At 38.9% G+C, this 69,884-nt stretch overlaps 6 protein-coding genes and 1 long non-coding RNA gene across 10 annotated transcripts; 5 read left to right on the forward strand and 2 right to left on the reverse strand.

The window, feature by feature from the left end:
- Positions 1–962: 962 nt before the first annotated feature.
- On the forward strand, positions 963–10,945 carry myo1hb (myosin IHb). Of its 3 annotated transcripts, none has more exons than XM_068334171.1 (32): positions 963–1,005; positions 1,897–2,058; positions 2,420–2,535; positions 3,441–3,639; positions 3,724–3,804; positions 3,906–4,085; positions 4,173–4,271; positions 4,363–4,476; positions 4,566–4,637; positions 4,715–4,834; positions 4,987–5,054; positions 5,144–5,249; positions 5,338–5,418; positions 5,522–5,613; positions 5,727–5,821; positions 6,539–6,585; positions 6,838–6,918; positions 7,004–7,109; positions 7,290–7,407; positions 7,558–7,671; positions 7,759–7,835; positions 7,912–7,980; positions 8,101–8,185; positions 8,284–8,446; positions 8,580–8,663; positions 8,843–8,936; positions 9,103–9,158; positions 9,232–9,367; positions 9,444–9,514; positions 10,056–10,153; positions 10,265–10,364; positions 10,456–10,945. In XM_068334171.1, the coding sequence occupies exons 2-32, from the start codon at positions 1,933–1,935 to the stop codon at positions 10,480–10,482; spliced, it is 3,075 nt and encodes a 1,024-aa protein (XP_068190272.1). In that variant the 5' UTR covers positions 963–1,005; positions 1,897–1,932; the 3' UTR covers positions 10,483–10,945. The 3 variants fall into 3 exon arrangements, with proteins under 3 accessions (XP_068190272.1, XP_068190273.1, XP_068190274.1); XM_068334172.1 differs by having other exon boundaries at positions 969–1,001; XM_068334173.1 differs by lacking the exon at positions 963–1,005 and having other exon boundaries at positions 1,920–2,002.
- Positions 10,946–11,838: 893 nt separating this feature from the next.
- LOC137608685 (sushi domain-containing protein 2-like) lies at positions 11,839–20,367 on the forward strand. Its single transcript, XM_068335219.1, has 16 exons — positions 11,839–12,029; positions 12,614–12,812; positions 12,979–13,130; positions 13,205–13,372; positions 13,444–13,618; positions 13,721–13,922; positions 15,057–15,142; positions 16,065–16,333; positions 16,412–16,546; positions 16,657–16,815; positions 17,120–17,368; positions 17,867–18,050; positions 18,390–18,484; positions 18,560–18,739; positions 19,620–19,716; positions 19,861–20,367. Exons 1-16 carry the CDS (start codon positions 11,969–11,971, stop codon positions 19,904–19,906), a joined length of 2,457 nt encoding a protein of 818 aa, XP_068191320.1. The 5' UTR covers positions 11,839–11,968; the 3' UTR covers positions 19,907–20,367.
- Positions 20,368–21,345: 978 nt separating this feature from the next.
- Positions 21,346–23,239, forward strand: LOC137608721 (heat shock protein beta-1-like). Its single transcript, XM_068335267.1, has 3 exons — positions 21,346–22,004; positions 22,184–22,247; positions 22,464–23,239. The coding sequence occupies exons 1-3, from the start codon at positions 21,614–21,616 to the stop codon at positions 22,621–22,623; spliced, it is 615 nt and encodes a 204-aa protein (XP_068191368.1). The 5' UTR covers positions 21,346–21,613; the 3' UTR covers positions 22,624–23,239.
- Positions 23,240–26,049: 2,810 nt separating this feature from the next.
- On the forward strand, positions 26,050–34,586 carry taok3b (TAO kinase 3b). Of its 2 annotated transcripts, XM_068335761.1 has the most exons (9): positions 26,050–26,298; positions 26,628–26,759; positions 27,532–27,768; positions 27,891–28,019; positions 28,143–28,346; positions 28,706–28,945; positions 29,331–29,543; positions 29,658–29,840; positions 31,864–34,586. In XM_068335761.1, the coding sequence occupies exons 3-9, from the start codon at positions 27,583–27,585 to the stop codon at positions 32,023–32,025; spliced, it is 1,317 nt and encodes a 438-aa protein (XP_068191862.1). In that variant the 5' UTR covers positions 26,050–26,298; positions 26,628–26,759; positions 27,532–27,582; the 3' UTR covers positions 32,026–34,586. The 2 variants fall into 2 exon arrangements, with proteins under 2 accessions (XP_068191862.1, XP_068191864.1); XM_068335763.1 differs by lacking the exon at positions 26,050–26,298 and having other exon boundaries at positions 26,382–26,759.
- Positions 28,760–32,002, reverse strand: LOC137609025 (uncharacterized). The gene is made up of 3 exons (XR_011038269.1): positions 31,451–32,002; positions 29,637–29,737; positions 28,760–28,894 (listed from the first exon to the last, which is right to left on the reverse strand). It is a non-coding gene; the product is annotated as an uncharacterized lncRNA (long non-coding RNA).
- A 1,405-nt stretch (positions 34,587–35,991) lies between the features above and the next one.
- m17 (IL-6 subfamily cytokine M17) lies at positions 35,992–37,571 on the forward strand. The gene is made up of 3 exons (XM_068335027.1): positions 35,992–36,082; positions 36,520–36,668; positions 36,807–37,571. The coding sequence occupies exons 1-3, from the start codon at positions 35,992–35,994 to the stop codon at positions 37,269–37,271; spliced, it is 705 nt and encodes a 234-aa protein (XP_068191128.1). The 3' UTR covers positions 37,272–37,571.
- Positions 37,572–40,384: 2,813 nt separating this feature from the next.
- tescb (tescalcin b) lies at positions 40,385–43,203 on the reverse strand. The gene is made up of 8 exons (XM_068334814.1): positions 42,921–43,203; positions 42,196–42,265; positions 41,874–41,954; positions 41,621–41,760; positions 41,477–41,538; positions 41,124–41,231; positions 40,988–41,035; positions 40,385–40,903 (listed from the first exon to the last, which is right to left on the reverse strand). Exons 1-8 carry the CDS (start codon positions 43,090–43,092, stop codon positions 40,826–40,828), a joined length of 759 nt encoding a protein of 252 aa, XP_068190915.1. The 5' UTR covers positions 43,093–43,203; the 3' UTR covers positions 40,385–40,825.
- Positions 43,204–69,884: the final 26,681 nt, after the last annotated feature.

The following is a 69,884-nucleotide window of genomic DNA, read 5'->3' on the forward strand; positions in this document are numbered from 1 at the left end:
CTGCGCTACACACTACACCTACCGACACAACCCTGTTCATCGAAAGGTTGGCACATCCAAAGATTTTTTTCGTATTTCCTGAAATTTACTTTACAAAATAAAGACAGCAAAAAAAAACTACACAACAGAGGATCATAAAAACTTAAAAGAAAGTGTTTTATCCCCATCTCCACACCTGACAAGATGGATTGCAAGATAAATAATTTAAAAACAATTTTCTTCCCCCTCAACCACCATGATTCTTGTTCAAGCCAAAGACATTAAACTTGAACTGTTGAGTTTTAGAGGAGCTTTTTACTATATTCTAGGGTTCAAAGCACATAAAGCATTTACACGTATGGTTTGGAAGGTTTTCAATTAATGTATTCCTTCAATCGGTTGATGAACTTTCCTCTTTTTGTAAAGTTCCAACGAAAGGCCTCTTCTGTCAAACGGGCATATCCATATTGTTATTGTATAAGTGAGTGCTGAACTTTCACATTTTGAATCATGGACCAGTGTTACACAGTGTTCTTAGAAGTAGCAAGTTTAAGTTTCATGTTTATTTATTCTTGTATAGCCCAGATTAACAGAAAATGTCTCAAAAGGCGGCCTCACCAAACTCTGATTTGGACTATTTATATAGGACATATGGGTTAAAGATTGTCTGAGTTACTACTACAGAGATGAAACATGAACATTGGACAGAAAAATTCAAGTTTACTGAGGAGGAGGTCCACTGTTCTATTGTGATGAACCATGTAATCAGTTGTAAGTATTACAGACACCTAAGATATAAGGCTCAGACCTGTCTTTCTGGTATACAATGGAATATTTGGAATGAGGTTTCCTTTGTCGCCATTTCACCCAAATTATTAATGGTTTCCTATTAAAGGAAGTAGAGGCTGTAATCTATCAGCGTTTCCTGTCATATATATTACTGTTATTTCCCCCCTATAAAATCAGATGTTCAGTTCAGAAAAGGGACAGAGACACATGCAGACACATCAAGGATCCTCTGGGTAGGTAAGGTTTTGGTGTCTTTTCTTTTCAAATTTTTCCAGAAAGTTTTAATGCTCACATAGTGTTTTGAAAAATCATTTTTTTTCTGGTATTTTAGGGGTAGGGTTATGTCTTCTCGATAGAATAGGTTAGAATAAAGTCAGAGTAGAACAAAGCAGAGCAAGAACTATTTTGTTACTGTAGAATGATCCATGAGTGTCAGTTACTTGTTTTGGTGACAGGTCTGCTCAATAGTAATGAAAGACAAAATGCTGATGTATAATACTGAGTGTGCACCTTCATAATATCCTATGTCAAGTACCACATGTTTGCAGATTGTCTTTCTTCTTCAGCTGTGTATTTCTAAGATGATAGCATTATGAACATTATTCCAGAATTTTCCTTTGACATTCAAATTTGGATTCATTTGTTATTTGCACTCCTGTTAAAAAGTAAAGGCAATCAAGCTTCTCTTGTAGGCAGATGTTTCATGTCTGTTCTGTCCTCCCCCTGAGAAAGATTTATGCCTCTTTAGACAACACAGAACCAGATTAGATACTGTAAGCTGAATTTAGATCCACCAAGAGCAAAAAGGATGCAGCCAAGGCCTCCGATAGCTCTGACTGGAAGCAACAGATATCTAGACAAACAAGCAGAGATGAGTTTCCCTCTGGGGAAGATGTTAACTAGTTGTGTTGTCATGTGTTCAAGTGATAACCTCAACAAAAACAGGATGAGGACATGACATATAAATCAGGTTTTAAAGGGAAGAATGAGAACCAGGCTAAAAACAATATGGTGTTAAGGGAATTCATTAATTTTGTTTTCAAGTGCTTCATGAATTTTGACAGTTTTGTCATTTTACCCTATTCTGCTGTGATACCTTGTCACAAATGTGTTTATGCTGGGACACAGAGCCTGGAGGAGAGGTGTAACCAGATCCTGAGGAACATGGAGACCTCCCTGACAGCACGAGATCGCGTGGGCCTCCAGGACTTCGTTCTCCTGGACGCCTACACAAGTGAGACTGCCTTCCTGGACAACCTAAGGAAACGCTTCCATGAGAATCTCATTTATGTGAGTCTTCTGTGTGGTTTTAATATCAGATAACCTGACAACTTCTCTATTTCTAATTAAAGTTCACACTGTTGACCTTTAACCCAACAAAATCTGATGCTGCATTTTCTTTTGCTGAACCTGATGATGCAAGCTGCTGAAGTAGCAGCTTGTGTTTTCATAGAATACAAAGCAAGCAGTTTAAGGGTCATTTATATCCACAAGGGCATGACAACTGATTAAGAAAACATATTGCTTTTGATAAGAGGAACAAAATCAGCTAGCGACTGGGTGATACATGGACAACACAATGCAGTGTCCTTTAATCCCATTTGATTAAATATCTTAGAACATGACTTCCCTTCCTTCTCTTTCTCCACAGACATACATTGGGACTCTCTTGGTGTCAGTTAACCCATATAAAGAGTTAGATATCTACAGCAAGAAGCAGATGGACACCTACATGGGTGTTAACTTCTTTGAGCTCCCACCTCATATGTAAGGTTTTTTTTTCCACTTTATTTTTTTGCTGTGTTTTGCTATTTGTGCAGTATAAACTGTGAGGGGAGCCTTTCTACATATCTATACAGCTTTTCTTTTGGTGTGATGGTGGAAATGATCCACTGTTCTGGTCAAGACTGAAATACCACCTGAACAACTGAATATTTTTCTATCACCTGTCAAATAATACATTTTTTATCATCCTCATCAAATTAAAAATGCAGCTGTATGATAAATAAAACCGATTGAAATATTTCATAAATAACTTCATGAAATTATTAATAACTTCATAATGGCACAGAAAACTTCTATAAGTATGATGTTATACTGTAGTCATTAGGCTAGAGGCAAACACCCAAAAAGAATAACTAACCAACCCATTTGGTTTTGAACCAATTAGGTTTAAAACTAATTAGGTTTTGAAGTCACTTGGTTCTGAACTAACTAGGTTTTAAATTATTATTTAACATAATGATTGCATTTATATTTATGTTATTATTTAATCATTATTTGTGTTTATTGTTTACGTTTACACTGTTTACATTTACACTGTGTGTTTTTACAGCTATCCTGGTTTATGTGCTTTCAATGGCCCCTTAGGGACTAATAAAGTTATTTGAATTTGAATTGAATTGAATATAGTTTTACTGTGTACAGCAGGCTGTATTGCATGCAGCTAGTGAAGGGAATAATCCAAAGAACAACCGTAGAACAAGAATTCTAGGGTCCAGGATAAGATGGAGGTAAATGAAGTGTAGTCTCACCTAGCCTGTATAATAAAATAAGGAAAACTCTCCACAGGAAAACAAATAGGAAGTCCTTTCAAAACAAGACTTCGGACAATAAACTCCATTTTTAATTATAAAAATAAGGCTGGCTTCAATCTGTTATTGTACTTTCAGCTATGCACTGGCAGACAATGTCTTCCGCACTATGCAGTCTGAGTTCAACAACCACTTCATCCTTATCTCGGGGGAGAGCGGGGCTGGTAAGACCGAGGCATCCAAGAAAATCCTGCAATTCTATGCTGTCAGCTGTCCAAGCACCAAACTCCTGAACAACATCCGGGACAGACTCCTTCTCTGCAATCCTGTCCTTGAGGTCAGTGACCTTCATGTGTGCTAAATCATCTTAGAGAAGAACTATATTTCTACAAAAAGTATATGAATATTTTTTATCTTCAAGGCTTTTGGAAATGCCAAAACTCTGAAGAATGACAACTCAAGCCGTTTTGGGAAATACATGGACATCCAGTTTGACCACCAGGTGGACTGAAATTACTTTATTATATTATTTTACAGCACACATAATAATGTCCATACCAAATCTCCCTGCAATGCTCTGACCTCAAGAGTCACACTCTTCAGGGTGGTGCAGTCGGTGGTCACATCTTGAGTTACCTGCTGGAGAAGTCCCGTGTGGTGCATCAGAACCATGGTGAGAGAAACTTCCACATTTTCTACCAGCTGGTGGAGGGAGGAGAGGAGGATCTGCTCCGATGGCTTGGCCTAGAGAGAAACTGCCAGCGTTACCGTTACCTGGTGCAGGTCAGTAGCCATCAAACAACTCGCACACTAGCTGGTGAAATAGAAATCTCTGTTTTACTTAATGTCATTTCTGCTATTTGTCTCCAGGGTGGTTGTGCCAAAGTTAGCTCAATCAATGATATAAGTGACTGGAGGACCGTACGAAAAGCCCTCGCTGTCATAGAGTTCAGTGAAAATGATTCTGAGGTGATTTGCTACATTGAAAATTCAATATTATTAAATCCATATATAATGTTTTTTGGGCGGGTTTCACAAACTATTCCTTTCTGTAATGTAGCAACTGCTTGGAATAGTTGCTAGTGTGCTCCATCTAGGAAATATCAAATTTGAAGCTGACGCTCGAGGATATGCCTGCCTCAGAGAAAATCAGGAAATGCACTGGTTGTCAAAGGTGAGAACCACAATAATGAAAATTTTGCATTGCAATAATATAATGGAAGATTGAAGTAAGACTTTATTTGCTTTGCCCTGACTTTACAGTTGCTTGGGATTCCTACCCAGGTTCTACAACAGGGCTTAACTCACAGGAAGATTGAAGCCAAAGCAGAGGAGGTGGTTTATTTTATTTGATTGAGAGTCTAAAATTTTCCTATTATTTGATTTTAACTATTACCATTCTGCTGCTCAAGGTGCTCAGTCCCTTCTCTGTGGACCATGCAGTATATGCCAGGGATGCCCTTGCCAAAGCCATCTATGGCCGCACTTTTAACTGGTTGGTCAACAAAATCAATGAATCTTTAGCGAATAAGGTGAGAAATAAAAGGATAAATGAAAATCTGTAAATATTTTTTGTGTTAAATTGCTACTAACATAATTTTTGTGATGTTAAATGAAGTGGAAAAGGAAAAAATCATGGTTAGAATACAAAAATTGTATTCCTATCTGAATCAATTAAATGTAGGATCCATCCAGGAAAACAGTGATTGGTCTGTTGGACATCTATGGTTTTGAAGTTTTTAATGTTAACAGGTAAGACACAGTGCACGTGAGTAACTTCTTCAGCAGCAGACTTACGAAATGAAAAGTTTGTTACTGACTCCATCATCAATTTACTTTAGCTTTGAGCAGTTTTGCATAAACTACTGCAACGAGAAGCTTCAGCAACTTTTCATCCGGTTGACCCTCAAGTCTGAGCAAGAGGAGTATGAGAAGGAAGGAATTGAGGTGGTGGAGCCAACACACATTTTTGTGCATTTTGTCATTCAAACTGTCACTGATGTGAAAAAATAAACATATTTCTTTTAATGTACAGTGGGAACCGGTGCCATATTTCAACAACAAGATAATCTGTGATCTTGTGGAAGAGAAATACAGAGGAATCATCTCTTTATTGGTAAAGAAATGACTGAGTTAGGATTTTCGAGAGACGAAAAACAGTTTACCCACCCACTAAAAAAAATCATGGATGAATGATAGCTGCTTCTCCTTTCCTGTAGGACGAGGAATGTTTACGTCCTGGGGATGCCACAGATCTGACTTTACTAGAGAAGATGGAGGAAAAGATTGGTGGTCATCCTCACTTTGTCACGTCAGTTCGGGTCTTCAGTTTGACTAACAGTACACATTTTCTGCACGTGCTTTAGCAACTTAACTAAAAGGAGTAAGCATTACCATAAAATAAGCTATTTCCTCTTCCTGCAGACATAAACTTGCGGACCAAAAGACAAGGAAAACACTGGAGAGAGGAGACTTCCGCCTCTTGCATTATGCTGGAGAGGTTACATACTGTGTTGTTGGTAATACTGATATTGATGATATGATATGCTTCTTTACATGGAATAATCATTTATTCCTCTGTTGAGCATGTTTAACTAACAGCAGCCAAAGGGTAAATATAGTCAAACAGAAGTACAGACACAGAGGGATCAGCAATATATATTTTATATTTTTATATATTTTATACTGCTGAAATACGAAGTTTGATTAATTAGCTGATATAATAGGTCAAGCTAATTACAATTTGTCTCGCCCAAATTTCAAGTGTGGTCTTCCATATATACAACTTCATGAAATGTAATATTTCCCTGTGCAACACACTCTGAGTTTTACTTGCAGTACATGCATAAAACCTGTTGCCTTCAGGACACACTCATCTTGACAAATATATGCCTGAATAGAGAATATGTGGCTGTCCATTACTGGCCCATCAGATGTCATTTAAAATAACCTATGGGATATCAGATTAGATCTGTTAGTTATTTAGAGTATTCATTGTGTATATATTATAATTTAATCCAAAATTCTCAAAGTTTAGAGAAAAATACATATATATGCACTCAAACACACATAACTAACATAGACTAGAATTTTTTTTTATTTGTTTTGGTAAATATAATTTTCCATTGGTGACCATATAATACTGATAATACCTATTTTTGACAAAGGAGAGATTTGTTGCTGCCAAGAACAAATATACTGTATTTAAATGTGCTCTTTGTTTTTAAAACCTTCAGGATTCTTGGACAAAAACAATGATCTCCTGTATCGAAATGGGAAAGAGGTAATTTTATTTCATTCTCATGAACATTGGGGAAGATTTTACGTTGCAGGTAATGAATTCAAATACAGTTCAAGAAAAAAGACACTGCATTTATACAAATTCTATACTCAATCAGAATCTATATTAATGTATGACTTATACTTTACTGATACCAAAAAACCCTAAAATAAAACAATATATGTAAAGTCATTCAGAAAAAAACACACCATATCTGACATTTTGAGTGCTTCAGCAGTTTTCCCTTTTCTCAAGGTCATGCGACAATCCAACAATGCAATCATCCGACACTGTTTTCCTTCTACTGAACCAGACAGCAAGAAGAGACCTGAGACTGTGAGTAACGATTCAAATGGTGATGATGTTTATTTACAGTAAACAAACCATCATACTCATACACCATTTTCCTGCGACCCATCAGGTGGTGACTCAGTTTAAGAGCAGTCTGGTTGGCTTGACTGAGATTTTAATGTCGAAGGAGCCCTGGTATGTCCGCTGTATTAAGCCCAATGAAGCCAAGCGGCCAGGTGAAGCCTTGTTTCCTAAAATTCCTCAACATCTGAAAACATCTTATAGCCTTATCCAATCCTATGCAACTTTATTTGTTAGTGAAACGACACTAGTCCTAACCCTAACAGCTACACTTATAAATTATAGAACACAGTGACCCCTTAAACTCTCCAGATGACCTTTGGTGTCTCCTGCAGGATGCTTTGATGATGTGTTGGTAAGACATCAGGTGAAATATCTGGGCCTGATGGAGCACCTGAGGGTCAGGCGTGCTGGATTTGCTTACCGACGCAAATACGAAATTTTTCTTCAGAGGTACTGAAGCAAACTTAGAACTGTCTTGTTCTTGGTGAAACACACCTAAAGTAACTGTTTTTCTTAAAGACATACAATAGATTCTCTTAATCTAATTTAGACTCATACCTTGAAAATATCTCAAATCTTTGTGTCTCCTTTTGTGCTTAGATATAAAGCTCTGTGTCCAGACACGTGGCCTCGCTGGAATGGTGCAGCTGCAGAAGGGGTGCAGCGCCTGATAAAACACCTGGATTACAAATCTGATGAGTACAAGATGGGCCGGTAGGCAAATTATATATGAATAGATCCCAAAACACTGCTCGCGGTGAGATACTAGCGTTTCTCGCTGTTTTTTATTGCACCCTCAAGGACAAAAATTTTCATCCGTCACCCACGAACTCTGTTTGCAACAGAAGATGCCTTTCAAGTCTGCAAAAATAAACTAGGTGAGATCAGTTGCACTGTAATTCTAAATTAAGCATCATAATCCTGAGGATGGAGCTCTAACTCTCTGAATTACAGCTACAAGGATTCAGGCTAAGTACAAAGGCTACCGAGTGAAAGAAGGCTACCTGAAACAGAGACAGGCTGGTGAGTACTAGAATATGCAGAGATTCATTTTCTGTATGAAGTACAAAGTTGACCAAATATTCTCAAATAGCTACATGGCAAACTTTCTGTATAACTTTATGTGACCTTTTCACCTAATAGCCACAAAAATTGAGAACTGCTGGCGAGGTCTGATGGCAAGAAAGGAGCGTGAAAAGAGAGCCTGGGCAGTCAAGGTCATCAAAAAGTAAGTCACCTCAACAACTGAAATTTGAACAATACATGCAAATGACGGCCACTCAGTCCATTTTGTGAGCTTTATCAATCTATTGATTTTTGTTCTAGGTTCATCAAGGGCTTCATAACTAGAAATCAGCCAACCTGCTTTGATAATACTGATTACTTGGCATATGTGAGGCACAGCTACCTCACACGGCTGAAGGAAAACCTCCCCAAAACAGTCCTGGAGAAAGACTTGTGGCTCACCCCTCCACCTGTACTGCAAGAGGCAAGTGGTACATCATTTTTAAATTCACAATTTTTCAGTGTAAAATTTTATTAGTCGAAGTCACAACCTTGAAATGTTGGAAATAGTCAAACTACTGAGCAGGTTTCAAACAACTCTTGCAATTTTTTTCTAGGCTTCCCAGCTTCTGAAAAAGCTTTACATTCGCCACATGGTCCGGAATTACTTTCGAGGAACCCCCCCGCAGCGGAAAGCACAGGTACAGAGCTCAACATGTCCACTTTATGTTTAAAATGTCAAAAATTGTAATTTCCCTACATCTGTTCCTATGCTGCCGAGATTGGCTCCGGCTCTCCGTGACCCGCTGCAGCGGATATAGCGGTGGTAATCTGAAGATGGCTGGCTGTTCCTATTATTGACCTGTTTCCTTGTTTTCAGCTTCATTTAAAAGTACTTACAAGCTCCATGTTCAAAGGAAAGAAGGAAAACTACCCCTTCAGCGTGTGCAGGCCATTCATGGACACCAGGATAGGTAAGACTGTAATTAGTGCACTGACCACATATACTCATATACATGTCAATGTCAAGTTAGAGGCATAGATGCTCCAGTTCTTAAGTGAGAATTTATCCGATTATTAGTACTCAAATCGTGTGTGAAACCTCTTTCATGGATTCTCGATGCTTTCTATTATTTGAAGGTGCAGAAGACATAAACATCAAAGTGCTACAGATGATTCGGCATGAGAGCATTCAGGTAAACTAGCACTGGCATTATTGGTGCATCGTTCTCATTTGTAATACGCTGCATTTGTGTGTCCGTCCTGTAGTACAGCGTGCCAGTCGTGAAGTACGACAGGAACGGGTTCAGACCTCGTCTCCGGCAGCTCATCTTCACGCAGGAAGCTGCCTACCTGGTGGAGGAAGCCAAGGTCAAGCAGCGGATTGATTACAACTCTCTGAAAGGTGGCCAGACAGATAGTTTCAAAAACTTCTGCTTATATGTTGGATGTACACATTTTAAGGGCTTTTTTTTATGTAGGTGTATCGGTCAGCAACCTGAGTGACAACTTCTTGATCCTTCATGTTACATGTGATGACATCAAACAAAAAGTAAATCAAATGACACCCTGGTGTGTGTGTGTGTGTGTGTGTGTGTGTGTGTGTGTGTGTGTGTGTGTGTGTGTGTGTGTGTGTGTGTGTGTGTGTGTGTGTGTGTGTTGGGCACAGTGACTTTCCCCCTTATCCTGTACTGTACTTTCTTTTAATATGAATTCATAGGTATGTACGGTAAATCTGAGAGTTACATTATGTTGTTTAAAAAGTTAAATCTAACATTCTGGTATATTGAACTTGCTTTATGTGAGATCCTATGATTAAAGATCAAAAGGTTAAAGATTAAACTCAACCTTATTAATCCCCCATGGGGGAATTACTTTTTTTAATCAAGTTATTTCTGCTGCACAGAACAGACTATTTTTAATTAAATTATTTTCTTTTTAAACCGTTTTTTTTTCATGGATATTAACAGTTTTTTTATGCAGTGCTGCAGTGCCCCTCATAGGCGACATGTCAGAATAGCATTATGTAATAATTTAGGAATAAAAATATTGACATCTAACAGCTGAGGTACTGTAACCATCTGTTCTTGTAGGGGGATCTGGTTCTGCAGTGTGACTATCTGTATGAGGCCCTGACTAAGCTGTGTGTTATTGCCAACAAGCAGAACTACATTAAAGTTGTCCAGGGCAGGTAAAAAAAACCAAACAAACAAAAATAATTTTATACAGCAATTTTACAGCTCATCTTATAAATAGTTTAAAAAAAAAGTATACATACATGATTCAATGTGAATCATTGCAGTGTGAGATTTGACATCCAGCCTGGCAGAGAAGGCTTTGTTGACTTCAAGAGTGGTCAGGAGTCCGTGATCTACAGGGCCAAGAATGGCCATTTGATGGTGGTGAGCGTGGACTTCATCGAATAATCATGGCGACAACGCAAAATTATTATTTGTTCAAAACACTGACCACGATCATTGTTATCTTCTGCAGGAATCTACGAGGACAAAGTCCAGATGATGTTGCCAGTGATTTGGGATGATGCAACATTGTTTTCTCTTTAATTCGGCCACATGGTTGTGGCTAACTGTGTTTTATGTTACCTGATTTTTATTTTTTACGTCTATATGACAGTATAATCCAATAATGTGGATGCAAATATAACACAACTACTGTACTGCCAATATCTTGTAGTTAACAGACAGGGAACGAGCAGCCCCTACAAGTCAGTAGCTGCTACTACAAGATCTCTTATTTTGACTTGGACATAAAACATGCACTGAATTTTCATGTATCATAAAATTTATGTTTATGCCTTGATTTTGATTAAATGCCAGAAAAAAATTTTTGGTGAATAAAAGTAAATCCGTAACGGCGTCACAGTTACTCAAGGCTCATTGTTCTGTTGAGTTTCTATGTCTGTAAAAATGCTTTGAAATGTCTGCTGATGTAATTGAGCGCTTTACAAATAAATATTGATAGATTGTTTGATTGATTGATTGATTGATTGATTGATTGATTGATTGATTGATTGATTGATTGATTGATTGATTGCATTTGGGGAGCAATAGCTAGCTTCTGAAACTGCTGTGTGTGTTGGGAAAACCTGTTTCCTGTCATTTGTGTGGATGTTCGACAGCTATCATGCACCTGAGCATTGTTGTAGATAAAGTACATGTACTTTTGCTTCACTGAAAAAATGGTCCAGGGATGTTCTGAAGTAAACAACAAGTTCATGGTGAGAATGTGTGGGATGTGCTGATCAAACCAGTCCAATACACCAAAGTTCTACCTGACAATTTACATGACTTACAGGATTGAGAATAGATTGTGTTCCTATGAGTAGCCCTGTGATGACCTGGTGGCTTCTACAGGATGTACGTCACCTCTCAGCCAATTGTCATCCAGGATAAGCTTCAACCCACCTACATAAGTGGCCACAGAAAATCCCATAATTTATCCTCTTTGGGAACTCTTACACTGAGACTAAGAGAAATGAGAAGCTTACATATGCAAGGGAAAAATGGACTGAAATTGTGTGTTTATTACATTCATTTTAGAAAGTGTGGACAGACTGTCCTCATTTCATTTACCGATTTAATTTCAAATTACTGATATTAGCATATTTGGAGAGACAAATGTGATCCTCAAGTACATTTTATTTGGCACTTATCTCATCATAATTGCATTGTTATCGGTTTTATCTTCAATTATTATCATGAGTAAGCAATGAATGAGCTTATACAGGTCTGACAGACGATCAAAAATGTATTAAGGATATGATAAATCTCACAAACTGATTGGACCTGAAGTGAGATATGGTCAAAGGTAACCATGTGAGGATGAATTGTGATGGCCTCTAGTTGATCATTAAAGGGTTGTTTGTAAATGTCACTGATTGTCAGGACAAGGTTTAGAAAAACGCTGAGTAGATCTACATGAGAAGACTCAACAGAAGCAGCTGAATGACAAGAAAAGTTGACCAAGGACCTCTGCCTGTGTGACAATGGAGAGATTCACAGCCATAATATTTGTCCTCCTGGCTTCATGTATCTGCAGGTCATTAGGCAAGTACCCACAAGCTAAACAGTTCACACTCACATAAATTGTTGTTCATCTCTAATATGGATGCCTTTTTTTTTTGCAGTCTTTGTTATAGTCTGAGTAAATGAGAAATCATTTTTGTATGTGTGCTTCAATCATCATAATAGTCATTATAAACTTGATTTAGAGATCACTTTGTGTGTGTGTGTGTGTGTGTGTGTGTGTGTGTGTGTGTGTGTGTGTGTGTGTGTGTGTGTGTGTGTGTGTGTGTGTGTGTGTGTGTGTGTGTGTGTGTGTGTGTGTGTGTGTGTGTGTGTGTGTGTGTGTGTGTGTTTGTTTGTTCTGGTCAGATGTTGGCAGCTGAATAACAACGGTTGCTGGATCTCATTCAGTTTTCTGTGTGGCAGCGAGAGAAAACTTGGACTAGACTGAATAAAAACATCTAATCTAATTTTATCAATATTTGGAAAACTGGGAAATTCCAATATTTTTATGTATCATTAAACACTGATTAAACTGAACCCTCAATGTAAACTGTAAATAACATCTACTAAAAAAATATAATGAAAACGATCAAGGTAAAGACATCTTTCTTCATTTTTAACAGGACAGACATGTGCAGGACGCTGTGGGGAAAGGTTAGACTTGTGTTCCTGCCACTCAACATGTACGTCTCTGAAGAACTGCTGCTCAGACTATAAAGAGTACTGTGTGGAAATATTCCCATATTCCGGGACCATTATGGGCGGGACTGATTTTACCGTGCTTGAGGCACGTTTCAATAAAAGTTCAAAGATTGTATGCAGGTAAGTGTTTCTTTTGTTTATCTCATGGTCCGTTTAACTTCTGCAACGCAAAACATACAAAATATTTAGAAATTTGGTTAAAGGCACAAGAAAAAAAGTTTGCAGAATGAATGTTTAAGAAAGACAAGAAGTATGGAAACATAATGGTGATTCTTTACAACAACAGGTTTGACAATAACACTGACACTGTGGGGTATGTGGATAAAAACAACAGGGGACATTGTATTTCCCCACTGCTATACAAAACAGGTTGGATTCCTGTGCATATCTCTTCAGATGATGGCACGACATTCAGCAGAGTCGGAGCTTGGCTCTCAGGTACAATATATTCTCAGGAACATAGCGTCCATTTGTTGTTGAAATAGCATTAATATAGAATCCCTTTTCTCTAGTACACACTGGAAAGCTGGACTCTCAGTTCAAGGCAACACTGGTCAACGCAACCAAATGGCAGTACTATGGCACACCTAATGTTAGTGGCACTCTTGAAATGACATGGAATACCTCTTTAGTCACAGGAGAAAGGGTCAATTTAGAGCTGTGGGGATACAGAGAGACAGGTTAGTATTCCATATGTGTACACTGCATAGGTCACATGGTTTAAAATGACATGTAAAATGCATTCTTGTAGGAGACCCTTATGGAGAGAACTGGCGTGGTGAGTGGGTGTATCTCTACTCACTTGAGAAGGATCATCCCAACAATGGTTACTTCATGTTTTTGCCCAAACCAGCAGAAAAGAGCTTTTCAAGTTGGGAGCTAGGCTCCATACGGATCAACCCCAGTACCTACCCAGACGGTACATGGTATGTACATATGTTCTCTATTACACAAGTGACTCTTTATGGATTAGAAAAAAGATAAAATTGACATAAATTGCAGCTGTGTTTGCCATGGGTTTCATTTAGGAATGTTCACGCGACGTGGTCTGAGGATCACGCTCTGGCCTGGCATCTGGAGGAGAAGTTCAGGCAGAACTCATCAACTTGGGCCTTGGATAAATGTTTAGCATGGGACATGCTGGAAACCAGTCTGCCAAACTTTATCAGTGAGATCATAGACTGCCCCTGTACTCTGGCTCAAGCGAGGGCAGACACAGGGAGGTTTCATGTAAGTGTGAAGCATTTGGAGCGTTTCATTGCACTGACCCCAAACAGCCTTGAAGACTTAAAGTTTTTGATGCTTCACCCACATAAACACATAAATGGAAAAAACAAACTTAAACTACTACACAGGGGAAATGAAGAATGTGTAAGAGTTTCTTCACAGATAAAATTTACAATATCTGCAGTCACGATGTGCCATGTTAACAAAGGAGGAGTCACAGGATTGAGCCTATATACACTACTACAAACCATAAGCAGGTAATCATTACTTCACAAATAGAACATAAATGTCATGCAGTAACTAAGTCTTCTTCGATATAGATGAACAGAACAGCGCTATCACCAGATGATGAGGATTTTACTACTATTTTACTGTGTGCTGTAGATAAGAATTTGCAGTACAGGTGTAAGTGCCTGCAGCCTCATGCTAACACTCACTGCTTATCAGGTCAAAGTCTTCCGCCCTTATTATAGTATTTACACCCAGCCATTATCTTCACGTTTTGCATGTTTCTGCATCAATGTATTCTTTATTTGTTGGGGTTAGACAGGGTCGTCACTACTTTCTCAACTTATATGATTGACTAATACAGTATATTAACTGCTGGGTGACTTGAAATGAAAAACTAAGTTGGTTCCCCTGTCATTGCAATATAATTATAATATAATTATAAATATATAATTATATAATGATAATAATAATAATAATAATATATAATTATATCTGTGGGACAGGTTCTACCAGTTATTTAGAAAACCATGTTTTAGACTGTGTGTAAAGTTGTTATTAACTCTAATAACATCTAAGCGCATTGCAGTGAGTTTTAAACCAGGTAATGTGTAAAAATAATTGCTAGTTAATCTCGCATGTAGATATCAGTGACATCAGAAATGTGAGCCTACCCAATAATACTTAGCAACAATAGGCAGAATTTGCTAAGATAAGATTCCTTATAATATGTTTTAAAATCTTACACACATTAGCTCATCATTAAACAAGCTTTTGAACAGTCACTTCAGATACAGTACATCAAGCCAAGTTTAATAGCTGGCATTAATTTAGATGGGCAACATCATGATGTTTCAATGGTTGGTTATCAAGTCAAATGGGTGATATACACTGTTTCTCTCACTTTAGACAGACTATGGCTGTGATATAGAGAAAGGGAGTGTTTGCACCTACCACCCAGGAAGTGTTCACTGTGTGAGGGCGATACAAGCCAGGTGAGTCCTTCACCTGCAATGTGAACATGCATTTATCAATGGGTCACAGTTTAATAAAATATTTTCACATCATTACTGAGACTTTTGGGAATGTGACTGGGAAGAACTCATGAAATGTTTGAGAGAATATGTAGAAAAAAGTGTAAAATTTACTGTCTTGACCTTTTTGATGGGTCATTTTTCACTTCGTGTATCAGTTACACATGACACGGTTTCATGAGGTCACGAGTTACTCATTTTGTTTTGCTCAAGATAATAAAGCTACTTATTCGTGATAAGAGCTTGATTTTCACTGATATCTTGAGAAACAAAGTCATTAAAACAACATTAAAAATGTAATTTCCTCTTATGACTTATGATTATTTGGAATCATGGGTGTCATTTTAGCATGCACATCATAACTACAGCACCGACTTATTTAAGGTGAAAGTATCGGTTAAGACATTGACTGAAAGCTGAGGTCAGTAGAAGCTTTAAGCCACTGAGGTATTCCACCGCACTTTCGTGAATGATGCATTGATGTGCATCCTGGTAATCAAAAGTCTATTTCATACCCATTGATTAGTCTGTTTTGTACCCATTAAATTTCTCATTGAATACCACTGATAGTTATTAATATCAAAAAACAAAACATTTAGAGTTAACCTTTTCTTTTAAAACTGTTAAAAGAAGGACAGAACTGCAGATGAAGCACCAACAGGAAAGTTCGACATCAGAGCAAACTGTTCACGTAGTCTTATATGTGCTGATTTATTTTGACATGATGTTAAATCTTAATGTGTGGACTGAAAGACATATATCAAAGCATCCTAAAAAACGTGAAGAAATGATGGTGATTTGTAATGAAATTCCATTTCATGCAAAAATATAACTGGTGCAATTAATTTAATATAAACTCAGTGTTCTGGAAATGTATCACCAGTCCCAGGTATGCAGCAGGACAACAGTGCTGTTATGACAGCACTGGTGCTCAGGTCCTGACAGCAGACTCCATTGGGGGTAGCACCCCAGACCGAGCACATGACTGGGGTTCTCCTCCATACCAGAACCCCCCTCGTATTCCTGGACAGTCGCACTGGGTTTATGACGTCCTTAGCTTCTACTACTGCTGCCTGTGGTCTGACAACTGCTCCTACTACTTCAAACACCGGCCCTCCAGTGACTGCAGGCATTACCATTCACCCAGTTCTGGTAAGTAAAAAAGCCTTATAAGTTGTGTTGTCCGTGAGATTGTTGCCTCAGGTGAAGTCTTATTGTGTGATATTCCAGCTGTGGTGTTTGGAGATCCCCACTTCATCACATTTGATGGTGTCAGCTACTCCTTCAATGGCAAAGGGGAATACACTCTGGTGACCTCAGCTAAGAAAAAGCTGACGATTCAAGGCAGAACAGAACCGCTGAATGGTGAGAAGGCACTGAGGGATTCTCATTTTTTTTCTCAGCAATCATACGTGAACATTTAGAAATAAAAGATACAGATGCACCTAAACTCTTACTGATTCTGTCTCTATTAGGAACCACCATAAAAGCAACAAAACCGACCGCTGTGGCCATGAAAGAAGCGAACTCTGATGTCATCGAGGTGAGGCTTGCCAGTGGCCACAGCAGCCTTGAAGTGCTGCAGAATCAAAAGTCCCTGTCGTTTTCCGAGCAGACTTGGATGGACCTGCATGGTGAGAGCTTCATTCCTGTCACCGTGTCTTTATCAACTTTTATTAACTTTTCATTTTATTTTTGCATTACATATGACCTCTGAAACATGTTTTGTGTGTGTTTTGGCCTGAAAAGGGAAAAATGTCACATGACCATCGTTATGACTTTAGGTCAGAGTTATGCTTTTGTCACCTTATGTCCTTTAACATGTTTTATCCAAACAAACACTGGATGATTTTCCATGTTTGGCCCAGTGTGGTTCTTTAAAATGTAATCTTCATAAAACTACAAGAACTGATTTTCTGCCAAACGTATCTCTTCTAGGTGTGTTTGTGTTTTCTCCTTCCTCCGCAAGTGTAACTGTGATGTTCCCCTCGGGAGCCGGAGTGGAACTGGACCTGAGAGAGGGAACTATAACAACCACGGTGCTCCTGCCAGAGGAGTTCAAAGATGAAACACTAGGACTGCTGGGAAATATGAATGGTGATGCCAGTGACGACCTCACTCTTAGCGACGGCCACGTTGTGCATAACCACAGCGTTCCAGAGTCGGTGTTCATCTTTGGGGCAAGCTGTAAGAAAGAATGCAGTTTATGCACTGAAAACTGATGTTATCTACCAAACATAACTGTTGGCTAATGACTCCATTGCAATTTCCTCCGGGATTATTAAAGTGTCTGTCTGTCTGTCTGTCTGTCTGTCTGTCTGTCTGTCTGTCTGTCTGTCTGTCTGTCTGTCTGTCTGTCTGTCTGTCTGTCTGTCTGTCTGTCTGTCTGTCTGTCTAGACAAATAGGCATCTTGTGAGTATCAGTCAGTATAATATCAGTATAAATTACTGTTATAAAGGTATTCTTCCAATATGAGTCAGTGCAGCTTGACATATTTTAGGACCCTGACCATGGCAGTTAAAGGATAGTCCACCATGTCTGTATTGTTTGCTGTAATTGAATATTTTCTTCAAGCAAGAAAACATTTATATTTTTGTAGACATCAGCACATTATCTGTCCATCCATTTTTTTTCTCTAAGCACTACTGTGGTTTTAAGTCTGTATAATTCCTCTTATTTTACAGGGGCTGTCTCCAATGAATCTGCCTTGTTCACATATGATTCAGAATACCTTTTGGAAACATATTACTTTGCTCCAAGACATGACAAAAGTTTTGTTCCGGTGTTTTCTGTTCCTGAGACCCCAGATGATCCGTTAATGGAAGACGTATCGAAGATATGCACTGGAGAGGGCTCTCAGTTCTGTAGGTACGTCTGGAAACGGTTATCAACTTTTTTTTCATTATAAAATTAATGAATTGCATTTTATTTATTTGTTTTTATAAAGCAAACATCAGTTAAAGTTAATTGCCGTCTTCATGTGTGGCACTGAAGGGAGTTCCCACAAAAAAACCCAACTGAAAATAATGGTTATCTTGACAGAACAGATTTGTAAGACAAAGCATGTGATTTACAGGCATGAATTGTAGAATGCAGGGAATTTAAAGCTTCATTCATCTGGGGATGAAAGGAAAAATGACCTGGGTTTTTTGTTTTCTACTTTGTTTTTTTGTACTTTATTTCCTGATCAGTGTTTCTATACTTTAGGTATGATATCCTGGTAGGTCGTAGCCCCACAATTGGCAATGCTACCAGAGTGTCGTTCCAGACTCACCTTTCTCTTGTACAGGATCTAAAGCCGGGTGAGTTTAATATTGTATATTACTGTGTATAATATTTGTATGGTTTTAAGAACTAATTATTATAATACTGTGTAGTGATATCCTGTGGATGGATTTCACCACCAATCAATGGAAAGAAGAACGGAACCACGTATTTACAAGGAGCTAAAGTTCAGTTTTCCTGTAATGACGGCTACACACACAGAGGACCGGAGGAGCGTGTGTGCCAGGAGAATGGCCGGTGGTCTGGAGAAGACACATCCTGCATTGTTTACAGTATGTGTGCATGTTTGTGTTCGTTTGTGCTTGTGTGTCATTTCATCCATTTAATCAGCATTAAGATGCATAAAATATTTAAAATATTCTCATGATTTGACTTCATGACTCATATTGACTTCAAAGAATAGGCTTCCATCACTGTGGCAAAAGATTATTTGTACATGCATGTGCCTAGTTTTTGTAACAGTATCTCAAGCCATGTCTGCCATTAGACTTGTTACTGCGTGAATCTTTAAATGTGTACGGCACAGCTTATCATAAACATTATCATAAACATAAAAACATTTCCAAACCTCTAGATATACAGGGGTTGACACTCGCAAACGTGTAGACAAATATGTCCATGTGTAGAGATTATGCTGCACTTTACAAACTCATTACACAGAGGAATTGGGATACAGGTCACTTCATGACACCTAACTTTATTGTTAATATTAATGAACACACAGTGAGTATGATAGAGTTTCTCAAGGCTCTGTTGTGCACAGCAGAAACTTTAGGAGAAATATTGTTCTAGTAGTAGAAGCGTGTCACCAGTACTGTATTAGTGGAATGGAGACATGCATCGGAATATGTAGGGGCGCTTGCAAGACAATCATTAATAAATGAATGAAAGGCTCATAACAACAGACATGAAGAAGCATCTTGGATGACAGTGAAACAAATTCAAACCTTTACTTTAATTCCAGTTGAATTTATTCAACACAGAGAAGAAGAACTCAAAAATCAGCCCCTTTTTGATTATAATCGAGGAATTTTCACGTGTTTTGCCCATCTGTCTGAAACTTTCAGACTATCTCATGAAGGCAAGCCGATATTCACACTAGTATTTTCCTGTAATAATGAACTTGTTTTAAACATTGTTGTTATTTTTTAGGTAATGTTGCAGGAATTGTGGCCGGTTCAGTCATCGGAGCTGTCGCACTGATTGTGATTATTGTGACAATTGTACTCCAATCCAGAAAACAAAAAAGGTGTGTATAGCATCGTTATTTATTGTTAACATTGCGTTTCTCCTATTTATTATCTTCAAATGGACCAACTGTGTTAGAAGACATGTGATGTTATTTCCTGCAAAAGAACAAAAATGTATTTTATCTCCTTTTTTTTAATTTCAGAAAAGCTGCACAGTCAGATGAAACTGAGGTAGTTGAGGTCTTCTGAATCCACTTCTCACTTTACTGACACACTGTAAATATATGAATCTGCATAAACTGGAGAATTGAAATGTGCACGCATAAATATGCTTAAAAAAAAGGAAATTTCAACCCTCACCTCACCTGTAGCACCCTCGCCATCCTTACAGAGTACAGGACTATGAACTACAACTTTAAATGATTACAGTGAGAAAACAGTCATGAACGTGAATTGAATAACTTAATGATGTAAATTGATTCACTGAGCTGTCTACAGTCATTAATGATATAACCTACTACTGCTTAAATATTCCATTTTTTGTTCATTCATTATTAAGAGTTATAAAAAAGAGTTTAGTCATCTCAGTCAAATAGAAATCTACCATTTAAGTTGTATTGTTCTTTTGTCAAATTACAGTATAATGCATATTTTTATATATAGAGTATCATTTTTCAAATTGTTGGACAATAAAGTTTTTTGATACAGTATATTATTTGTTTTATTTCAATTTGACTCACATGAACCTATCTAATCAATTTAAAGCATTGTCACCACAACCTGACTTGCACATAGCGTGGATGCAAGAAGCGCTGTTGGCTTTATCGCTTATTTTATTTTATCATAAAATGTGCCTTGATCAAGCACAATGTGTCCATCAAAATACTGAGTAAATATCAACTGTTCATTTTCATTTTCACATTTTTTAGTGAAATTCATGAAATGGTTCAGGTAATTGTCCCAAATCACTAAAACCCTGTCTCGTCTTTGTCTTTGGAAAGCAGGCTTAACCTGAGATGTTAGTTGCAGCCTAACGATGTAAAACTCAACTGATAGTTGATGAATCGTGGTGTTTGCAGGCTTTTTTTTTTTTTTTTTACAAAAAAAGAAGGAACTCTGGCCATCGGCACTACATTGGAAATATTAATATTCAGGATCCAATCGCATTTCAGCTGGTGCCAGCATTCCAATGGATTTTGGAATGCTTTGGTATGAAAATATTATAAAAGAACCATTGCTCTTGGTGACATTAGATTTCTAATGAATATTTCTTTCTGCATGGATCTGCACCTGTTCAGTATTTTCTATTTGATGTTGAAAGACTTAATGTTTCTTTCAACCCCTGTTTATTAAATGAACATTTTAAGTGCTAGATGCAAAATTCCTCACCAGGACTCCACTGACTCAGTCTTTCGATCCATCATCAAGTTATTTCCAATCTTGTGTTTAGTGACCGAGTTGTTTACTGTGTGACTCTGAATGTACGTTCTGTTCCTTCACACAACACAAGGCTGTGATTTTACATGGACAAAGGCCACCAGTATGTGACAAGACTGCAGAGGCCCCTGTTGAATGAACTGTCTCCTTCCTGCTTCCAGAGTCATCCAGCAACAATTCACCGGAGACACACCAGAGATATAAATACAAGTAATTAGCATTATTCTGTCCTGGTCCTGGGGCAACAGAGGAGTAACACACCAGCTCATGATACAGCAAGACATTCTCACCCTTGCGATCACACTTGATGCTGTAGAAGTGTTGAAATGAATCAGCTGGTTATTTAAAGTGTGTGAGCAGCCTTTCCCTCAGACCTCTGCTCGCTTTCTGTTCAGGATAAAAATAAGGCTGGTGTATCCTTACGGTTTGTGTTTACTAATCTGGACTTGTTTGTCAGCGTGGAGCTGCAAACTTTGCATTTGTAACACTCTTCTACATTCTGAGTTCATCTTCTAGGACATGGGTGAGCAAAATAAAATTTTACCCCGTCCCATTTTCAGCCGGGATGTGAACTGGGATCCTTTCCCAAACTGGACGCAGCCAAACCGCATCTTCACACAGGATTTTGGACTCCCTCCTTTCTTGGAGCCAAGTGATCTGGACTGGATCGACTGGGCAAAGAGGAGATTGGGATCCTTCACTTTGTCTCCTGGGTACACACAATCACCCCTTCTGCCTCTTTTCAGTGTTCACCCTGCAGGGTTGAACCAAACAGGTTCAAGGCTGCTGAGAGGTGGAGTATCGGAGATCCAAACAGGACAGGACAGCTGGAAGATTAACCTGGACGTCAATCAGTTCCTGCCCGAGGAAATTACGATCACAACAAAGGAGGGGTATCTCCTAATATCAGGTACAGTGTACAAGCTTCTTTATCTAACAAGCTGTTTATGAGCTTCAAAGAAAGACATTTAAGAAACACTTAGTAAATGTCCCACACACAGAGAACTTGAGCAAACCAGTTTATGCTTTTGTGGACATTATTTTCTTTCTTCCTCTCAATCTTTTCTTGTTTTTTTTTTTTATTGTAAGGAAATCATGAAGACAGGCAGGATGAGCATGGACTGATTTCAAGGTGTTTTACCCGAAAATACAAGTAAGTTGTCCCTGAAAATACAAGCAAAAATGAAATTCAAGTCATCACAAGCAGGTTGTTGTGTGTTTTAATAGAAATGCATGGAATCAGCAATAACATACCATAAAGCAGTCTGCAATCTGGTCAAAGATGACAAATACTTAAGGGATAGTAGGATATTTCTGATCAGTACATACAGATTTAAGTGTTTTAGTCATTGCTGACTATGCATTCCAGGCTGCCAGATGGGGTGGACATGCAGCACATCAGCTCTTCACTTTCTGTTGATGGAGTTCTGTCTGTAGAAGCCCCCACCACAAACAGGTCCGCCAGCAACCCAGCCAATGAGACCGTCATTCCTGTTCAGATCAGACAAACAACGGTCTCGAAAAAGTAAAACTCTTTGAGCAGAATTTTCAAAAAACACTGATGTAGCAGAAGTTGGGTGTAGTTTATAGAATCAATGTAACAAAGAACAAAATGTCTGCTATCTACAGCAGCAGCACGTGTGTTCTCTTGCTATAAATTTATGTGTAGTTCCAATTAATTGCCACTTGTAAAGCACTGATATTCAGCTTCTTTCAGTTTCAAAATAAAATATACACTTTCATAATAAAAGAGTAAAAGAATTTGTACGTTTTTGTATTTAAACAACATGTATGATCTGTGACCTAGAGTTTTAATTGATCATGCCAAGAAATGGCTATTTATGCATAAGGGCCTTATTTACCGGACGACATAAATGGTGTGAATAAATTAGTGCTTCTCTGTCATGTGACAATATAGCAGAAAACATATTTGGTTGATATTTTTTTTGTCCTACTGAGGAAGATGGGCACAGTAAACGCTGTTGCTCGGAATCATTTCACACAGACACACACACACACACACACACACACACACACACACACACACACACACACACACACACACACACACACACACACACACACACACACCAAAAATAATACTTGTACTGTATAGTCTTTTTCATTGATGCTGGGCGGCAGTGGTGGGCGGCAGTAGCTCAGCAGTAGAGCGGACGTCTTGGCGGTTCGATTCCCGCTCCAGCCAGACATCTTCGGACTGTAAGCTGACAGTGGGAGGTGTCAGCTCACCTCCCAGCCACAGCCGAGGCGCCCTTGAGCAAGGGGCTCAAGGGCGCCCCCCCCCCCCCCCACAAGCTGCTCATTAGGGCGCACTCCGAAGTCGAGACCCATCCCTCTCTTGTACTGGTTGTCATTAACTGCATGCCTACAGGCCCCTAGTGTGTGTTGTGTTCAGGGGCCTGTATACTATGTTTGTGTGTACTCTGACTAACACACATACTGTATATACATGTATGTCCAAAAAAAAAACTGGGGTGGAAAACATAATTTCCCCATTGTGTGCACGAATAAAGTGGATTTAATCTTTTAATCTTTGTCTCTTATGGTGTTCATCAAATTTGTCCACTAGAGAGCGCTACTGACCTATAATTAATTGTGTCTCGTTTGAACGTTTTTCTCAGTCTTATACATAAATTGTATTTTTTTCTAAATTTACTTATTTTATTTAGCTCCTCTACAACATAGTTATATCTCATTAACTAGATGTCCTAATTTTATTTCACCTGTTTAATTCCTTCTTGTGAGCAATACAACTCTGTGTGTGTGGGGGGGGTGCGTGTGTGCGTGTGTGTGTGTGTGTGTGTGTGTGTGTGTGTGTGTGTGTGTGTGTGTGTGTGTGTGTGAGAGAGAGAGAGAGAGACAGAGAGAGAGAGAGAGACAGAGAGAGAGAGAGAGAGAGAGAGAGAGAGAGAGAGAGAGAGAGAGAGAGAGAGAGAGAGAGAGAGAGAGAGAGAGACGTCACTCGTTTGATGAGAACCACTGAAAACACACAATTGAAGTCTAGCCCTGACACCCAGTGCCTGTAGTGGGTATCACATGTTATTTTATTTAAATACAGTACTCGACTTGTTTTAAATGCAGTACCAACACAAAGATTAACTTAATGATGGGAATAATAAAAGAGGAAGAGAGAAAATATTGTGAAAGCAACAATTGTTCATTACTTTATTTAGTCATTATCCAAACAGTGGTCGGTTGTAATTGGCAAATGCTTGAGAAATCACGCAAGTAACAAATGAATAATCAGTTTTAATAACCAAAAAGGGTGGCAAATTAATGATTAATAAAAAACATACCTGTGAAAAAGAGAGGTAGATGGAGGTTGGATATTGACTTTTATTTATTATATTTTATTTTATTTTTGATGAAATAGGGAAATAAATATATTTTACTACATTGGATAACATTATGCATCTTCAGTTCTTGTGAAATACCTTGAGTCAAGTACCTTGGGTGTCCAGCACCCCAAGTTACTTTTTGGCATTACAGTATATGTTCTTAAAGTTGATAGAATATCTAAGGCTACCACTTTTGGTCCTGGCCACATCTATGGCTGCTAAAAACAGAGATTCTCCTGGCCCTCCTTTAAGTAATCAACTTATTTCCCTGCAAAAAAAGGTCGTAGTCGTGGTGAGGAGAGTTTACAGTTTGATGGGCTGAGGATTGCATCGGTGCTTTTTGTAGACAATGTGGTCTTATTTGCCTATGAATGGCTTGAGATCCCCTGGACAGAGCTTGTGGATGTGGCCGGTTAAAGGGAAGTTAGGGGCTCCCTGTTGAAGCTGCTGCCCCCGCGACACGATTCCAGATAAGCGGCGGAAAATGGAAGGATGGATGGATGGATGAATGGATGACTGGATGGATGGATGGATGGATGGATGGATGGATGGATGGATGGATGGATGGATGGATGGATGGATGGATGGATGGATGGATGATGGATGGATGGATAGACAAGATGGTATTATAATTTTGATTTTACTTCTGTTACATAATCAATGCTATATTTATAAAAATCCAAGTAAAAATTGGGCATTTAAATTGGAAGTAGATAGAATTATTTAGGCAATTTCACTCCAGTCACTTCCATTCAGTAACTTCAAGGACAAGGAAATTACCACCACCTACTTCAAATTTAAGCCCCGTCCACTTAAATGGAGACAGGCAATATAGTGCTTTAATTACATTTAAAAGTATATGCAGAAAACTGTGTTAATGCTCATCTCCCTGCAAAGAGTATGAAAAAAACAGTGTACACTAATGATTGGGACCTCAAGACTATTCTAAAGGATTTTTTTCCGTGAAATAAATTTCTGTATACAAGAGAGCCTCCTCGCAGGTCTGGTCTTAGATCCGTCGCTGGTATCAGCAGCAGCAGGAAGATGATCCAGTGTGTTCATTCCATTGGAGAGGCTGTACCTGTTGTGTCTCTGTCGCCCTCTAGCGGCCCCTGGCGTTACGCTGAGACTTGATTGTTCCACGTCTTTCTTTTCTTTATTATTAACAGAAATGTCAAAACCCAAATAATTATCAGAATCCACAGACAAAAGGAACAACCGGGGGCGAAAATATCTCAGTGTCGTATTGATGCAAGTTTTATTTTCCTATGTTTCTGTACTGAATAACGTTGATTTATGACAGAGTACGCTGTTTTATACTTGAACATGATAATACTGTGGGGGTATGATTTAATTTTAAACAGATATAACATGCATGTATCTACAGATTGTTAAACAAAATTTTTCACTTAGTTAATTTGTCTACAATAAGCCTTTTAATCATTTTTAAAGAAATGTATATCATGCATTGGTGTGATAACTTTGGACATTTGAGACGTGTCTGTAGTATTGCGTCGTCTCTTTAAAGGAAGGGGGAGTGTAGACGAGGGACAGAGGAAAGAGATGAATAGAAGGCACCAGAAACACCTACCATGACCAAGTGCGCTCTGAATGTAGGACAGAAATTCGAGTGGAATACAACCGGATCATCAAGCGACATATTCGAGGGAAAACCATGTTTGGATGTGTCTTGTCTGATTCCAATATTTTTAAGTATGGTGCCAAATCCGATCATTGGAACACGGGAAAAGTATTTTTCCTTCCAAACATTTCTTGCATTTTGAAACGGAAAAGGAGAGTGACAGTGCCATACATCCCTGAGCTATCTTTCACCGATTATCAATGGTAGGCATTGCATAATTCACTCTTTATCAACCGGAGCCATTTGGCTCATCCTCTTTGAGAAGAGGGGGACGCCAGGAAAAAAAAAAACCCGACAAGGCTACATGTACTAGCTGCCTTCTCGGTGGTGTCTGCAATTGTCTGGCAATGCCCTTTTCTCTCTTACGAGGAATTTACAGACAGTAGCGGGGGACGCGCCGGGGAAGGATGCGTTTAAAGCTGGACGTGTGCTGCATTCAGGGAGATTCGGCAATAATAGCAGAAACAGCGAGTGCGACGGGCCTGGGAAGCACCCAGCCCCACTATCTCCTCCTTTTACTCCCCCCCTGCAGGACCATGCTTGCGTGAGGGATGAGGCTGTGCACAGGGACACCAGGCCAGAGCTGCGGCCTACTTCTCACAAGAGCCGGCCTCTCGACTGCAAGATCCGTGAACGCATCGCCACCAACAAATCAACATCTTTGGTACCCTCTCCTCCAATTTCATAGTAAATGTGTGCCTGCCCGCGCGCGCGTGCCAAGTCGAGTGTGTGTGTGAGCGTGAGCGCGCGCGCATGTGTGTGTGTGTGTGTGTGTGTGTATGTGTGTGTGTGTGTGTGTGCGCGTTAGCAGCGGGGGTTGAGGAGCGGAGAGGGAAGGGGTGTCTGTGTTCTCAGCTGTACATCTGTAGTCATGGTAACCAGATCCTGTTAATGGATGTCATTTCTTCCATCCTCAGCTCCCCTCTCAGCCTCCGCTTTCATGCGTGTGCATTGCATTTATATGTATTTCATATAAAACTGCCTGATGTCTGTTACAATGAGATTCAGTCACATCTTGTCAGTACACCGGAAGAGGTCGTACAGATTGATCGAATAGTAGCATCGTAGGAATACTAGCCAGCCGTTACAATTGATGCTTGATTAATTCATGTCGCTGCAAATTAGCAAGAGTTCATTCTTAACAAAATTATTGGAATGAACCTGCTTCTGTATCCTGATGAACTTCACCTCTTTTGCGTGACATTGTCACTGTAAACCCTAAACAACTGTCAGACCTCTGTATAATTCATCAACCATTATGTTCTTTGGTTACAGTGGATGTGTAATAATCTGCAAACTGATTACCTTCTAGCAATCGATCTGTTTTGAGGCCATTGTCAGCTGTCTGTCTTCATATCTCTCCACTACCGTGTCAATTGTTCCTTGTCTTCCTGTGTCGTTTCTTTCACTTACTGCTTCTGTGCTCCTCTGTGTAGGTCATCAGGTAGATCCAGGAGCATGAGCAGGACTTTGAGCTGCGGGAGCAGATGTCTGGGTATAAGCGCATGCGGCGGCAGCACCAGAAGCAGCTGATCGCCCTGGAGAACAGGCTAAAGGCCGAGATGGATGAGCATAGGCTCCGGTTGCAGAAGGAATTAGAAACACATGCGAACAATACTTACATTGAGCTGGAAAGACTGGCCAAAAGACATGCTTCTCAAACAGACAAAGAGGTACAGCCTCGACAGCAGCTGTTATTTATGAATGAGGTGGAAACTGCATCTACATTGGCATTTATGTCAGTGAGGAAATCAAAGAAGGGTGATTATTTTAATATTTTAATTTCTCTCCACAGATGAAGTCAGTTGCAGCTGAAGAGAGGAGGATCCAGCAACAGATTGTTGCTCAGCAAAAAAAAGAGCTGACTTCTTTCTTAGAGAATCAAAAAAAGGAGTACAGACTTTGCAAAGACAAGATCAAAGACGTAAAGTTTCTGATCCTAAACGTCACATCTGCTCACTGTGCAACACATTCTGTCTTCAGGTAACAATCTGCTTTCATTCCGTTCACTTGTTTTTCTGCACTTTCCTTTGTGATTGTGTCACAGGAGATGAGTGAAGACCCCTTTACACCCAAGGAGGAGAAGCAGGAGCGTCTGTCCAGGCACAAAGAAACAATACAGCGCTCTCAGGCTGAGGAGGAAGCTCATCTGCTGGCCCAGCAGAGGCTGGTGTACGACCGCAGCTGCCGGGCCCTCAAACGCAGGAGTCTGGTTAGGAAGCACGAGTTTGAGCAAGAGCAGCTTAGAGAGGTGATGGGATTTCCTGGTGACTTCAGGATAAATCATAAATTAAATGCTTGCGTCACAATCTTTTGTAGTAATGGTAGTCAGGCTTACTGATCACCTTCATGCATTCAGTAATATCAGAGTTACCGTTTGCCACTTGTGTTTCTAATCAAAACCCAACAACGGCATTGAAAGTCAAAGACAGGAATCTTTCTCATTATTACCCTTCCTTAACTCAATGTAAATGCAGCATCACTTTTTTAAAATTCCTTCAGTGGGCCAATCAGGCTTAAGCATGTGAGAAGTAGCTATACCAGATCAGATCATTTTTATTTATACCTTATTCAAAGGAAAATCAGTGAGCTTCATAAAACTTCTTCCAGGAGCTGAACAAGAAGAGGACACAGAAGGAGATGGAGCATGCCTTGATGATCCGGCAGGACGAGTCCACCCAGGATATGGAGCGCAGGCAGCTACAGATGTTGCAGAAGCTCCGTATCGAGCTCATGCGGCTGCAGCACCAGACGGAGCTTGAAAACCAGGAGGAGTACAACGGCCGGCGGCAGAGAGAGCTGCACAGGAAACACACTCTGGAGCAACGGCAGCAGCCCAGAAACCTCAAGGTGCCTGAAACTTCCTTCCACTCTATGGTTATGGAGTTGATATACAGCAAACTATTCATAACAAATGTAAGAGTGTCTTTACAGAAACATGTAGTCATACATAACTGATTTAGAATGGAAGCTCTACAGTAAATTACACACAGGAAAAAAATTAATCCTTTCATCGGCATCTTGAAAAGGTGAATTTCAATTCAATGGGATTAGTCAAATAGAGATATTGCAAAAGAAGCATTTCATTCTTTGAAATTCAATTGTTTTCTGATGTTTGTTAGAATTATTTTGACATCTAAATGAACTATAAATAAAATCTTCTCAGCAGTAACTGTGATTTTTCCATCTGAATATGACATAAAATCACGTTAATTCCTTTTTTAATCCTCTTTAGACGCTGGAAATGCAGATCAAGAAACAGTTCCAGGATACTTGTAAGGTGCAAAACAAGCAGTACAAGGCTCTTAGGAACCATCAGCTGGAGGTCTCCCCTAAAGGCGACCACAAGACCATCCTGAAGAGCCTGAAAGAGGAACAGACTCGCAAGCTGGCTATACTCGCTGAGCAGTACGAACAAAGCATCAACGAGATGATGGCTTCACAATCAGTACGAGTGTCCTGATACGTCTCGGCATGAATCGAAAAATACATGTATAGAGCGTGTACGTTAACCCATGGTTGAAGCTGTACTCAAGCTTACCTGCTTCTGTATCCTCTCTAGATGCGATTAGATGCCGAACAGGAAACGGAGTGCCAAGCTCTGAAGCAGCAGTTGAAGCAAGAGATGGAGCTCCTGGATGCCTACCAGAGAAAAACTCAGTCACAGATGGAGACTCAACACGAGCGAGAGCAGCAGAAACTTGAGCAGAAGGTCTCCATACGCAGAGCGCACCTTGAACAGAAGGTAGGTCTAAGACCAACGCCATTTTAATAAGCTGAAAATAAACCCACCGCTGTTTCATGGCCACCTCTGGATGGATAGTAGCATGTGGGCAGATAGACAGATAATCATGCAGATATCTTATCAAATTCTACTATTTAGTGCCCTCTAGAAGTTACAGTGTTCATTACAACCTTACAAAAGTGTTGTCGGGAAGTGCTTCAGTTGCCTGTGGTTGCATTGATTCTAATTGCATTAGTGGTTCCAGCAAATGTTAACAGGTAGTTGAACCTAGGATAGGTGGAGGTGGAACCAGCTATGGGTGAAACTGCCATATGCTTCACCTTCATCCTACTAATGAAACTCATTCAGGGCTGTAAAAAAGGCCTGTCAGCTATCTCCAAACTGGTTGACCAGGTCAAAGGTTACGTTGTTCATTGGGTGGTTGCATAGGATGGTTATTGAAATAAAACAGGAAGGGATCCAGCGATTCAACCCTCCTCATCCTATTGAGGTCGGAACAGTTAAGCACCCACATGTACAGTCTCATGCATTTTGCTTCTGTTGTTAAAGAAAAAAGTTGGTAAAGATACGATATTAATTAGTTATTTAATGACGTACAGAAATTCCTCAGAAATACAATGTGCAATAAACTTTCAATTTTTCAATTTTGCTTTATAAATAAATGTCTTTCAGTCCCTAAGGACATAGTATACTCAATAGAAAACGTATATAGATCAAAATGTCTTTAAAAATAGTATTAATACAAACTAAACTAAACTCCACGGGGGATCAGACTTTTCTCCACTGACATATAACAAAAATGGTTTAAGGATTAAAATATTTAGATATTTTTTTCAATTTTTGTTTTGTTTTTCATGGTGCCTAACTATGAGCTCCACAGACTTTAAATCTGTTTGCATAAATATAAAAGCATGACATTTTTTCTGTGTGTTTTTCAAATATTTTTTGTGATTACATTTTTAAACAGACATTCATTAATTGTAGTGACTTTGGTAATAACATGAATTTAAATATGTTTTTCATGAAGGTTGACATGGAATGCATTCTCAAATATTTAACAAGAACCAATGCAGTCAGAGACTGCAACATCCCAACACCCCTGAATTCAAAATTGTAACCTGACCTACTTGCACAGGTCAAAGATCAGAGCTAGTGCTCTGACCTACTTTCATAGATCAAAGCACTAGCTGTGATCTATTGTCTTACTCACACCGGCCTTCTCCCTCATCTATCTATCTTATCCAATTCCTGAGTGTACAAAAGTTGAAATTTGCCCTTGACCTACTTTTCTCAATGTCAAGGTCATCATCTCATTTTCATCCCCTTTGCTGCCCGAGTAATGTGCTTTTTGTTTCATCTTTCTATCGGAAACGGTTGCGAATATATTTGGTGGACTAACGGACTAACACACAAACTCTGGCAATTACAATACATCACCGCATTGAAGCGTGATGTAATAAATTACCAGGGAATTTGGATACATACATTCATGTCTCCTCATACAACACATTCAAATACTGAATCTGTAAAACTAATAGCGTTCCTATGAGCCTTTGCTGTAGCAAAACATCACATCACTAAGATTTTGAAATATATGACACCTAACGTACCTGCCATAGTGTCACTGAACCACCAGCATGGATATGCAGATTTTATCTGTGTTCAGTCTTGATTTAATTTGCTTCACTTTTTAATTGATCCCAATTTGGGGAAAGAATTGAAATCGTGAGGCTTCACTTTGCTACGATCCATGCGAGTGCATTCGATGAAGGTGACTGAGGAACAACTTAAATTGTGGGGAAGCTTCATAGGCGACAAGCGATGGAGTTGAAAGTGTTGCAGAATTCTCCTTAACAACTGAAGAAGAAGGGGACTTCATTTCAAAATAATATGACTTCATACAGCTTGAATAGACCAACCCAGGCTCCTGACAAAAAGAAAAGAAAAGAAATTACCGTCTTAGCAGGGGAAACAAGTGATTAAATCTAAAAGAAAACCTACCGTTATGTTCTTTTGACTGCAGATTGAAGAGGAACTGGCTGTACTCCAGAAGGAGCGTACTGAAAGAATCAAGCACTTGTTGGAACGTCAGGACCGAGAAATGAACACTTTTGACACAGAAAGTAGGAGCCTCGGTTTCGGAAGCCTCGGCTCTCTGGACTTCCCCAAAGAAGACAACAGATGAAAATGGATTTATCTTTGGAGGACAACATATCCATGCCGTTTTCATGTCCGCTCAACCGTTTGTCACATCCATGGTGACAAAGCTGGATAACTTTCTCTGTTGCTTTTCTTCTTTCTCCTCATCTTTGATTCAAGGTGTTAACGTGCAATGAGAACTTCTTTTGTGAAACTTGAAGGGGGGGAAAGTAAAAAAACAATCTACAGCCACATGTCAATAAAAATCAAACCTACTCAGTGTAACTCAAACTTCTGTGTTCAAAATAACGGACTCTTTCCTCCGTCCCGTTTCATTCTTTTTGGTATGAATTGAATAAATCAGGAAATTTAGTAAAATTGGCACTTTGATATGTTTAAGTAGAAACCCATCATGTTTGTGTGATGCTTAAGTGTGTGTTACATGGAGGGACATTGTGGAATGTGAGTTTCGGACTCCCCCGTGGTAAGCTGCTTTGTCTTTTTTGATTAACTTTGTTTTATTTTGTTGTATTTATTTATGCTCTGAATGTGAATATTACTGTATGGGGTCACCAGATGAAGTCAGTTTATTTATTTTTTTCTTCATGAGTCATAATTCCATATTGCGCTTCTGCATACAATATACTGTGGTCCCTCTTTTCTAGGCAACAGTTCTTACTTTTTTTAAATTTGATTCGTAGGTTCAATTGGCGTTAGCTTGATCAACCTGTTTATCTTATCACAATTCAAGATCCCACTTGGTAAAACTGCTTATTATTGCATGCACTTTAAGGACAAATTCAGGTTGTGAAGTGAAGCATGAATCTGTCAGAGATTTTAGCTGTTTGTAAATAAAAGCATTTCTTTTTTTTTTTCTTTTTTTTTTTGTTCGTTTTAAGCCTATGGTTACCGAACATAAGCGCCATATTTGATATGATAATTTCACAAATGCCTTTCTTTAAGTTGTGCCTGATGCAGATTTTAGTTACGTGTTTGTTATATCTATATTTCATTTGAGGCTGGCACCATTTTATTTGTCTTTCATCGAAAATGTGTGAATCGTTTAATGTTCACCAATCTTGTAAAGGAAAATGGTGAGAATTGTGCTGTATAACTTTTGATATGAATATTTGTACATGAGAATATAGCTAGAACATACAGAGACACTGGTCTATTACTGATAATAGAACTTAATGATAAAGGTTTTGCTTCGTTTTTGTTTTATAATATAGAGATATGGTCATACAATAGTTCAATATATTGGTAAGTCAGATCACTAGGCTCTCAGATTGTATAAAAGCTGGTGAACCACAGACTTCCTATAATAATCAATATGATGTTCTTTTATGGATCAATGGTTCTGTAAAAGCAAACACGTGGGTCCAGACTGCATTTGAGTAATTCGTGTCTAATGCTCAGATTTACATATTTTTGCCATGTTCATTATCGTCATTGAACAGGTTGCACAATGTTTCCATTTATAGTGAATGGAAAGATAATTGTTTGGTGCTTGATTTCTAAAACCACCTTTAGCCTTGTAGTTTTTTGTCTTGGAGAGATGATTGATTTTTACAAAATGTAAACCTGAAGCATTTTGAAACCCCCCTCTGAGTCAAAACACTACTACGTTTTTCACTCATGATATATTTAGAGTATCCCATGCAGTGAAACTCTCTAAAAGTGAACTATGTGTATGAAAAATAAATACTATTTTGTCATGGGTCAGTTTTTCAAACATTGCTTAAGATGGTTGTCTTGAATGCAACCCGGGTCTATTCGACAGGTTTTTCTATCCTGTTCTTTCCCTTTTCATTTCAGCGCCTCAACTTGTATTAATGTTTGGTTGTATTCCTCACGGGGCTGAAAAGAGGAAGACAACCCCGGAATTAAAAGTATTTTAAATGGAGGAATAAAGCGACATTCAATTTCTGATGGCAATACAACTTCAGTTTTAAACCTTTAAACCTAAATTCTGAATATGTTGTGTTTCAACAGAGTGTGTTCTGAACTTGAATGGCTACTCTGGATTTTTCAGCCTTTTACATTTTCACAAACTTTCTGAAATTTGATGAAAACATTTCACATATGCAGTAAGGCCTTTTATCCGGTCACAGACAGCTGAAGCCTTGTGGATAAGTTGTTGTTTAAAAAAAGTGCCATCGGGGCGCTTGAGTAACGTTTGCCTGAGAGCTTCAGAACAGTTACGTACCGACAATTTGTGTGAAATTTAAGTTATTAGAAAAAATGTATTTAGTTAGAAGAAAGGGGACTTTCCTATACAACTTTATTCACCATTTCCTGTGCAGTTCAACGACAAAATAAAAGAAATTCTGTTGAAAAAATACAGCTGGATTTCTTATTGTCTGTGGTTGAATTTCCTGTAATGGTCTCTTCTGTGGTGTGGGACTACTGTCTTTGCTGTGATATAACCGCTGTGACCCATAACCTATCAAAAGCTGTGTATTCTGACTTACTGTCAGTCTACCACACAAATGCAGGTCAGAGTCTTGAACAAGAGGGGAACAAGAGGTGAGAAGGAAGTTACACTGCAGAGTATCCAGTGTTTTGGGCTTCTTTAAATTTCTTGGTTGACCTGCTTCATTTAGGTGATTTTTTTTTTTTTGTCTTTGAAATACCGTCAGGAATCTTTTTTCTTGAATTGCCACCACCTGCAGCAGTTGCCCTCCTACCCCTAAACCCATCAATCCTCCCCTGGGGTATCTGGAAATCCCCCAAGGATGTCAGGAACGCGGTTAGACTTCACCTGAAGAAGTGCTGACTGGGTTGTGGTGCACTGAGTTCCCCCTCTTTTTTTCTCAAGCAGCCAGCGGTTTGACAGCGATGTGGCACCGGTGTGGATGAAACCAAGAGGTGATCATAATATAATCACGTTGGCTCACACGGATGTTTCAGCTTACCTGTCATTTTCATACAGAAGACATGACGACGGTCGACCTAAACACATCATGGGTTGTGTGAAGCAGAAGTGAGATCACTCCTAGAAGTTCGTAGTGAGAATGATCAAATAGGCAATACCAAGAAATCACAGAATTTACGTAATCTAATGGTTCCTCATCACATGATAAATAAATCAGTTGAAGATGAGCAAAGCCATCATCATGTCATGATGAAATCAGTCTGGACGCATAAGTGAAGCAGCCGGAAGTGTAAGCTTGTGGTGGGATTTCACTAACATATCCCCTGATTTAACTATAGAGACCCTCCCCTTTACGCACATGTAAAAGTTCCTGATTGAGACATGCATTTCCTGTGACATTGTCTGCTTCCTGCACAAATGCCTGAATGCATGAAGATGTTGTTGCCGGAGGAGAAGCCATAACAGTTATTTTAACAAAAATCAGCAGAACTGTTAATCAGAATTAAGACAATGCGGTAAACACAGCTGACATGAACCCAGAATACTTCTCTGTGATTGATTTCACCAGTCATCTTCACTATCGTTATCACTTTGCTACGTATTTGTTTTTAATAAGAAGTTTTTAATCATTTTACCGGCTGTCTATATCAGTGTCCACTTTGTTTATGAACATAAAATATGACTTTATTGAATTAAAGGACATTTGTGCACTCTATGCTCTGTGCAACCTCACTTTAACCTTTCACACTGATTAAGATCTCCCCTTGTAAATGGAAAATTAAGTGAGTGAGCTGACTTAAAGTGGACTGACCACAGTCAATCTATTTTCCATTAATTCAGACCAACTTTTCTAACTAGACATGTAACTTAGATACACCAAATTTGAGAATCTCTTTCTACACAAAAGATGATCTCATAAATAATTCATGCTGTGACGTTTGGAGGTAACGCGCCCTAACATGTCTTGTCGGTGTTGGCCATGTGCGGACATTGCACATTTGAAAAAAAAAATTGCACATGTGAAAAAGGGAGGAAATTCTGGGAAATTTAGTTGCCTCACGAAGTGCACGTCATTTCCTCCTATGACAAGTGTGTGGTTTCTGTCTTTTAAAAAAGTTTGAAAAGAGTGTGATTATGACAAGACTTTGCAATTTGCCTGCTGGGTGGAGAATGAATGGTCATGTAAAGAGTATGCATTTTCAACAGTTCATGGAAGCAGCAGCAAGTAAGTTTTAATGTATTTATTTTTCTGTCAATACAAAAACAATTAGACACAATGTCTTTCGTCTCTTTTTTATCCATCGGGTGGTTTTTTTGTGGTTAGTTTTGGTCAGTTTCAGGCAGCCTTATCGCTCCCTGAAACCGAACCAATACTTTCAGTTATAATAATTCACAGCTTTTTGAATACCTCCAAAAGTTTAAAATAAATTCAATTAAATGACCAATAATCAAAGAGATTGATTAATGTTTGTTGGCATTTAAATAGGCTATTTTAAAGGACGTTATTTTATGAGATGTCTGAACTGCATATGGTGTTCTTTTTGTGTTTGCTGTGTGTGTTTTAAGCATCTATTTATATCCGTTATGCTTGTGGCTTTAAAATAAAAGTTCCCCTCAGCGCTGGGATGTTGGATAGGCTTAACCTGTTTCCTTTCTCCTCAGCGTTCCTCTTTCTCCTGCTGCTCATGGCTGTTGATTCTTCAAGACCTGCCCCAGTAAGAGAAAACCTACAGTGTGGGAATTTTCTGCAACAGATGTTGAGGCAAACCAGAGTTATAAATAAGGAATCTGCCGACCTAATCAAACTATATGTAAGTACAGACGTAAAATGACTGCATCAAATTTTGACATAAATCCGGAACTCCACCTCTGAAGTTCTGCAGATTATTCACATTTTAAGATGTGTGCAATAATTAGGAACTAATTTCTCACTCCCTTTTTTTTTTTAGAAAGCTTCTCAAGGAGAAATGCCAGAGTTCTTCTGCAAAGTAGCCATCAACGACATCCCAGATCCCAAAATCTCCGGCCTGCAGCCTGCAGAGAAGATAGCAAGCATTTCCACACACCTCCAGGCCTTCTTCCCACATTTAAAATGGGTTTACGAGCAGCAGACAGACTTACAGCTGCCCACAAGTCCACTGCTGAAGGCCCTCACCACCGTCAGAGTTCGCAGCCAGTGGCTGGTTCCCATCATCAACAACTTTTATCAGAGTCTCTTCCCAAACCTGTCTTTGCCGGAGCCAGCAGGGGGGGCAACAACACTACCTCCACCTCAGAACGTGTTCCAACAGAAGATCTATGGCTGTGTGGTCCTGAAGACCTACAAAGAGTTCTTGTCAAATGTTTCCAGAGAACTGAGGAATCTAAAAAACGTTTGCAAAGGGACAACGGCAATAAGCATGCACTTCTTCTGAGGAGGATTGAAGCTGGCCTGGGAAAGTCTGCTTTAAACAACAGTTATGTTCCCTGGATTGATGAAGACTTAAAAAGATATGAGAGTATATATGTGGCCAATATGTCATTGTACATAAGCTTATTTATGTTATTTAAATATTTATTTTCTTACATTTTTTTCTAATAAGAGCAGTTCTGTAAAAATGTATGGGTATCTATGAAAGTTATATCTATTTAAAATGTTAAGTATATTACGTAAAGCTGTCTGTGTAAGATTATTTGCATAATACATCCTTATTAAAACATATTTTGCCAAATTATTTCCATATTATCTTTATTTTATATGGTTTTCATGCTCAGGGCATCGTTTCCTGGATTCTCCACAGAATCAGTCCATCAAGATGGGTTAAAAGAAAATCAGGAAGCTGCTGAGACGCTGACTATGTGATATCAGCTCAGAATGACGCATGTGTTCAGCACAAGGCTGCATCAGATAGGAAAGATTTCATGAAACCGGGCGCCTGTCTGGCCAGTCACCTTGTGACTGGCCAGACAGTTCTGAACTGTAGAACAGGCCAGACAGTTCTGAACTGTAGAACAGTTCAGAACTGAAGAAGTGTCTTGGATGAGAGGCAAAACATCTCCAAGAAACTTCTTAAAGTCCAGTGGATTGATTTAAACAGCTTTGAATAACCATGAACTGGATAACTGAGAACCTACACAGACATAAGATACAGACATAGCATTCATATTTATCACGTCTTCATAACAGAGAGTATGCTGTTGTTTTTTAGAATGAAGTAATGCTAAGCTAGACTTTCTTTAGATCACAAGTACCAAGGAAACTGGAAGTAGATAGGGGATTAACTCTAGGTCATGAATCAAGTTCCCTGTTATACCTCTACTATATTTAAAGCTTAAGGGCAGAATATATTGGGTCAATGGTCATTCTTAATATATAATTCATTGCTTTTCACTTATTTACACACTAAATGAGTAATAGATCAATGCAAAGTTGTTTTATTTATTAGAGGAAAACCAGAAAACCTTCACAAGTCCAACATCAACAAAGGAAATACCAAATAAATCCCACAGCTACACGTTTGCAAACATTTGCAAAGCAACACACAGCAGTGAGTTCTAAAACAGGACAGTCGGTTTGCAGTAATGTTGTGTTTCAGCGATCATTTAAAACTAAACAAATTGTTTGTGTCTTAAACGACCCATCTAAAATATGTGACTTCAATGACTCAGAATATAATAAAACCACCAAGTGAGACATTAAATCATGTATCCGTGTTTGTATAAGGTTGTAGGAGGCCGGAGACTACTGCAGGTGAGATGTAGCACAACAGGAAGCAAGTTCATCACAGGACTAAGAAAAAGAAAAAAAACATTCTTGACTGTTATGGTCAAACCTTCGGGCCATGTGGAGTCACTAATTCACTAAGTCACTCATTTTTTGCATGTTTGTGGGCTGAGCCTGGAGGAAATCCACACAGGTTCCGACAGTGCGGCTATCATTATGTTCTTCCACTGCTTAAATGATGAAAAGGTGAATTATTTGGATTACCTTACATAGAAATGACACTTCATGGATGAACCAGGTGCAAGGTCACCGTTATTTGACATGCGTTACATACTTTGTCCGCTAGAGGGAGGTATAAGCCAATAAAGAACGTGGCGTGTCAGCAGTGAGTTTCTATGGATACTGTGAGCAGAAGGTCACGTGGTTATCACAGGAAACAATGTGATATTGTGATTAAATATCTGGAAGCAGAGTGACACTATAGACGACATTGAAATCAGATGTTTGAATAGAGCCAAGTTGTTATTCTAGATGTTACAACCTTTGACATTGTAGAATGAGTCATCAGGAAGTCTGAACCGAGAAAGACCAAAAAAGGGAAATGAAAACACCCGAGGAGGAATAAACTCAACATGATTTGATCACAGAAAATAAATAACAGTGGTTCCTAAATTCTTGGTAGATGTGCTCACACAGCCAGTTTAGCTACACAAGGTTTGCATTAGTACTCAGAAACTTCTCCCACATTTTCTGAATGTAGAGGCCTTGGTTTGGAATCACTACGATGCATAACCACTCCAGTCCAATCCTGCAGGCACATTCTTTTGAATTCCCTTGCACCAACAATTGTTTTTTTATATTTTTGTTTTTCTTTTTTTTTGCTCTAAAGATTTGAAAAATCATCATCGTCATCATCATCAACCTTTGTTTATATAGCGCTTATATAGAGAAATGGATCATTGTCGTTGACGCTGTTGCAAACAAAAGTACAGTATTGTCAAAAACTCATGCCAAAACACTGAAGGTATAACGATGTCATGAACTCAAACACGAACTGTGTTTTGAAAGCTTTAACAAAGCTTTTATATTTGTTGGGATACGGAGGGCCTGTGGTCGTAGCACTGTAGTGTATGTATCTGGTTAAAAATTTAAAACAGTAGTTTGAATTTTAGATGGTCTATTTTCTGCTTCCTGTTTTATTTTGATATTGCGTGTTCCATATGCTGTTTTTACTTTACACTTACAGATTTATTTATTTTTCTTGTGATCTGTTTGTTGCCCTGTCTTGGTTTCAGTCTTGTTTTCCATTCCGGTTAGTTCCTTCTTCTCTGCAGACCCTGTTCAATGTTGGCTGAACATAAAGCCTCCTCTCGTCTTCCCCGTTCATGTTTTTCTCTCCAGTGCTTGTCTGATTGTTTCCACCTGTCGAAGGTCTCCGCCTCCCTGCACCACCTGTTTCCCATTGTCTCCTCTCCCAGTGTATTTAGTCGGTGTGTTTTCCTGTCTTTGTTCACCATTTACTTGCGCCCTGTTTAATGTGAATGATTGCCATACATTCTGGATTTTTGTGTTCATGTAAGTTTGTTCAGTCTTTTACTTTTGCCTATATTTATATATTTAATGTTTTCTCTTTGTATTTTCACATTTCAACACTAATATCTTAACATTTTTTGTCGCTGTAACCGTGTGTGAAGGTTATGAAGGTTATTTTCCCAAATGCACACACAATTACCTCATTGTTCACTGCTTATAGGCATTTGATTATGCACAACAGCATTCCCGCTTCCTCTTATTTTAATCACAAAACCACACCATGAACTGAAGTGAGATCACTTACATAAGTTTTATTGTGCACATGTAGGCTCATAGCACGCACAAAGTGTTATAGTTGTTCCACGAACAAAGTCATGTCAATCTTGCATTACAATTATCAAAAAAGAAATTTATATCCCTGATATTTGTTTTTATTTATTTCATTTACATTTTCAAAGGTTCTTCAAACATCCATAATTAGATGCAGAGTCTTGCTATATCAAGGTCTGGTATTGCATGGTGAACTACTAACAAGCTCATATATGACTATCATGGGCCTTTATTGCTTACAATCAAACTATTTGCTATACAACTGCCGTATGCATGTTTTTATTGCATAGTTATTCAAACAAGAGTAAGGCATATATTAACGTAAGGAACAAAAGGCTTCTACTGTTTAGAGAGAAATCACAATCAAAGCATCCAAAGTCACATCGGATTAGTGTGAACACTTCACTTACATAAGGTTGTTGTATCCATATTCAAAAATCGAATGTTCATTCTTGCTTCAATATCAAATTCACTCAGCAACTAAAAAAAGTTAAAGAGAATCATAAATTATTTAAAATGTATAACTTGGTAGAGATTCTATTATTTCGTTTGATGCGTACTGACCTTAAGGAAATGCTCAAAGGTGATTCCCTCGTAGAATTCATCCGGCTCCTGCATGTGAAAGCATGATGTTACCGAAACTTGGCAGGCAGGATAACATCTGTCTTAACGGCGTCTTGAGATTTTACAGTTGACATACCATGTGACCCATTGAAATACTGGCCACCTCCAGCATGGCTGCATCAGCTATGCTTTTGGCTGTTTCCTTCCCCAATGCCCCGCTGCGAGATAACAGCTCCTCCACCACCTGGACAGATGTGGAAAAAAAATAAATCAATGAATACTATAATAATCCCAAGGGAGATTGTTCAAAATTACCTTATGTACAGCCTTCTCCTTTTTCCCTCATTAGCTTCCATTTAATCTTTACAGAGAGCCATTTAGCTCCAGACACAATCACAGCAGAAAGGGAACAGATTGCTGCACTTTCCACTATTTAATGATAAATTAATCAAATCAATCCAAGCTGCATGGAAGCAATCTGAGGCTCACATGTCTGTATTCCTCCAGGGTTATTGTTCCGTCGTTGTCTGTGTCATGCATATTGAATATAACTGCAGAGAAAGACGTAATGATCAGTTATAATAGAAGAGTGTCAGCCACAGATATCCTGAGCGATTTGTTTTTAGCACACACATCTCAGCTTCTCCCTCCTGACGCTGTTACGCTGCTCGGCCGTCATGTGGACAGAAGGCGGCCTGAAATGGGACATGACCACCAGGAACTCCTCAAAGCCTATCTCCTCAACTGTACCTTCACCATTCTGACGGAAGTTTCTTTAGGAACACAGGAAGAGAAATCCACATCAAAATCACATTTATGCAACACCAAAATAATTTTTTTTAAAAATGTAGTTGAGGCAACTACAAGTAAACGATTGCTGTTGTACCTTCGGTCAAAGAAGGCCTCTATGATCTGTGAGCGGATGGGGTTGCATGCTAGATCTGGGATTTCATTGAAGTGATCTCTCCTGCGTGAAGTTGTAACACAACTTTAAGGAGTGGCACATGGTTGCAGTACACAATTGCAAGTTGCCGTCAAAGCGCTGTGTGTATGTGTGTGTGTGTGTGTTAAAGCCTGTCAGGCTGGTTCACAAATTTAAAGGAAGTTGTTTTGTTGTGTGAACTTGGCTTCATAACAAATCAAACAAAAACAAAAGCCTGAGTAGATTTGAAAGACACACAAGTTTGGCATTTAAAAGTCAAACTTACCGGAGGGTTTCTCCATTGTGACTCAGCTGCTTAAATCTTTTGTGTAAGACTCTGATCTGCTCAAATGAAACTGGAAACAAGACAGGCACCTTTTTGAATTAAAATCATTTATCGTGCGTTCATTAATAATGTCAATTACGGCAAAATCTGTGAGGAACAAAGAAGGTGTAAAAGTAATACGGTGCATTAATCAAGATGAGATTCAAATTAGTGAGTCCTGTCTGTGGTAGCCAGTCATGACCTAACAGGTTCAACTGGAGGCTTTCAAGGCTCCAGATCTGGATATTCAAATTTTATGGAAAACACTTGTGTTGTGGACCCACCTTCACCTGTCACCTCTTTGGCTACAGGTGGGTGGTGGTGGAGGTGGGGGAAGCATCTAAACAGGTATTATGTGTATTTCTTTCTGTTTAATTGCTCTGTCAAAGCTTTCACTGCTACATCTCATGCATTATTAAATGCAATCATCGCTGTTTATTGGGTAAAGTTACACATTCATTAATTTACCACGTGAATTATTCATTCCAACCGGCCTAGACTATTCTGTAAGTAAACAGATACGTATAATAAAATACAGTAGTCGGAAGGCAGTCGGATGGTTGTGGCTTAATTCTATATCTCGGAGCATTGGGTTCATGTTTTCTTCCTCCTTACACGTCTGGCTGAAGAATTTCAAAGCAAAAAAGTGTTTAAAGGCTTTGTAAATAATAAAGATGCCAACTCACAGCCAGTCTTTTCCGCCAGAGCCACGAATTCTGGATGATCAGGTGAGGACTGGAGCGCTCCCATAACCCAAAATACGTTTCTTCCCGTCTTCTCCAGAATAAACCCCACCGGATATATAGATTTAGCCGAAGCTGACGGACCGGATCTAAAATGATCACCTTTCTGTATCATCCATGTCCGTCCCGACTCTTTGTGTGACCGACACCGGAATCACTACGGCCGTCCCTGCGCGGTCTCCGAGCTGGACTCATCCACGCAGCGCACGGTACTTCCGCAACTCCGGCCCCGATGACGACACATCTGTAGAAACAACAGCGTCAATTATTCATTCTAGACTTTTTATTTATTCAGAAACTCGATCGTTTCCGCCGACATCGCAAGAAAGGCGATATCCACCAAGCTGAAATGTATCACGTTATTTTATCCAACATAGAAAAGTTCTTCAGCGTTATTTTACGCATTCATTCAGCTTTGATGAAATTATAAAAAAAGTTCCTTAGGTGGTCTGTTTTAGACTCACATTGAAGTTTTAAACAAGATCCTTAAACTGCCATGTGATTATTTGGTATTTTTGATAATTAGAGGAGAATTAGTAATTTTTGTTCCTCTGTTTTCCTGTACAAGTATGTGTTGGCAGGTATCCAGTCAAAGGAGCTTTCCCAATATGAGTGGGTTTGAGTCAATGTCCCACTGACGTGTGGGTCTGGACGTCAGGAGGACTTTTACAATATAGAAACACACCAAGCTCTTGCCCAAGACAATATTTTTTCAAATGGCATGAAGATGCCGAAAGAGTTGCAGACTGGGGTGATGGTTCCTCCTTTCAAAAAGGGGGACCAGAGGGTGAGTGCCAACTACAGGGACATCAGCCTCCTTGGTAAAGTTTCGCAAGGATCCTAGAGAGGGCTTGAGAGTATGCCCATCCAGTCTAAATGTGTTTTGTGGACTTGGAGAAGGCGTACGATCAAGTCCCCTGGGAGTTACTGTGGGAGGTACTGTGGGAGTGTGGGGTGAGGGGGCCTCTCCTCAGGGCCATCCAATCCCTGTATGCCCAAATAAGAGCTGCATTCGGGTTCTCGGCAGTAAGTCAGACTCGTTCTGAGAGGCTGTTGGCCTCCTACGCGTCGAAAGGAGTCAGATGAGGTGGTTTGGGAATCTGGTGCGGATGCCTCCCTAGGGAGGTGTTCCTGGCAAGTCCAGCTGGGAGGAGACCTCAGGGCAGGCCCAGGACCAGGTAAAGGGATTATATCTCAACACTGGCCTGGGAATGCCTTGGGATCCCCCAGTCAGAGCTGGTGGATGTGGGGAAAGGGAAGTTTGGGGCTCCTTGTTGAAGCTGGTGCCCCCGTGACCTGACTCCAGATAAGTGGTGGAAGATGGATGGATGGATAGATGAATGGCATCAAAACCTATTTTAAAAAGTAGGTTAAGAATATTCATAATACATTTTGAAAGACAAAGAATTTTTTTTCTTCACAATTTTGCCTTTAATGGTTGTTTCAGTTCCAACAGAATGGCAGAAATAGTGAGTTCTGAAAGGTAGTTCATAGAACGCATAGTGCGTGGCTTTTTAAACATTATTATACATAATTTTATTTCAAATGTAGATTTCATAGCTGTAAAAACAAATTTAAGTTATGAACATTCAATAGTTTCAAAAAGCTCAAGCATGGCTTCTGTATTTGACACAACGGGGTTTGGCAGAGCAGCGACTGGATCGGACCTCCAGGTGAGACTGCAAGACTGCACAGGTCATGTGACCTGGAGTTCTGCAGCCTGTCTGCAGAACTGACAAAACCTGAGGAGTAAGCTTTAACTTCTGATGCCCAAATCATGAGTGGACATGTCTTCAAGCCTTCCCAAGCGGAAGCAGACAGCCTGCTATAAACACAACACAACACAATGAAAATGTAAATGATCACATTATTAAAGAATTAAAGCCTCAGGCAAAAAAAAAAAAAAATACTGCTGCATTACAGCCATCAGGAGGAGTTCATTGCAGGCTGTTCCTCACTGGAAAAACCTGTTCTGATAGACTTGACTTAGCTGTGGTCTGAACACTAATACGTTCTTCAGCCGGCAGTGAGCAGCAGGTCACCCTGAGGGAGTCGACATTACATTAAGGGCCCTAACACCGAAAATGTAATATGTCTAAAGCATCTTAAGGTCATATTCTCCATTATTCATTCTTTGTTACATTTTATTTTATCACTTAACCTTGATTTTGACGTTCTGCCTCTTTCATGATTGTCTGCCCAACCCTGATCAGACGGACCCGTGTCTGGGTGTCCGTTCTCCTAATATCTAAAAAGTGTCATTGTTGGACCTCTGTTTTCATTCCAGTCTTATTCACAATGTTTATTGATCACTTTCTTAATTTTTGAAACCAGCTGCCTATTGGACTTCAGGCTTGTCTGATTTCTCTGATTACCTTTGTGCAAACTGTTTTTTGTGAAGTAATGTCCATGTTTTTTTCCAAGTCAATCCTTATGGGGTTTTTTGTTTGTTATGAAGCATGCTTTTCTGTTACTTCCTGTGTGGTTCCATTCTTTCAGAAAAAGGGTGTAATAATTCATATAATAAATGCTTTAAGAATCCTAAAGTACTCAGAGGTTGGAATGGAAGCTCAAAAAAGTGGCCTCATAGTGGCCTTAATCAAGCAACACCACTGGAAAGACGGGTTGTTGATATAGTCAGGGTAAATGTAATATATAGGGTAATGTACATACAAATACAAAGCACGTAATTTATGACTCCTTATTATGATCTCTGTGTTCTTTGTGTGTTTTCCTCTGCAGGTTACGCCTCCCCTCCTCTCCACCCATTGTGGAGCTGCAGCCTGAAGCCACTTTGTTAATCACGGCCCGCAGTTTGGAAGCCCTGATTCCCAGCAGTGTGGTGCCCATGTGTCAGATGGCAGTGATTGTGCTGCATGTGTGAAAACCTCGTGATCGATACAAGCTTTGAATTTCCTCATGAAACAGTAACTTCTTCTGATAATGTTAATATCTGTTTATTATTGGTTGTAGGTATTGAAGCACTGTCCTCTGTTTGTTGATGTTTGTTTGCAGATAGACACCTCAATGTGGTTTTGTATTAAAAAAGCCTTTGAGTTCTTAACTTTCATCATTTTTGTCTCTGTTTTGTTCTTTAACACAAATTCAACATTTTTCTCCCCTCACCCCTCAGACTCTTGGGATGTAATTCTTGTCAATAATGCTTTGCTGATTATAACCCAATCAGGTCATTGGCTGGAGGTCCCCTAGATTTACCTAGAATTAAATCTAACGCTGGGGAAGGTGGGGAAGGTGCCTCTTAGTCTAGACCAGCTCCCTATTGATCTAAAGGCAAATTTAGTTAACCTGTAATGAAATTTGCAAGATTAATGAACAAAACGTTTTCTTTAATGTTCACAGCATTATGGCTGACCTCTTGGCTGTTGGAACATGAAGAACATAATATGACTGCACAAATGTTGAAATAACACGAGAAGTGAAACCATCTGTGGGTCAAAATAGTTTTAAGTAATGTAATACCAAAGTCTGTCACTTGGTGGTAGTGTTTTGTCAACTGTGCAATGAGGGCAAACGTTCCTGATGTCCGTTTTTGATTTCAGATCAGACGTGAGTATTAGTGCCTGGGTTTTTTTCGGTCACTTGAAGGTAGCATTATGAGTCTATATCATATTTAAAGAGTAAATATGCTCTGTCGGCCATTATTAATAAATTAGATGCATTTACAACATTACTCTACCAATCTCCAATGTAGCCACAAGAGGGAACAAGCCAATGTCTTTTTGTGCCAGTCCCAAGCCCGGAAAAATACAGGGAGTTGTATCAGGAAGGGCATCCAAAGTGAAAACTTTGCCAAATCAAACATGCGAATCAAATCTATGACTTCCATACCGGAAAAATCTATAAAACTGTGGTGAGACCAGCAATGTTGTTTGGTCTGGAGACAGTGTCACTGAGGAAAAGACAGGAGACAGAGCTGGAGGTAGCAGAGATGAAGATGCTGGAGTTCCCTTTGGGAGTGACCAGGATGGATAGGATCAGGAATGAGTACATCAGAGGGACAGCACATGTTAGAGGTTTTGGAGATAAAGTCAGAGAGGCCAGACTGAGATGGTTTGGACATGTCCAGAGGAGAGATAGTGAATATATTGGTAGAAGGATGCTGAGTTTTGAACTGCCAGGCAGGAGGCCTAGAGGAAGACCAAAGAGGAGGTTTATGGATGTAGTGAAAGAGGACATGAAGGTAGTTGGAGTGAGAGGATGCAGAAGACAGGGTTAGATGGAGGCAATTGATTTGCTGTGGCGACCCCTGAAGGGAAAAGCCGAAAGGAGAAGAAGAACAAGATTCTACCAGTCTCCATTCAAGCTCTTTGACATGCTCACAGGGTTGCAGACACCATCTTCACATTTCATTAATGGGACAAAATTGATTTTGTGTATGAGTGTACTGAAGAAACACACACATCGCTTGGAATCTAACACATATCGATGTTTGGTGCCACAGACAGGTGAACAGATGGGGTAGGTCCTACAATGGCAAAGGTTGGATTTCAGCAGCTGGTGGTTCCGGCCATGATTTCCAGCACATGTAGAGAGTTGAGCATTTCCAGGATAGCAGAGTCTCTCCTCTGCACCTGGACCTGCCCATCAATGCATTGATCTTCAATTTCCACAGAACCCCACTGTGAAATTACATAAACTTGGCAGAGCTCAAATTTACACTTTAACAAAAACTTTTTGCGGTCTCCAGCATTGTTATCCATCCACACAATGGTTGGTTCTTTTGTGTTTTAAAAAGAAGGGTTTCTTTCCAGATTATCATTCCTTCCTCATACAGTCCAAAAACATGATGTATTTAGGTGAAATTCACCGTCCGTATGAATGTGAACATGAATAGTTGCTTGTCCCTCTATTTGTGTCAACTCTTTGATGAACTGGAGGCATGTTCAAGGTGTTGCCCTCGTCTCTCACTCAGTGTCATCTGGAATAAGCTCCAGCCCCACTGTGCTCATGCAAAAGAAAGGCAGAAATTGGCTGGATGGATGTCTGAGGATAACATATTTACACCTGAGAATAGTCCCTTTTAAGACTGATAGCCCAGAACAGGTTTTTTTGTCACCTTCCTCTCTCAGTTTATCAGGAACTCTAAAAGCCCCATCATGACATCAATCACTTCTTAAGGAAATGACGGTGCAGTAATTGAATGACAGAATATTAGAAGTATTTTGATGATACAACCTGGTTAAGTGTAATCCCTCTCAGGATATAATCCAGTGAGATCTCTCTACAATAAAAAAAATTCACTAGAATAGAAAGCCATGTTAGAATGAAGTGTTGATGCACTGGTGAAATGAGCTCTGTACTAGAAACAGAATGATGTTGTGGGTGTAACATTGCAGTTAATGGTCTTCTGTTCATCCGAGCATGGCTGTCAACATCTGGACATTTCACTGACAGTTGAAGAATTCAGACGGCACATTTTTCTTCCTCTCACTTCAAGCATGACAAGGACAGATTGATCGGTATCACACAGATAATGCTTCTCATTTTAGGAGTTGCCACTGTTGTTTACTTGCTGGTAAGATGGCACCTTTTCGGTAAGATAATTATCTTAGTTGATGTCAAGACAATTGAAGCTAATGCAAAGCTAAATAAATGTTTTGAAACCAGTGTAAGTGTGGAGTAAGCAGATGACTCTTCCTGTCAGGTTTTCCTTTGCTTTGTCGCTTTTTTTAGGTGACATCAGGGTTCGGCTGCTCTCTGCACTCATTCTGCGTTGTGAGTATAACAAAATCAAGCTAAATAAAAACCCAAAACATTGCAAAACACCAGATTAATTTAGACATTTTGTCTCGGACATCTTTTGCCCTATACCAGCCTTAGAATGTAAGCATGTACAGTCATCCAAGTAACTGAACTGTAACAGCTGAAATGAAAATATAGTAATAACACTAGTATACAAGTGTAATGCTGCAAATAAAAATATTATAATACATGTTTTTATATCAAATTAGCTACAAAATCCAGATATCGGCAAAATTTAGTTCAACATTTTACAGTTTTTACTAATTTTTAACCTCTCCTTGTCTAATTGAAACACATGTTTCTCTAAATTTGAAGGTTTGTAATTCAGCCCCCCCCCAATGAACCAAAGTGCAAAGTGTTGAGATAAATTAGATTAATAAACTTTCTAATGATTAAGTATTTCTCACAGAAAAGAAGCACAAATTGCAAGATGATCTCACATGATGGATTTCTGCGAGTCTCACATTCCACTGGAAACATCATCCTAAAGTTTCTGTGTATGTTTATGACTGCACGTTCAAGCACCTCTTGTTGGTGTGGGATTTTACAATTTTTGAAAATCCTCTTTTATGATTGCTCTGTTTTATACCAGCTTTTACTGCTGAATCCTCACTCCTCATAAAGGTTACTGGAGACTTCCACTGCACAACAACCAACACTTCCTTTTGGAGATATGTTTTTGCAAGCAACAGCTCAAACATGATAGTCACACTAGTGTTGTCAAAAGCATTTTCGTTCTTAAGTAAAGTGTTGTGTTACATACTGTAGCTGGTGGTCAGAAACCTTCTTCATCTTCTCACACATCGAACACACATCTTGCCTTTCACTCCCTGATCTCCACCCACATTCCCCCTGACTCACCTGGCTGAATTGTTCACTACCCAGTGTACTCTTCTAATTTAGGAAAATGAAACACAGGAGTACAATAAAAATTAAAAACTACACAGCTTTTGCAAACCTCCAATACTGTACCGCTATCACTAAAACCTACATAATCGGAACAGATCTTCCAGGATACGCCAAAACAAAATCTTGTAACATCCTCACCAGAGATTAATCACCTCTCTGATGACATCACTTCACTCTGACCTCCAGCATGCCAAATTAAGTAATACCACTTAATTAAACAAGATTTGAAACATATTCCTAGAATTTGGAAATACAGTGTTTATCATTAGTACTTTCTGAGTTCCAGTTGGAGTATTGAACACCTTGGCCTACTTCTGTCAGCAAAAAACACTTTCATCAAAACTAAGCCATTGACCTCTGTGATCAGGCGACACAGATCATCTTTGTCTATTTTTTCTGTGCAGAATAATTTATGCATCTACTCGTGCACAATCAATCAGCTCTGCAAAACCAACAATACCACATATTTTCCTTTCTTTATCAGACTTTGTCCTTGAAATATTCTTTCCCATAAATGTGTCTCACTTGCCACACGTTGTGTTTTCTGTAATTATTACTGAGCACACAACATTTGACGGCCTGAAATTGATTTGAATAGAGATTCGACTTGAGAAAGCGGGACAGGAAATAAAAAGGTGTTTGTTACATGGAAACGAAAGCAGAGGGAAAACAGTGGTCAAGGAGAGCAGGCAGCCTGAGCCTGCTTTGCATGCACAGGGGCTTGTGTGGGGAGAGGAGTTGACAGGGCACCGCAGTGCTGCCTCCAGCTCTCAGACAACAGCTGCTCAGGAAGAAGAGACATCCTGAGGGTGCTGCGACATGCCTCGCTCTTTCTCCATCGCTCTCTTCACCTGTCTGCCTCTTCCTTTCACTGAGCAGCCATAAACGAGACAACATGCACAAACGTCTTTCTCAATCGCACACACACACACGCACACACGCACACGCACATGCACACTAACACAAACAATGGGGTGTGTGGGTTGTGAGGTTCATAAAAAACTGGCCGCCTGCCTGTGCTAAACAATAACTCTCAAAATAATCCAAGTGAGTTTTATTCACTTTCAGCAGATCAATGACATGTTTGTATCTAATGTCTTTGGAGCTACTGTTGACAGAACTCTGATGGTGTGAGCATTAATGTTAACTTCCCAAATAGAATTTGTGTGATTTGATCATGTATGAAGTCTGAGTGAAAGTTTTACATCTATTTATCACTCAAAGAATAGAAAACCTGTTTCTGATCACGACTTTGTTCTGCTATAAATATTTAAATCATCCCTAATTCTGTAAGAGTTTTTGATTTGGTTCGTCTTTAAGATTCATGAAATCTGTTTTTAAGCACATGAAAGACCTAATCTTTGTCAACACTTATAAAATTTAGATTGTCTTTTGAATAAGAAACAGGGAGATAATATTTAGCATTACTGAAGGGGAGAAAAACACGACACTATTACACGATAATGTAATTTTAAGCAGTGTTTATTGATGTATTCATCACAAACTATAACTCCTCATGTGTGTGTCTGTAAAATGGATGCTGATGCACAAGCAGATAATGAATGACAATAAAACTCATATATAATACAAAGATTTATTACCAATGCTACACAATAATAAACAAACAGATTGGTGCAAACAACTTTATTGTGGTGTTTTAAAAATTTAGAAATCTTATCTCTACTGTGCATTTTTGCTTAAATTGACTTAAAGGTCCTGTATTATACTATTTTTAATTATTTTCCCTAGCTGCCATATGTTCAACTACACTGCATTTGAAATGTATTGCCCCAAACTGAATCATGGTTCTGAATTGCAACTGTCATAAAGCTGCTGAAATGAGCTCTTTAGAAAACATTGTGTTTACTAATGATGTTAATGAGAAAAAAAACTAAAATAATGTTTGTGAAAATGTTAATGAGCTTCTTCTGTCAATGCTGCTACACACCCCTTTAGTTGCGAGGGCGCAATAAGCACGCCGTTCCTCTGGTCGCTTTTACTTTTAACTTTGCTACGTATTGGAAGATATGAACAAGACAGAGGAGCTAATAGGGGTTGTCTGAGTCAAAAAGAGGATCATGTTATTGGTTATGCATGAACATGCTGGATAACTACGTTTCCATTGAGGGCTTCCAGGCTGTTTGTGCCTGCAGAGATGTGGAGTATTAAGAGGAAATGTGGTCTTGCCCTTCTCTTGAACTATTGAACAGCAGGATATTGAGAGCCGTCCACTAACTCTAGGCCACAGTGCGGAGGATGACAAATGGAAGTTAGGACACCAAAAACTGTATATACATTTCTATTCTTTTATCTATTCTCTATTTATAATGATTTCTTTTTATCTCCTAATTTTAGCTCTTAAATTCCCCTTATTCTGACGTTGTTTTTTTTCTGAAGCAGTGCAGCTATAACAAAAAGCAATTTCCCCCTCTTAGATCAATTAAGTGTGCTGATTCTGGTTGTGTACCAGGTGCTTCCTGAGATACAAACAATCGCTGATTGATGTCTAAATGCATTTATGAGTTCTCTCATCTCAACTTCATCATACTCATAGCAAATTATATAAGATAAAAACACAGACACACAGACACTGACACACACACTCGCACGCACACACACACACACGCACACACACACACACACACACACACACACACACACACACACACACACACACACACACACACACACACACACACACACACATCCAAGACCCATTTGTTTTCTAGATTCTAGGAGTTGGTAGGGTAGAGAGGACCACTACATATATGTAGAAACCTGAATTAAACATGGTTTTCATAATAAGACCGCTTCATAATGTATTGTAATTGTCAGCGATTGTGTGTTCGTCCGTTAGTCCGTCTGTATGTTACTCCACCAAATATCTTTGCAACTGTTGCAGATAGAGAGATGAAACAAAAAGCACATTACTTGGGTGGCAAAGGGGATGAAAAACAGATGACCTTGACAGGACAAGGTCAAATTTAAACTTTTGGATGCTCAGGAACTGGATAAGATAGAAAGACGATGGAGAAGGCCATCAAAGCTAGTGCTTTGATCAATGACAGTAGATCAGAGCCCTTGTTTTTTTCTTTGACCTATGCAAGTAAGGTCAGGGTAAAATTTTGAATTCAGGGGTGTTGTGGAATGTTACAGTCTGTGACTGCATTGGTTCTTAGTTCAATTTTACTTTTGCTTTATTGTTTTGGTTTTATGTTGCAGAGAACATCTGATTTCAGATTTAACGAAATTAATTCTCTGTTCACATTAATATCACATGCATTAAATTGGAGCCTAAACAAGGTACTTTAAATTACTTTCACTGTATTAGAAATTACATAGTTCTAAAATTAAAAATTCTAGACGCTGGATAGTAACTGTAAAAATAATTTCTGTCTCTATGGTTAAAAAAAACAACCAGGAAATATTTCATGTGATTCTAGCATTATAATCAGATCATTTAACCCGGTATCATAAATCCACAGAAACATTCCACACCTTTCGTTTTGGTTTGTTTTTGAATTGAAAGAACATGAAAGGGCAAAGACAGCATCTCTTCTTTTTTTTTGTTTTTTGCCCTTGGCTTGTCAATACAGAAAAGGGGAAGTGATTGCAAAGGCATGGACAGAGCATGCTCTGATCTCCAGACAGAAAGAAATCGATTTCAGAGAACAAGCAGTTTAGAGACAGCAAAGGCATAGATAAGTTACAGTGTGGCACAGTAAGGTCGCAGGAAGGTCTTAAAGTGTGTCATGAAGGTTTTCAAAAATTGAATGTGAAGAAATGCCCATCAGGATGACAAGAGATGGATTTAAGAAACTGTGTTAGAACTATCTGCCCTCAGGTGGAGAGAAACAATTAGTTCCTGCCTCCCTGGAAGGATTTTCAGGCCAGATGGGAGATGTAATCCCTTAAGGCCTGGGCATCTTTTTCACAGTTTGTTGTACTGGAAACAAGATCAGACAGAAACTGGTATTTCTGAGATACTTGACCCACCTCAGCCGTTTCAGCTCCTTGTAAACAAGCAGTGTTTCACTGCCAGGATTTTAAACTGCAGCCACACACAAATGAAAACATTGCATCTCTTTAAATTCAAAATCTTGACATTTGGATCACTTCCTCAAAGAAAGTGACTGGAAGCGAGGTTTTAAATTATGACTGACTACATTCACCATACAGCTCAATTCTCATCTCAGAATGCCATGTTCATACAAAGCTGTCTAGCCCATAACCCATCACAATTCCTCTCCTGAGCTGCACCACGCCTGGCAGCTGCTCCCTCCTTGCAATGAGCCCGTTACGTTTTTCTGCATCAGTTTCTAACATGTCCAATAAATTGGTCACAATTCAGTGAATTCAAACAGAGAACAGCCAGTCGTGATTTTCACAGAAAACATGACTGCCATCAAATCTGTGAAATACTTTGACAGCAGTTTGTCAGTAGTCTTTTCTATTTAAAAGCATATGTGTAAAAAAAAACTCTGAACTTTCCCTTGTACTAAATCAAAATTCCTTTTAATTCCAGGCTAAGTTATTATTTGGGGACAGATTGGTAATACAGTAAATCTTAAAATGACTGAGCTGCTTTGGACTTACAGAAAGATTAACAGTGTGACCCACAGCAAGTCAAAGGGGTTTATGTAATGTGGATGACAAAAAGTATAACATTCAAAAGTTTCACAGCAGAAAACTCATACTTTCAATTCATCAAATACTCCTGAAATGTAAGATATTTTTAATCAAGAGAGACAGAGTGGAACAATAAATAAGAATGAGAGAATTTGAGGAGGATTTGATTTGCTAAAACACTGCTTTGTGGGTCATGGGCCTGTTAGAGGCGAACCCAGCTGACTTCAGGCAAGAGGGGGTGTATACTCCAGATACATCGCCAGTTTATTGTGGATGGACACAATGGAGCAGTCTGACAGCCTTCCAGTGATTGGCTAGCAGAGAATGTGACAGTTTGTGGTTGGATGAAGATGAGATAGAGAGCTAGTTTGGAGATGGCAGGAAAGTGCTTGTGATTTAGTGCAAAGAGCTATTTCACATTCATTTCAAGTTCCATGATTCACTTGGGTTAAAATTTAGACTATCATTTCAGTAATATATTCATTAAAAAAATTCAAGTGGCATTTAGACACTTCTTTTAAATTGTATTGACTATCAAAATATTGGCTATGCCCATGTGCATCCTATTGATTAAGTTTACTTATTATTGGGGAATTCCCACAAAACCACTTTTTGTACAGTGATGCTCTCATCCACATACATTATCAGTGAAATACCGTGACTGGACTGAATACATCTTTTCATCTATTTTTTTCCTCTTAGATCTGCTCATTGCTGCTTATTATGAACTATTGTCATTAGATGTTCTTGAAATTCTTCATTTCGGAACATATTTTGTCATTTACATCTAAGGTGTTTTGTTTTTCACAAAATACAAATTGATAAATAGGATGGTTTATTCCACTGTCTGTAAGTGTGTCTGTGTTCTCTGCAAATGATGACAACTGCTTCGATTTGAAAAATAGCTAAGATAAAGGAGTCTGATAAGATTAGCATGAATAAATGATGCTGACTTCAATTTCAAAATCCTGAAGGCCCGTGCATAAAAATAGCGAAGGTGAGAGTATATTTGATTAGTCGGTATGTGATTAATCTAGAAACTATTCTGTAGGAATTTAGTGATTTTCCATTGAAATATTTGGCAACATTAGGCAAAAATTAAACTTAATTTTAGCCTTTTTGCTCAAAAGACTGTTAAAATTATTTAATGTTTCCAAGCAAACTGAAATTTGCACCTTATGTTTAAAATTCAGGGTGTTGCTCTGACTACGACAAACCAACTCATCGTGTGCAGAAATTCAAAGCTTAACGGACCTGCTGTTCCTGTTATGGTTGCTAATCTCCTTGTTACAATGTCTCCCTGGAATTGCAGTAAGCCGCGGAAAAAATGAGTCGGGTTTATTCTGATTCTGTCTAAAATGTGCAGTTTACCCCCTCCTTCCAGGTAGCTGCTCAGTACAGAAATGTTCTGGACGCCTGTGGTAAAGTGCCTGCAGTGTGCCCTTAAGATGGATCACCACTGGCCGCTATCTCTAAAGCGTCTATTGGTGAAGGGCATGTTGGCACTATTGAGCAGGTAACTCATGGCCAGTGTTTTAAAATTATGCTCTTGTTTAACCTATAAAACACAGTAATATCTTATTGGCTAGTACTGTATATTTCCCTCAATATGAAGTGTAGATAATTAATGAATGTTGGCCTATAGGTTTGATTAAGTTGCAGGAATAGAATGTTTCCAGTGTTTATTGGCGTCGGGTAGTCAAAGGTCAGAAATGGAAAAATGCAGCAAAAAATAGTACTCATATTATTCCATTTAGAACCACTTAGTGATCTTAAACATCCAGGCCGATTGCTCTGACCTTACATGGAATGAAAGTCTGTTGCAGACTGTTTATGAGCTCCAGGCTCAGAATGTCAACATATTATTATACATATTATCAGTTGGTTTGAATGTTAATTTAGGACGAAGCTATGTTTTATTATACTATTTAACCTTACTGGCCCTTCAGCAGGTAAAATAATCATTTGATTTAGAAATTTAAATCATGAACTTCATGAAAGTCTTTCCAGCCTAAGCATGAAAACAAGTCATGATTTCGAAGATTGGAGTGAAGCTAAATTAGTAGGAAACATGGAGAACATTTAACAACATGTCCAAATTCCGAAAAAGGTAGACCTAAGAGAAATGTTTCATCTCTCTATTCAATATGTATTGGAACATATACAACACATGCATATACAGGTCGTCCTCAACTTACAAACATTCGGCCTACAAACATTCAGAGATACAAACAAATGTGTGTCCCAATATCTGGTTATTGTCATGCAGTTCCACTTTCTGCCACAAGCGCCACCAAGTAGCAGCACCATTGCGTGCATGCAACTCCAACACTTGTTTCCCTAATTTTGTTCTTGTACATCTGTCTGTGAGCACTTCAGTTTCCTACTAGAATGTTTCATCATTTATAATGGCTGGTAAAGCAAAAGTTACTGTTTGTGGTAAAAAGCACAAGAGGAGTGAGGATAGTGGTTGTGGTAAAAAACGCCAGGCTATATCACTGGAAACAGATTGCCACTATCAAAACGCTGAATAGTGGTAAGAAAATGGTTAAAACATACTCTTATGCCAGATAAAATGATGAGATCACAGTGATTCATCTTGTGCTCAAGCAGCTTTATTCCATGATGCCCTAGTATATTTACATATTTACGACAAATAATCAAAATCTCATATATGTCAACCTTGATACTTGAAAAGAATTGAACATGAAGCTCCTGTGGATCATGGTGAAATTAGTGAAAATATCAGTGTTGACAGCTTCATTGATTTTTACAAGGTATCATTTGGACCAGAGGTGTCATCTGTTAAACATACAGGGGCTCTGAGATCTGGGGATCAGGGGCCGCAGAAATTGTGCTGACACTTACGCTGACAAATGATTGTTGTTCATGTGATGAAACATCAAGCAGATCCCTGGTTACTGTAACACATGCTCCCAAGCAGATGAAATCTAATGAGGTTGTAATGACCTCCTTGACCTTTCTATTACACCAGGTTAAATTCCCCTTCTATCCAAGCTGTGCCGTCATTTAGAGGACAGATTGCTATTAAATCTGCAGACTATCATCAAACCCCAGATATATTTCTTCCAGTGTGCCAGTATGTGGCTCTGATGTCATTATTTCCTCTCTCGGTTTTGAAAATATGGTGCCATATTAAATAAAGCAGTATATCTTCAGAGAAAAGGTAAATTCTGCTCTATTTGTTTGAATAATCCCCAATGTACTAAATCAGAAAAAATAATATCATATTAGCAGAATTCTTATATTAATGCAGAATCTGTGTGAAATCTCATTTTAAATTTTGTCCTAAAAAACAAACATTTTCCTGGTCTGAATGCACACCTCTTGCATTCAACCTCACAGAGTAAACAGAATCATGCAATCTTAAATATAAATGCATTGTCCTGAGCCAAGGTCAGTGCTCTAGTAAACACACAGGAAATATACTCTTCCTGTATTTCTGCAGGCATGTTAGCACTAGATAGCACAAATAATTAAAAAGACTGTCATAGAGTACACAAAAACATCTTCTGGTTTTTCTTTTTAGCGAGCAGATCTCATCTCAAATTCGATGCTGACAGAATTAGTTGCTGGGCTTCAGCGCTGATGATAAACCATCCGTGCAATTTATTAAGCATTGGTTAAAATGGTATTATTGTCTGTCCTCATCCTGAATAATTCCTCCCTGTGCTGCTCCCTGATGACAGTCAGGAGAAGCTTCAAAAGATTTTTGGCCATCAGGGGAGCAGCAAACCGGTGTCATTCTAATGTTCCTGTTGCACTTTATTTTTGTAACACGGGAGACAGGAGGCAATCCACAGAGACAACAGCTTTATGGTTTGAAGGGACCCTCATTCATTTTTAAATCAAACAAAAATAGTCAGATGCAATTATGTTTTTATGGGCTATACGCTGACTTGTTAATGGGTTTAGAGGGAATGAAAGAAATACCTGTAAACAATGGAGGTTAGTTAAAGGGGAGGTGTGTGTAGTTAATATAACAAGACAGAAAAATAGTCTTGCTACATCCTGATACTAGAAGTGATGAGCTGTTACTGTTAATGGACATGCTGTAAAGACCAGATTCTCTTCTGAGGGTTCACCTTGAAGACATTTTTGCACCGGGCTTCAGTTTGGGAATTATTTCACCTGAGAGATGCTGACTCTTATTTAAAATCATCCGTCCCTCCTCCTGTCCGGCACTGTGATGTGTATTGTTTGTGACCCGTGTGCCCTCCTTTTCTCTTCTATTCACTTCTCTGTACTGCGTGAAAGGCTTGCAGTACTTCAGCAGAAGGGATGGTCTATCAAGGGGCTTTATTATGTTATCCAAGGCTCAGCCTCTCCACAGGTCCCTGCTTAAAGCTCAGAAAAGACCTGTTGTGTTGAGATAACAGCCCGGGTCACGCTGCATTGTGGCACAGGGGTGATCGGCTGCGGTGTTCGTTTGCTGCATTGCGGTCAAGGTTGAAAGGTTGGGATGGCTGCTGACCACTTCCCAGACATCAGCTGAGCAGCATAATGAGCTGATGAATGTTTAATACACACATGGGCCGGCTTGTTTCTATTACACCATGCACCCTTTTTGAACCACACACTGAGATGGATGAGGGATTTACTGGTGGTTCTGAGTGATGCTGCTGCAGGGTGACAGTCTGTCATGCTTGACAAGAAGTGTGTGCAGCAACAGAGATGATCAGCTCCCATGAGTCCCATGGCAGGAAGGTGTGCCACTGTTAGGCTTCACCACATAATCCTGCAGAGCTCCGTCAGCAGAGGATGATGTTGAGCGTCTCCTGTTTTGCAGGGTAACCTTCTCTGACATGTTGTGTTCCTGCTGAAACTATAGATTTTAATTGTTTATCAAGTTCATTATTATTCAGTCTCAGTCTGACAGCATCAGAAGATCCATAACGGGGCAGCAGAAGGGTAATCAATCACAACGTGTCAGGCAGCAATACTTGACACATGACATCTAAAGGTCCAAAGGGAAAAACAGCTCTGTGTGTGTCCAGGAGGATTTCCAAGTTTTGAAAAAGGAGTTTGAAAAAGAAGTTTACAGAGATCTCCAGATCACAGTCTTCCTTCTTACAAATGTAAATATCTGCACTAGATTTTGACTGATAATTTTGAGACCATGTTAATCAAGTCCTGCAAGATGGACAAATATGTGTCACCACTGACAAATACATTTCAAGGTGTCAGTAATAATCTAATAAATATCAGGAAATTTCAGTAAGTAAAGTAAATTTTTTACTTTCTTCTCCTGTTTTTTCTTTTAACCAAACTGTGGTTAAATAGAAAAAAATCATATAAAAGTTTAATTCTGTGTTTTTAAGCAGAAATAATTGCCTATTCAGCATTCAGACCAAGATTTAACCCACACATATTTTAGTCCCACAGGCCCATTCAAGTGTTCAATAATTCTGCCTGCTTATACCTCTGCGCCTGTGGGTTTTGGGTGGATGTTTTTCTAAAGTTGAGTCTGACTAAAAAACAATTGATTGACTTTGCATCATATACAGCTCCAGTCAAATTACATTTCTACCAAATTTGCATGATATAATAATATGTAAAAATATGATGCTGAACTGCGTTATATCTAAATATATGTTGTTGAATAATAGAATAGGAACGTTGCCAAATGAAATCAACCCAACGGAGGAAGAAATATCAGGCAATGCCAGCGAATACAGGTTTCATTTACATCATAGTAATTTATAGTCGTTTATAGTAAAGTAATGTAGACAACCTTTTCACCATTTTTTCTTTACAAAAGCTGAAACAGTTCTCTTAATAATTTTTGGATTTTTCTATGTTATTGTTGTGTTTGTGTTTCTTCTGAAACACTTTATAATGTTGTCAAAACATGCTTTGCAACATTAAATCCAGTAATTTCAGGATTCAGCTCAGTAAGATTTGAAGATATATCAAATTTGACATCTTGCTAAACCAGAACAGTTTCAGCTACAATTTGATTTTAATTGCCCGCATATGGGGAACTACTTCAGTTTGATCCACTTGAAGGTAACCCAGGCTGCAGTAGTTCTGCTGTGTTAACCATTCAGTCAAACAGGTGACAGAGAAGGATTTCCACCATTGTGAAAGTAAAGTTCTGCAAACTATGTCATTCTGTTTCTGTTTTCAGTTTTCCAAGTGAAAGCCAAAGGAAGGGGTGTAAACCTCTCTCTTTGTGTGTAGGTTGAATCACAACATTTGCTTTTTTCGTCAGGTTTCAGTATGGATTAAGACCCCCTGCTGACTAATGAATGCAAATCATGAATTTTCTCAAGGTGCCATATTCTTTATGAGAAAGATAGAACAGCAAAGCTGGCTGAGGAGGAAAAGTCATCAGAATTAAAAATGCTTTGTTGACTGAATTTTTAACATGGATTTTCCCTGAAGCATAATGAACACATGATCACACATGACTGGATGAAAGTAAACAACTGCAGCACAAGATGTGACAATCATTGAAAACAGGTTTTTTTACTCTACAAAGATTAAGTTGAACAGGAAATATGATTTTGCAAATTTTTTATCCATACCTTTGCCTGCATAGAATGGATGTGAACAAAACCTGTTAAGTTGTTTCTTTCTAGTCAGCAACCATTTTTAAAGCTGTTCTTTTTCTTTCTATCTTTACGTTGTTGGAAATCATTTATTTCTTCTACCAAGAAAAATGATGTTATGTGATCATCCATATTTGTTTATTTGTCAATGTGTTCATTAATTTGTCCACACTTACTGTGACCCGCATGTATGTGGTTGCAGAATGTTAATGGCAAGGAACATCTAGTGAGATGTAGCTGAGATAATTCAGATTCAGTGTCATTCAAATGGGTTTTGAGAAGATTGTTCATGAAAATATTATTCGCACTGTCTGTTTATGTGTGAGCATGTTATTGTGTAAATAAATCTATCTTCATGTGAGTGAACAATCTTTGTTCTTTCTAATTATTGGTGACAAGTAGTTGTTGTCATAGTGACAATGGTAGAGTGTCTGTTCTCTAAGTGTTTTCTAGTTTCATAATGTGTAGCCTGGTAGAATCAAATTTACAAATGAAGTCAAACTGAAGTGACATGAACTGGTGCTGCTGATGAGTTTGGTCTTGTGTTCAAATCTTAAGGGTCAGTCGTGAATTGTTTTTTTTTTTTCAATCTAAAATGCAGCTGTTCAATAATCAATGTGTAAAAACTGAGAATGTGCTAAAGCAAAGGTTGACTCATGACTGACAAAAACCTTGAACTATATTCTGCCTCCAATATTTCAATTAAAAACATGAATTAATTAATTAAAGGTGGTCATTACTGCAGCAGATTAAAAGTTACACAGAACGGTGGTGGTGGTGGTGGTGGCTGATGCCTCTACTGATACAGATGAGATTTATGAAATGGGGTGTCAGACAGGGGATTGAACGATGCTATTGGTCTGATGTGACCAGCTGATGAGAACAGCTGATTTCTCATGTGAAAGACAGGATCAATGGCCTAAGTGAGCAAAGGAATAGTCTGCATGACTAAGGTTTATCTACAGCTTGATTTTGAATGTCAGTATGTCAACCATTGGGATATCAAGTTGCAGTTGAATGCCAATGAGTTTGCAAAGATAAGGGGTACCCACTTTTGTACTCACTTGCAAAATGTTGGGTCAAAACAATTACAATAACAATAACAGTGAAGTGTGCATCTTGACGCATGTTTGGTTTTTTTTGACTGCATAATATAATTTCCTTTAAAACTGCCTCATCGTGGTCTCAGCTTCCATGACTGTTAAACCCTTGACTTTGAGGAGATGGTTATCGGAAGGCTGAAAATGAGCTGCACCCCACTGACTCCCCGTTTCTGTTGTCTTCAAAAAAAAAAAAAAAAGACAGGATCTCTTGACCCTACAACGTCTTTGTCTCTCGTGTCACTTTCAGAAATGAAAACGTGACCTCAGCTGTCTACATCGGGTGCTCTGATTCGAAAGCACAATAGAAAGTGAATCCTGGTAAACACGTGCAATTTACATGATTGCAACACACAATCTGTATGATTACACGAGGAGCCACCAGGAAATTGATCTCTCAAAGTGATGCCTGAGCTCATGTGCATAAAGGAGATTAATATGGCAATTGCGCTGAAAGATCAGACCATTCATGAGAAATGTTTTAATAGCCCTGATATATCTAAATCAGACAGCTGCTGTCTGCACATAAATCTTCCTGCTTCAATTGAACAGTGCCTTGTCTTCACTGGTGGGGCGGGACAGGAAGATTATAATCATCTGAGAGATTGCATAATCAGAAACAAACATTGTTTGCATTCCTGGCAGACTGTGACTGAGTGGCCATATCAAGGATTTACATTTATAATGTTAAGATAGCGTAAATATGGAGATAAGGCAAAGACATCTACAGGAGCAGATGGGGGGAGGTTTGGGAAATGCAGCAACACCTAAAAGGAAGTATTCAGTCAATTACAGACTCTTTTTATTTATTTGTTTTTCATTGAACTGCATTCTTGGATTAGAAGTAGTTTCTCACAAACACAATACTGTCATGGCCTGAAATAGGCTATTTATTCAATGACGCGGCAATGACATCTAGCCTGATTAGAAAACAGAAAACATCATTGGAAACTGACGTGTAGGCAGGAGCTAGATATTAGTATCGGCACTTCACTGACTATTTCTCAAAAAGAAGAAATAAGTTCTATTCAGTGAGCTGGACATCAAAATCTTTCTTTGTAGTAAAAATGTTTTTCTATCCTGCTAAATCAAATACTATTCTACCAAGAACCTCTGATAATAAAACGGTACTTACAGTGACTTTAATCATCTTGTAGTCATACCAGCTACCAATTGGTACAGAATTGATGATGCAACCTCGGACCCAGCAGTAACACAGGTATTAATGTATTAATGTATAATGTATTAATGTATAACATTAATGTGTATGTATAAGAAAAATGCTTCTTTAGGAGCAATCTCCCAGTGGAGCGACAATGTCAATTGCATAATAAAGTTTCATTAGGAAAGAATATTTGCTGTTCATACTCTTGCATTTCTTCTCATCCACTTCAAAACACTGTAAGCCTGACCCTCAGAAAAAAAAATCTCAGTATCAATCAAACATGAAACTGCTTCTTTTGAGAGGATTTATTGGTGACTGAGTCAATCCAGAGAGCTATAAGACTTGGCCAGTAAAGCTCGAACACAACCACATAATCTTTGCTCACCATAAGTTCTGGCAAAGCATCTGATCCCCATTGTGGGTACCGATGGCTGGTGACCAATCAGGAACAGTCCTCACCCTGAGGCTTGTTCCGCAGATAAGGAAGCCACAGGAGAGCAGGGACAGTCAGCAGATTAAAGGCTGGGGAGGAGCTAAATAAACACTGAATGCATATAATATTTAATTAAACAAACAACTGCCAAAAAGAATTCATTAATATCTAAAGAAAGACTCAGATGCAAAAGAAACATCTGAGAATATTTCACCATAAATGCATCTTTATGTTGAAAATGATCAAACATGTCCAGTGTTGTAAAAACACAGAATTCTGCAAAAAACACTTCTCTTTTTTCTGCCAACAAGAAAAAAAAAATATAACCAATTTTAAAAATGTTTGTTACAGATTAACCACCAAAAATGTATCTACAGAATAAGAATGCATGTTCCCGTACAACAGTGTTTCTCAATTATTTTCTGTTGAGCTCTCCTTGCAGGAAGAAAACAATTTGCGCCCGCCCCCCACTCTCCGTCGCAACTACAAGTAATATCAATTGCCTTTAAAATTGTTAAGTACACCTCTGCATAAAATTGTATCCTTTTTAACATTAAAGAAAAAAAAGGAAAAGAAATATAGTTCAATTTATGGCAAAGAATAATTTTATGAACATTATTTTTTAGTTTATAACAGAAAAGTTTTAAGTCCATCACTTTGCCTGAAATTGAACAACCTTGTTTAAACTGTAAACATTTTTGACCGACTTATTGCAGCATTTGATACTGAAAAATAAAATTAAATAATATCAATAAATAATTTTTTTAAAAATCAGTTCAGCAATATTAACTGAGGAGCTCAATATATAAAATAACTTAACCTAATAAAAACATGAATAAAAGAATTTGTGATTTTTTTTTTTTTTATCGAAGTGAGGAAGTCAGGATTAATGGCTACCATGAGCACGCTTAGGCCGTTTGCAGCATGATACTGAACTCTCAGTTCCTGCTCAATGTTTCAGCTCCTCTGCTATGGTTTGGGGTTTTTTGCACTGAGCAGTTTGGTACTCTACTTTATATGATGCTAACACAGCTCGCTGGTTTACTGAAGTAGCATTCACAAAGTGGGAAAACTGTTGGCGACATTCGGCAGGTTCTCGCAGAAAACATTCCAGCTGCTTATCAGCGTGATTGGGGTGTAATGTCTTTAAGTTCCACCTTAATTTATTAGGCTTCATGCTGTCCGCTGCCAGCATTTTTAAACACAGTAAACACACTGATTTGTAGTCACAGTGAAGCCCACTAGCCCAGCGCTACAGACACTTCTTTATAGTTCCTCGAGCCTACCTGCACACACCTGACAATAAAAGCGGCACTGCTAACTACTGTAGTGGATGTGCAATTACACTTTATTCTAGTATGGCAAAAAAAGCATGTTCCCCAGGGTCACACGCGCCCCCCCCGGCATCGCACCGCGGCCTCCTAGGGGGGTGCACCCCACTATTTGAGAAACGCCGCCTTACAATGAGAGTAAGCAGCACAAGAGCATAATAATTTTTAACCAAACTGTGTCTGGCTGTGGGAAAAATATTTACAAAGAGATTTTCTTGGCTTGGGAATGAACACACATCATGCATAAATGCATTAATTGTATTGCAATGAATTAGAAAGAAATTTCATAAAGTAATCTTCATAAAAATATATGTTGAGTCTCAGGCCTGTTTATTTAAAGCTGACAGATTTCAGTCATGTTCCTAATGAGTAACAACATTACGGTGCTACATCGGCTTTGCCAGTGTGTCTCCAGAGAGGAGCACTGCTGTCAGGGTTTCCCATCCTGCTTCACTGTGGTAGCAGTAACCGTGCAGGTGTGAGGGGTAGTGCACAGGGACTTCATTAGTAAAGAGAGAGATTTCATCTGACCCACTTCCAGAATACCCAGAGAGGTGTTATGACATCCCAAATCCTATTCTGATATAAATAGAAAATGTGATTAATTTATTTCTATGGTGTATCACCACAGAGAGCATCTCTGTGTCATTTCCAGGTCTTCCAGACCCCTTGAGCCAAGGACAAGTTCATCAGCCGGTCATCTGGTGATCAATCCTCAATCTGGAACCCTTGTCAAATTCATATGACACTTGCTACCGAAGCTCCTTCAATTCAAATGTGATTAATGGACCGAACACTTTTTTTTTTTTGGTCAAAAGCACCACATGATAGAGAAGGACAACTCAAATGTCTATCTTTTGCAGTCATGCTGAGACATACAGATGGTGGTTTTTTTAACATTGCCCTGCTGTTAGATTAATTCAGACGAGCGTGCTTATAGGTAGAAATCACTTTGCCGTGAGCCGACTGTCTGCTTACTGGAAGGTAGAAGGCAGACATGAGTGGAATATAAAATGCCACACAGATGGTAATCACAGCTACGACTGCTAGATGTACAATACAGTGCGCCCTTGTTCCTCGTGGGTAATGCATTCCAGGAACGACACGCTATTAACGAATTACACAATAGAAAGACAAACTATTTATCTTATAATTTATGGTAATTTAAACATTTATGACCCCCCCATGCTGATATTAAACCACATTCTATCTGTATTACCTTTTCCCACACTCTTATCGACTGTTTTAAGCACTTCTGTGTCTCACGTAAGTCCGAGACTCATGGAACGTAGCGCACTTCCTGATGCTGTCAGCCAATAGAATGCGAGTACGGTATCACGTGACTGCCTACCAAAAAACCCGCAATGAGGTGAAGTTGTGAGCATTGATGCGCGAATGCGTAATGGCGCACTGCACACAACGTAAAAACGAAGTCCCCCTGCTGACACAGTTGTCTCCTCCTTCTTCTTCTGAGAGTTGAGAGTCTCAAACAGTACAAGTCTGGAACTATAGGGGCTGTTATCACATTCATATGCTGAGAATTTAAATCTCCTCTGTGCTCATTGATAACCTGAACATACCATTATGACTTGTGACATCAGAATGTGTTTGGAAGACAAATCTAGTCCACTGCTCTGCAAACACCCTTGTGTAATTTTCAATCCTCGAATACAAATAAACTGAAAACGATCTTGCGGTGAAATGGAAAGCGTCCTGTATCTAGTGGTTCAGCTTGATGGCAATGAAATGTATTTGCATATTCATATATTCTTTTCTTTTTTTAATCATGCAGAAGAAACAGGTACCAATTTTATTTTATGGTTCTCTCTTACAGTCATCACTTCATGCAGGCTAAATATCAAATTATACGCCTTAATGCATGTGAAGTGATCTTTCATAACAGTGTATTCATTAGGAATAAGCTTTGTTGTACTGTTAAATTTAATGAACTTTTAAATTAGAAGGAAAATTAAATTAATTAAATCTGTCATTATTTACCTGCACAGAGGTGACTGACCCTGTATTTGTTGATTTTAATTGTGTCTGTTTATGTCAGTATTGTTAATTAATCAATCATGAACCAGATCTCAAAGCATGAAAGAAATTAAAATCATTCCCTTGCAAATCATTCATCTTTGTTATGAACTCCTGTCACAACGTAATCAAACTAGACAGCACTCAGAGCCCAAACCTGCATGGAGGCAGCTCAGTCTGCCCATTAAGTCATTACACCCAAAAGCAGTCGTCCCGCACTAATCTGATATTCATTGTCTAACGGCTCAAGCATGGAAACCTACTCTAAGAATTAGTAATCTCATTGGTATCAATTAGTTGGAAATTTATATTTCACAGATTACATTTTTTTCTCTCAAATTTAGTTGAGATACTTTTGATGATCCTTCAAATTTGACACTGGATCAAATCAGCTACATTTTCATTTTAGATGTAAGTCTGATCCATTACTGTATGTTATGTCACTCAGTTGAATTTTGAATTAAATCCAGTAAATTTGAGCAAGGTGGTTCACCAGAAATGGAACATGATTGGACTCATGCTTCATTATGCTTTTTTTAGTCTAATTATTGTTGACATTTAGTGACACTAAGTAGGAAGCAAAACGCTTCTAACTGCCCCTATCCAAAAACGTAGCTTCAAGTAGTTATCTGTATCCCCACCAAAATGTAACGAATTATTTCCCCAGATCTCTGAAAAACAAATCCAAACCCGTTCATACTTTCTTGAATAATCCTGCTTAAAGAGAGAAACAAACTGACACCAGCAAAAACAGCCTCTGTGTTGAAGCTAATTATCTCTAAAATGATGTGGATGTTTGTCTGAACTACTTAACGAATGCTGATTTCTATGAAATTCCACAACTCAGAATTTGACAATTGAAACACACAGCTCATGAAGTGTAGCATCAAACAGGCATTTTGGCTAATATGAGGAGGCTTGCCAATTTATAACGATGCCGAGTATTTCCCGAGGAGAGTCTTTTAGATTTGACAGGAACACTCTTACCACATAAGAAAACTGACTCCATAACTACCGTCAACACATAAATGTGTGGACATTATTTCCAGTTGTCAATGACGACTTGTTTTGGTGAGTGGTGATTACGATGCTGAGTCTTCCCTTTTTAAAGTTGTCCCAGAGTTGTGTCCAATCCTTAATGAGTCTGGAGTCTCAGACGTAATGGGTAATGAAAAGCTTATTTCACTCTTTGTCAACTAGGGAGGCGGATTTTGATTCATCCCCAATCTGCATACCCAATTTACATTTCAAAAGGAGGCCATCCTTTTAATTTCCATGAAATTGAGTGCCTGTTAGAAGACGACTTGGATTCACGGAATACATGAATCAGTCCAATATGATTCTCACTCAGAGAACACACTGGGGAGGCAACCAGGCAGGTTGTTGATATGTAAAACCTCTTTTTCATGTCTTTTTTAAATTAATGTATATTATAATGTTACCCCGATTTACACAAATATTAATTTATCAGACACATAAACACTTTAATACTGGGTTCGTTAATATTGTCTTTAACATTAGAATCAGGAGGGGTCACAAGGTGCTGCATAACACAAATATTATTTTGTCCGGATTTATATTTGGTCAAAATACCATCACAGCTGATGCTTCCATGGCAATGCTTGAGCAGAAACCCTGGAAAAAAACATGACTGCTGGAGAAAACGCATTAGTGTAGCCATTTAGACCAGCAAACATCCTAAGAGCAGAGAATCTTATTTGCATTACCGTTGTCAAATCGTTGCATCTAGTGACCAAGTTGGTGTTTGTCATTATTAGAAATAAACAATTCAATTACAGTGTGTTCCAGGAACCACTTACTATTAATGCATTCTGCAATAAAACGACAAACTATTTATCTTATTATTTATGGTAATTTAAATGTTTATGACCCTCCCCGTACTGATATTAAACCACCTTCTATCTGTATTACCTTTTCCCACTGTTTAAAAGCATTTTTGTGTCTCACGTAAGTCCGAGACTCACAGAATATAACGCACTTTCGGATGCAGTCAGCCAATAGAATGCGCGTACGGTATCACATGACCGCCTACCAGAAATCCGTGATGAGATGGAGTCGCGAGCGTTTAATGCGCGAATGCACGACGGTGAACATTTCAAATGTTGCCAATTTTGACACAGGTGGGAATTTCCACTGCACAGATACCACAGTAGCTTGAACGCCTGACAAATTAAGTTTAACACATTGGGGGGTGGGGGGTGGGGGTCTTCTACAGTAGCTTCATAAGTTGGTGTTTTCTTTTTTGGGGGGGTGTCTGCTTTGTGCACCTAGGTTGGAGAAGTCATGTGATGCACACAGACACAAACATTTTGGTGTAGATGTTTCCATCAAAAATAAAGCATGCTTGCATTCTCTGATGCTGTGGGTGGATATAATGATATGTGCTGCTCTGTGCATGCAGCAACAGACCAATTATCTTACCTAGTGTAGACCTGTGGCATAACACTTAAGCCTGAAGGACATTGAGGGAAAAAAAGGCTGTGTAAAGGTAGTTCTGAAGATGTGAGTGGAGGTAGTGAAGTGTAGACCACTATATCAGAGCCGCTGCAGTCAACATAGGTGTTACCCAATTCCACAGTTTGTGGATTGGTGGAAACGCTGAATACCCATAAGTATGTGGACAAGCTCTGAAAAAGTTTTTAGTAATATGTCCCCTTGGTGGTAAAAGCTGCACTGGGATCAGAATCACATACAGATCATCGTCTGTTCTTCTTTGTATGGCCAAGACAGTATTTTATGTCCAGTTGTCCAGATACGTAACAAAGTGGATCCACAAATGTAGGTCAACCTGAGGCTTCATGGGTCAGTCCTACAGCACAGCTGGAGGAAGGAAACAGCATAAGTGCTGTGTTTAAGAAATTATATCACAGTAAATATTCTGTTCGCAGGCCACTACATATCTTTTCTATGTCTTTCAATTTCTTCATATTGCATCCATCCACTGTTC

This window comes from Antennarius striatus, chromosome 15 (genome assembly GCF_040054535.1).
Source record: "Antennarius striatus isolate MH-2024 chromosome 15, ASM4005453v1, whole genome shotgun sequence".
Classification (NCBI taxonomy): Eukaryota; Metazoa; Chordata; class Actinopteri; order Lophiiformes; family Antennariidae; genus Antennarius; species Antennarius striatus.

Excerpts from the sequence above, each read along its gene's own strand:
- LOC137608685 (XM_068335219.1), top strand. The coding sequence starts at position 11,969 with ATGGAGAGATTCACAGCCATAATATTTGTCCTCCTGGCTTCATGTATC. Across the intron at positions 13,131-13,204 it reads AGTCGGAGCTTGGCTCTCAG|TACACACTGGAAAGCTGGAC; the intron begins GTACAATATATT and ends CCTTTTCTCTAG. Across the intron at positions 16,816-17,119 it reads GACTTGGATGGACCTGCATG|GTGTGTTTGTGTTTTCTCCT; the intron begins GTGAGAGCTTCA and ends TATCTCTTCTAG.
- taok3b (XM_068335761.1), top strand. The coding sequence starts at position 27,583 with ATGTCTGGGTATAAGCGCATGCGGCGGCAGCACCAGAAGCAGCTGATC. Across the intron at positions 28,020-28,142 it reads GCAAAGACAAGATCAAAGAC|GAGATGAGTGAAGACCCCTT; the intron begins GTAAAGTTTCTG and ends ATTGTGTCACAG. Across the intron at positions 29,544-29,657 it reads AGATGATGGCTTCACAATCA|ATGCGATTAGATGCCGAACA; the intron begins GTACGAGTGTCC and ends TATCCTCTCTAG.
- LOC137608721 (XM_068335267.1), top strand. The coding sequence starts at position 21,614 with ATGGGTGAGCAAAATAAAATTTTACCCCGTCCCATTTTCAGCCGGGAT. Across the intron at positions 22,005-22,183 it reads GGGGTATCTCCTAATATCAG|GAAATCATGAAGACAGGCAG; the intron begins GTACAGTGTACA and ends TTTTATTGTAAG. Across the intron at positions 22,248-22,463 it reads TGTTTTACCCGAAAATACAA|GCTGCCAGATGGGGTGGACA; the intron begins GTAAGTTGTCCC and ends TATGCATTCCAG.
- tescb (XM_068334814.1), bottom strand. The coding sequence starts at position 43,092 with ATGATACAGAAAGGTGATCATTTTAGATCCGGTCCGTCAGCTTCGGCT. Across the intron at positions 41,539-41,620 it reads CAGGAGGGAGAAGCTGAGAT|TTATATTCAATATGCATGAC; the intron begins GTGTGTGCTAAA and ends CTTTCTCTGCAG. Across the intron at positions 41,232-41,476 it reads CCCTGGAGGAATACAGACAT|GTGGTGGAGGAGCTGTTATC; the intron begins GTGAGCCTCAGA and ends ACATCTGTCCAG.
- m17 (XM_068335027.1), top strand. The coding sequence starts at position 35,992 with ATGACAAGACTTTGCAATTTGCCTGCTGGGTGGAGAATGAATGGTCAT. Across the intron at positions 36,083-36,519 it reads GTTCATGGAAGCAGCAGCAA|CGTTCCTCTTTCTCCTGCTG; the intron begins GTAAGTTTTAAT and ends CTTTCTCCTCAG. Across the intron at positions 36,669-36,806 it reads CCGACCTAATCAAACTATAT|AAAGCTTCTCAAGGAGAAAT; the intron begins GTAAGTACAGAC and ends TTTTTTTTTTAG.
- myo1hb (XM_068334171.1), top strand. The coding sequence starts at position 1,933 with ATGGAGACCTCCCTGACAGCACGAGATCGCGTGGGCCTCCAGGACTTC. Across the intron at positions 3,805-3,905 it reads ACATCCAGTTTGACCACCAG|GGTGGTGCAGTCGGTGGTCA; the intron begins GTGGACTGAAAT and ends CACACTCTTCAG. Across the intron at positions 5,055-5,143 it reads GAAGTTTTTAATGTTAACAG|CTTTGAGCAGTTTTGCATAA; the intron begins GTAAGACACAGT and ends AATTTACTTTAG.